Source organism: Phyllobates terribilis, unplaced genomic scaffold (assembly GCF_046119375.1).
Source record: "Phyllobates terribilis strain yellow unplaced genomic scaffold, ASM4611937v1 Scaffold_2__4_contigs__length_985480577, whole genome shotgun sequence".
In the NCBI taxonomy this organism is placed as follows: Eukaryota; Metazoa; Chordata; class Amphibia; order Anura; family Dendrobatidae; genus Phyllobates; species Phyllobates terribilis.
In genome coordinates, this window is record NW_027362762.1 from 702,621,186 (window position 1) to 702,693,274 (window position 72,089).

Here is a 72,089-nt window from a genome sequence, read left to right on the forward strand (position 1 = left end):
AAAATGAATGGTGCCATTCAAAAGTACAACTTGTCCTGTAAAAAAAGCGCTCATACAGTTATGTGGATGGAAAAATAAAAATAGTATGGCTTTTTGAAGAAGGGGAAGAAAAAAACAAAAACTAAAAAAAAACACGGAAATAGCCTGGTTATGAAAGGGTTGAAAGGGTTTTTGGCAATATCTTTGCTAAATTATACAATAAAACTTGTCACAGTCATAACTCTTATTAAAGGGAAGCTGTCATCAGAAAATGACCTAATGTGATGAGGTATTTGAGTTGCATGTATCTTTTAATAAAAATGTGCATTTTTTTTCATATCACAATATTTATTTAAAAAAAAAATAGTAAGCTTGTAATTTTCACACTGGCCACTAGGGCTTTTTTTTTAGACTCTTTCAGGAAGAAGTTACAGCAGTTTAATTATCAGCAGACGCAGAATTGTAACAACAGGTAACCCTACCATAGCTCCCAACATTCCTGTATTTGGCGGGACTGTCCCGTCACGGCTCAGCTGTACTCCTGGCTTCTATACTCACCTCTCTAATGCTTTCAACGCTCCGTAGCTCCACCTTCTCAGGGGAGGGGGCTGCTCATCTCTTCTCAGTGCATAAATTAAATTAGGTATTCACCTGTTATCAGTCACACCCAGGACTTGAGCTCACATCAGTGTGCATACCAATGTTTACAGGCTGCTGCTCTAACCACCAAGCTACAGCCCATAATGACAGATATAGGAGAATTTGGTTATCTTGACCTCTATATTGCAGACAATGAATACAGAAGCAGAGTATACATCTCCATAGAAATCCATTGTATATAATGTATTTTTATGGTGCATGTATACTGAGGTGAAGAAAAATATTTATTTTTTTCCCATAAGGCTATGAGCCCATGATCAAGAAGAGCAGCATTTTGGACCCAGCTCACCTACGCTGCATCCAAAACGCTGCGTTCAATGAACACATGCGGATTTACCTGAGTGATTAGAACACAGCGACAGTACCCTGCATCCAAAGCGCTGCTGTTCCTGAACATGGGACGTAGCCCAAAAGTAGTAAAAAGCAATAGCAACATTTAAGGATTCTACCCAGGTCTCAAACCCATAACGTCCACAATTACAGATAGATGAGAACTTTACTGGGCTGAGCCACAAGCACTAACAACAGAATGAGGTGAATTTCATGTACTTGATCTGTACTGCAAGCTTTGACTATAGGCTGATAGTACTGATAGAAATACATTGCTGTGTATATGTATTTTTATTCTACAAGGAATATGAGATTTTTTCATCTTATAAAATTCTTAAAAAAATTATGAAAAACACTTGATAATGTTTATTTTTAAATAATGAACATCACAAATCAGCAAATAACATGGACATATTTGTGTCCCTATAATGGTAACAACCCGCACAACACAGCGATCAGATTATTTACGGGGATCGGTAAATGACGTAAAAAAGGCATAATTTATATTTTTCTTTATTAAACCCTTAAACCCATAAAAATTGTAATAAAACTGTAATGCTGAGGTCGTGTTCACATGTAGCGTAAATGCTGCGTTCTTTCTGTTGCTTTTTTTCTGCAGGTGTCATCACCACACATCACAATAACAATCGTCTCTGATTATTGGTGTTTGCTGCGTTTCTTTTATGCATTTTCTCACTTATTTGATGCGATTTTGGGGCAGATATGATGAAGCAGAGTTTTTAACGCTTTTTTAATAGTACAGAAAAGCTTTGATTCTGCACTTAAAAATGCAGTGGCGCTTTTTTTTCTCGGTTTATATTCATAAGAAGCTTACAGAGAAAAAATGCACCAAAACTTCAGAGTTCAGCAGCATCTTTAGACCACAGAGAGCGGAGATTTCATGGAATCACGTCCACTTTGCTTCAAAATTTAGACCGTGTTCACATGTAGTGTAAATGCTGCGTGTTTTCTGCTGTTTTTTTTTTTCTACACAAAAATTCTGCTGTCTTTAACTGTCCAAGCAAAGTGGATGTGATTTCAGGAAAACTGCACCCGCTATTAGAATTCAACAAACAGTATTTTTCATTATTTAGTAGTATTTATCTCTATTCCTGTCCCTCCAGCTGTTTTTATAGGTGTTCTTCCTTTCCCTTTCTTTCCTTGCCATTCCCATTCATTTTCTCCTCCTCTTACCTCTTAGGACTGTGTTTATAGTACAGTTGTTCTTAAAAGTTTACATACCCAGCAGAATTTTTGCTTTCTTGGCCTTGTTTCAGAGAATATGAATGATAACAAAACATCTTTTTCTCCACTCATGGTTATTGGTTGGGTGAAGCCATTTATTGTCAAACTACTGTGTTTTCTCTTTTTAAATTTTAATGACAACCAAAAACATCCAAATGACCCTGATCAAAAGCCCATACCCTGGTGATTTTGGCCTGATAACATGCACAGAATTTGACACAAATGGGTTTGAATGGCTAGTAATGGTAACATCCGCACCTGTGACCTGTTTGCTTGTAACCAGTGTGTGTGCATAAAAGCTGAGTGAGTTTCTGGGATCCAGACAGACTCTTGCATCTTTCATCCAGCCACTGACATTTCTGGATTGTGAGTCATGGGTTAAGCAAAAGAATTGTCAACTGCTCTACGGGAAAAGGTAGTTGAACTGTATAACACAGGAAAGGGATACAAAAAAATATTCAAGGAATTGATAATGCCAGTCAGCAGTGTTCAAACTGTGATTAGCAAACTGAAAATCAAGGGCTGTGTAAAAAACAAACCACGGTCAGGCAGACCAACAATGATTTCGGTCACAACTGCCAGGAAAATTGTTCGGGATGCAAAGAAAAACCCACAAATAACACCAGCTGAAATTCAGGACTCTCCAAATACTAGCAGTGTGACTGTTTCAAGATGTCGAGTCGCCAGAAGAAAGCCATTACTGTGCAAATGCCACAAAGTATCTCCCCTACAATGTGCCAAACAGCACAGAGACAAGCCTCAAAACTTCTGGAACAAGGTCATTTGGAGTGATGAGACCAAAATTGAACTTTTTGGCCCCAACCATAAATGTTACATTTGGAGAGAGGTCAACAAGGCCTATGATGAAAGGAACACCATTCCTCCTGAAAGCACGGAGGTGGATCGCTTATGTTTTGGGGATGTGTGAGCTACAAAGGCACAGGAAACTTGGAAAAAGTTGAAGGAAAGATGCAGCACATTATCAGCAAATGCTGGAGGCAAATTTGCACTCATCAGCCCGGAAGCTGCGCATGGGACGTACTTGGACGTTCCAACATGACAACGATCCAAAACACAAGGCCAAGTCGACCTGTCATTGGCTACAGCAGAACAAAGTGAAGGTTCTGGAGTGGCCATCTCAGTCTCCTGACCTCAATATCATTGAGCCACTCTGGGGAGATCTCAAGCACGCCGTTCATGCTAGATAGCCCAGGAATTTACAGAAACTGGAGGCTTTTTGCCAAGAAGAATGGGCAGCTTTACCATCTGAGAAAATAAAGAACCTCATCCACAACAACCACAAAAGACTTCAAGCTGTCATTGATGTTAGAGGGGGCAATACGCGTTATTAAAAACTGGGGTATGTGAAAATTTGATCAGGGTCATTTGTATGTTTTTGGTTGTCATTAAGATTTTGTTAGAACCCTCCTGTTAGTTTTTTCCATCTTGTGTTTTGCGGTCACGTGACCATCTGCCTATATATTCCAGCTCCGCCCTTCTGGCTTTGCTGGACTTCAGTGTTGTTTGACTGTTTTGCTAGCCTGGTGCTTCGGTGCCTATCTCTGTCAGTTCGCTTGGTCCTCTGGGACCTCTAGTACATTTTTGTCTTTGTGTTCTACAACAACTTCTGTTTAGGAGGTGTCCCATTCTTGTCCCAGTCCTTAGTTCTTTTAGGGACCCCTCCCTTAATTCTATAGGTCTTCGTTCAGACTAGCCGAGGACGAAGGCGGGTCTGTTCACTAGGAACTGGCAGCCCGCTACATCGTAGGGATTCAGCTTAGTCTTACTGTAGGGACTGCTTTCCCCTATCTTTCCTTACTTCTTGTTGCAGATCATAACAGTAAGTCCAGCCCAAAAAAAACTAAAAGGAAAGAAATTCGGGGATCAGTATGGTTTCCATCCAGGATTTGACTCAACGCTTGCAGGGGTTGTCTCTGGAGGTGGCCGAGCTCCAGCAACACGTGAGTAGCTGTTCTGGAGCGCATTTTGTGGAACCCAAGGTAGGACTGCCTGATGTTTTTTATGGTAAACAGCAAGATTTTTTTTCCTTTAAAAATGCTTGTTTGTTATATTTTCGTTTGAGACCAAGATCCTCTGGGAATGAATCACAGCGCATTGGTTTTATTATGTCACTTTTGCGCAAAGAACCACAGGGGTGGGCCTTTTCTCTCCAACCTAATGATCCGTGTTTAAGGTCTGTTGAAGAATTTATTTCTGCTATGGGGCTATTATATGATGATCCTGATCGAATCTCATCTGCTGAATCAGAACTTAGACGTTTGAATCAGGGGTCAGATGATGCTGAAAATTATTGCACACACTTTAGGAGATGGGCCTCAGAAGTTAAATGGAATGATTCTGCGCTGAGATGTTTATTTCTTGCTGGTCTGAGTGAAAGGGTTAAGGATTTCCTAATTGCATTCACTGCACCTGAGACACTGCAGGAAGCTATGCAGTTAGCTGTTCGTGTGGACAGGAGACTGAGATCTAGGCAGAATGAGGTAAAGACTCTTGTAATGCCAGGTCCTAGTCCCCAGAAAATCTGCTCAGATGGCGGAGAACCGATGGAGGTTGGGGCGATGTCGCTCCGCTATCAGGAAAGAGACCGGATGTTCGCCGAAGGATTGTGTCTTTATTGTGGTAAAGCTGCCCATTTGATTAAGTATTGTGAGCTACGTTTAAGTAAAGAAAAAAAAAAAAGGTCAGGTACGCCTGTATAGCTTGTTTACACTCTGCAAGAGTATTTCTTTCAGGGAGTACTACTTTGCAGGAAAATTTGATTTAATTTCAGGTATTTGTGGATTGTGGTTCAACACTTAATGTGATTGATAAAGATATTTTGGAAAAACTTAAATTGAAATCCATACCTTTGTCATCACCTATTTCTGTGATTGCAATTGATAACACTCCCTTGAAATGTATTACTCACAAGCTTGCTGCATTTCCCCTCACTATCAATGGAGTTCACCCAGAAATTTTGGACTTGGTTGTATTAAATAATTTACCCTCTCCAGTTGTTCTAGGATTGCCTTGGTTAAAACTGCACAATCCTTTGCTGGACTGGTCTACTAATGTGATTAAGTCTTGGAGTCCGAAGTGCTATGATAAATGTTGTAATGGTCGCATTGCGGCTGTGGAAAAAGGGGAATTACCTGTACCTATTCAAGATTTTTGGAGGGTTTTTTCGGAAGAGGAGTCGCAAGTTTTACCTCCTCATAGGGATTATGATTGCGCCATTGAGTTTGTTCCTGGAGCTACTCTTCCCAAGAGTCGCTTGTTTAATCTGACTATCCCTGAAAGAAAGGCCTTGGAGGAGTACATACAGACTAGCCTGGCTGCTGGTCACATTAGACCTTCTGAGTCGGCTGTGGCAGTTGGATTTTTCTTTGTTAAAAAAAAGGACGGGGGTTTACGTCAATGTCTGGATTTTCGTGAAATTAATAAGATTACTGTACGCAATTCCTACCCATTGCCGTTAATTCCTGACTTGTTTAACCAGTTAGTGGGGGCCAAGTGGTTCTCTAAGATTGATCTCCGGGGGGCATACAATTTGTTCCGAGTGAAGGAGGGTGATGAATGGAAAACTGCTTTTAACTTAACACTCCGTAGGTCATTTTGAGAATCTGGTGATGCCTTTTGGTCTTACCAATGCACCTGCATTTTTTCAGAACCTTATTAATGACATCCTGAGACCTTTGATTGGTAAGAATGTGGTTGTGTATTTAGATGACATTTTGATTTTTTCACCAGATCTAGTGTCCCATTGGCAGAGTGTACGTGAAGTTTTGCAGTTATTGAGTGATAATTCACTCTTTGCTAAGCTGGAGAAATGTGAGTTCGCTGTGCAGAAAATTAGCTTTTTGGGCTACATTGTCTCCAGCGAGGGCTTTGAGATGGACCCGGTGAAGGTTCAGGCTGTGCAGGAATTTCCTAGGCCTATTGGTTTGAAATCTATACAGAGATTTTTGGGTTTTGCCAATTATTACAGGAAATTCATTAAGAAATTTTCTGTAATTGTTAAGCCTCTAACCGATCTTACCAGGAAAGGTGCGAATATGGTCCAGTGGACTACTGAGGCCATTGAAGCGTTTAGGTATCTCAAACAGAGGTTCAGTTCTGCCCCTATCCTTATGCAGCCTGATGAGACCAAGCCTTTTTTGGTCGAGGTCGATGCTTCATCGGTGGGGGTCGGAGCAGTTTTGTCTCAGGAGAACAGGGATGGAGTACATCCTTGTGCCTTCTTTTCGGAAAAAAAATTCGGAAACCGAACTGAATTATGATGTTGGAAATTGGGAGTTGCTGGCTATTAAACTCGCGTTTAAACATTGGCGTCATTTTCTGGAAGGCGCTAGATTTCCTATTCAGGTTTTCACAGATCATAAGAATTTGATCTATCTGGATGCTGCCAAGCGCTTGAATGCCCGTCAAGCTAGGTGGGCACTTTTTTTTTCTCGGTTTCATTTTTCTGTTACCTATGTCCCTGGTACTAAGAATGTTAAAGCCAATGCTTTATCTCGCAGCTTCTCTCCTACGGTCGGTGCCGAGGAGGAGGAGAGCATTTTACAGAAAAGAGTTGTGGTGGCGGCATTGGACTCCGTTTTGGAGAATGGGATTCTGAAAGCTCAAGATGATGCTCCATCTAACACTCCCCATGGGAGGTTGTTCATGCCTAGAACCTTCAGGAGAGATTTGTTTGTGGAGTGTCATGAGTCTCGGTTGGCAGGTCATCCAGGAATTTCTGAGACTAAGAGACTTATCAGTCGCAGTTTTTGGTGGCCTGGATGACAGAAAGAAGTCATCAAGTGGGTGCGTCAATGTACTGTGTGTGATAGGTCAAAGGCTTCACTGCGGGGTTGCTTTGCTCTCTGGAGGTTCCTAGTGCGCCTTGGACGCATTTCATAATGGATTTTATTACTGATCTGCCTGTGAGGGTTTTACTGTCATCTGGGTGGTCGTGGGCCGTTTTAATAAGATGTGTCATTTGGTTCCATTCATTAAGTTGCCCTGCGCCAAGACTCTCGCTAAGGCGTTTAAGGAGATTGTCAAGCTTCATGGCGTTCCCACAGATATTGTTTCTGATAGAGGACCTCAGTTTGTGGCTCGCTTTTGGCGTGCTTTTTGTGACAGGTTGGGAGTCCATTTGTCATTTTCGTCTGGGTATCATCCTGAATCTAATGGACAGACAGGAAAGAAAGAACCAAGATGTAGGACAGTTTTTGCGTTGTTTTGTGGCGGACAATCAAGAGGTGTGGTCTGAGTTTCTGCCTCTCGCAGAATTTGCTCTTAACAATCATACATCCTCCTCAGCTGGGTGTTCTCCTTTTTTTTGTTGTACTGGGAGACATCCGTCTTTTGGTTCGTTTTCCAAATTGGGGTCGGCGGTGCCGGAGGAGGAGAATTTTTCCGGTGATTTGGAGAGAGTTTGGACTAATGTACATTGCAACCTTCAAGAGGCTAACAAGAAGTCCAAGAAGTATTTTGACAGGAAACGTAAGGAGGTTTTGTTTACTGTGGGTGACCTGGTTTGGTTGTCCTCAAGGAACTTGCGGTTGAGGATTCCCTCTAAAAAACTGGGTCCTAAGTTTGTGGGTCCATTTAAAGTGCTTCAGGTTGTTAACCAGTCTGCAGTTAGGTTGGATGTCCCTGCTTCCTGGAAAAATAATCCTGTGTTTCATGTTTCCTTGTTGAAAACGGCTGATGTATCAGATAGGGATGTCACTGACACAGTTCCTCCTGTGGTGCAACACAGCGAATATGAAATTTCTCGTATCTTGAATTCTAGATGGCATAGAGGGAGATTACAGTATCTCATCTCCTGGAAGGGTTTCGGTCCCGAAGATAACTCCTGGGTAAGGGCGGATGATGTCTCTGCTCCTAGGCTTGTTAGAGCTTTCCACAAGAGGTTTCCGGATAGGCCTGGGCCTGGAGGATCCGGAGGATCCTCATAAAAGAGGGGGTACTGTTAGAACCCTCCTGTTTGTTTTTTCCATTTTGTGTTTTGCGGTCACGTGACCATCTGCCTTTATATTCCAACTCCGCCATCCTGGCTGTGTTGGACTTCAGTGTTGTTTTGACTGTTTCTCTAGCCAGGTGCTTAGGTGCCTTTCTCTGTCAGTTCGTTTGGTCCTTCTGGCACCTCTAGTACCTTTTTGTCAGTTTATCTTTTTGTGTTCTGCAACAACTTTCTCTGTTCAGGAGGTGTCCCATTTTTGTTCCAGTCCTTAGTTATTTTAGGGACCCCTTCCCTTTATGCTATAGGTCTTCGTTCAGACTAGCCGAGGACTTAGGCGGGTCTGTTCGCAAGGAACAGGCAGCCCGCTACATCGTAGGGATTCAGCTTAGTTTTACTGTAGGGATAGCATTCCCCCTTCTTTCCTTAGTACTTGTTGCAGATCATAACAGCAGCTTCTCTCAGGCACACAATAGATTCAATTGCTGACCAGACATATCTGACAAGAGTTTTTTCAACAGTTTAACAGTGGAATTTACTCTGAAGTACGGCCAGTGCAATTCAGGGATATTACAGCAACAATCTTCATTACAGTAAAGTCTGAGTTTCTTGAGCAACTGGCTCCAGTAACAATACAGTAGTTTCTTCAAAAGGCACAGTATTACAGTCTCTTCAGTAGCAAAATTCAGCATAGATTAGATCTCTTAGCAGCACACTTCTATGCATACACTATCACAGGCTTTTCCTTCACAAGGACGCAATAGTACACAGCATTCTTTTTCCTGCATGGAGATGGAGGGGAGAGGGTTTGATGAGGGAGATGATCCCTGTGACACAATTCCTTTCAGTCCTTATCTTCTTGCTGATAATACTCTGCACTGTTACTTCATGGAGTTTATCTGACCTGTGTTTAGTTTCTCTCCTCATCTGAATCCTGTTCAGTTGCCTTCTGTCAGATCCAGATAACACACCACCTTTCTCTTCGGCTTCATCCAGACTACAATAACAAGTTCCCCACAATCCCCCTGCTAAAACACTCCCTGTCTCCTGTGGCTGTGTTAACACCTCTAGTTGCTGGATGCATCTGAAGCACAACACTTCCTGTCTCCTGTGCTTGTGTCATTTGTAACAGTTGCTGGATGCTTTTGAAGCAACAGCACTACTTCTGCATGTCTAACTCTTCCCTCCTTTTTGAATGTCGTCCTCGACAATCGTCTTAATTGGTCAATCTGACCAATTCTGGGACAGTGGTGAAAGTTGAGTAACCTTATATACAAATTGGCATAACATTTATAAACATTTATAACAACCTATTCTACGACCTTTTTCTTGTAGTACTCCTGTAAGAAACAATTAACACAATCGGCATCTCTTCAGCTGGAGCTTTTCGTATGTCTTCAACCAGCTCTCTCTTCACTAGGCCTTAACAGTTCTTTGTTTCTACAAAGTCTTTTAAGGAAAATCAAAGCATGAAAACAAGTCTTTCCACCAGGCAACATCTTCCATACTGCCTCTCGTTGGTGAATACCACTCCAGTGGGCTTACCTGGTCCGTAGGCAGAGATCAGTCCAGTCATCAGTCCTTGGCACTTGACTCACCAAGTGTCTCATACATCAGCATCACAGGCCTCCTCACTTCTCGAGTTGACATCCTTCTGGTGGGTTATTTCTCAGATACCACGGGTTCTTCGGTCACAGGAGTTTCTTCCGCCGCACTCATTTCCCGTGCTTCCTCAGATGCTCCTGGAACTGCCTCTGTAAGTTCCTGTACTTCTCCGGAATCACCTGGTTCCACACGGTCTGGTAATTCCGCTTCTCCTGAGTGTCGATCAGTCTCTCCAGTCAGGGCCGGCTCCAGGTTTTTCTGGGCCCCGGGCGAAAGAGTCTCAGTGGGCCCCTTTAACACATACCACGATTCATGATGCAAAGATACGGCGGAGAAATATATATATATATATATATATATATAGTACAATGCAAAGATTTCACTTCTTACATTACATGAGTGATATCTATTGTAAATTCCACAATAGCTCAGAAACCGGTGAATCGCTCCACACAGAATACTGGCCCCCATATAAGGCTCCATACGGAATACTGGCCCCCATATAACGCTTCATATGGAATACTGGCCCCCATATAAGGCCCCATAAGGAATACTGGCCCCCATATAAGGCCCCATGCGGAATACTGACCCCCATATAAGGCTCCATGCGGAATACTGACCCCCATATAAGGCTCCATGCGGAATACTGACCCCCATATAAGGCTCCATGCGGAATACTGACCCCCATATAAGGCTCCATGCGGAATACTGACCCCCATATAAGGCTCCATGCGGAATACTGACCCCCATATAAGGCTCCATGCGGAATACTGGCCCCCATATAAGGCTCCATACAGGATACTGGCCCCCATATAACGCTCCATACAGGATACTGGTCCCCTTATAAAGCTCCATACAGGATACTGGCCCCCATATAACGCTCCATACAGGATACCGGTCCCCTTATAACGCTCCATACAGGATACTGGCCCCCATACAATGCTGCATGCAGGCTGTTACCCCCCACATAATGCCCCATACAGGCTGCCCCCCACTTATAATGCTATAAGGCTCCATACGGAATACTGGCCCCCATATAAGGCTCCATACGGAATACTGGCCCCCATATAAGGCTCCATACGGAATACTGGCCCCCATATGGAATACTGGCCCCCATATAAGGCTCCATACGGAATACTGGCTTCCATATAAGGCTCCATACGGAATACTGGCCCCCATATAAGGCTCCATACAGAATACTGGCCCCCATATAACGCTCCATACAGGATACTGGTCCCCTTATAAAGCTCCATACAGGATACTGGCCCCCATATAACGCTCCATACAGGATACTGGTCCCCTTATAAAACTACATACAGGATACTGGCCCCCATATAACGCTCCATACATGATACCGGTCCCCTTATAACGCTCCATACAGGATACTGGTCCCCTTATAAAGCTCCATACAGGATACTGGCCCCCATATAACGCTCCATACAGGATACTGGTCCCCTTATAAAACTACATACAGGATACTGGCCCCCATATAACGCTCCATACAGGATACCGGTCCCCTTATAACGCTCCATACAGGATACTGGCCCCCATACAATGCTGCATGCAGGCTGTTACCCCCCACATAATGCCCCATACAGGCTGTCCCCCCCTTATAATGCCCCATGCAGGCTGTCACCCCTCCTCTTTATAATGCCCCATGCAGGATGCCCCCCCCTCTTTATAATGCCCCATGCAGGCTGTTCCTCACCTTATAATGCCCCATGCAGGCTGTCACCCCTCCTCTTTATAATGCCCCATGCAGGCTGTCACCCCTCCTCTTTATAATGCCCCATGCAGGCTGTCACCCCTCCTCTTTATAATGCCCCATGCAGGCTGTCACCCCTCCTCTTTATAATGCCCCATGCAGGATGCCCCCCCCTCTCTTTATACTGCCCCATGCCTCCATACATTAAAAAAAAAAAATCAAATACTCACCTCCCATCTCCTCACCTGCTACCAACCGCCCGCTGCCCGCTGTCCACTGCTCGGGTCCGGGACTCCAGCGTTGTCGGCGTCTTCCCGCTCAGCGCTCCCTGTGACGGCTCAGGGGAGGGCGCGGTGTAAAGGCGTCACCGCGCCCTCTGACCTGAGACGTCACAGGGAGCGCAGAGCAGGAAGACAGCTGATCTGCGGAGGCACGGGGAGAGGTAAGTATCCGGCTGCCGGGGCCCTGAGCAAACGGCGGAGAAGGGCGGGCACTGACACCGCTCTCCTCCGCCCATAGCCCAGCGGGGTGCGCGACCGCCAGTGGGCCCCTCTGCCTGCTCAGGGCCCCGGCATTTGCCCGGGTGCGCCGGGTGCTGACGCCGGCCCTGTCTTCAGTGACCGGTTTTCGATCATCAGATCTGAATTGGACTTCATCTTTACTCCTTAGTACAAACTCTGGAGCCTTGGGACTTAGTTCACTCTCCTGAGGATGGTACATCCCTCCCATTGCCCATCTGAGAATACAACGGTGTACTCTTCTTCATCGGAGCTTTCGAGGTCACTATCCACCACCGGAGCTTCAATCTGCGGTGGTCTCTTAGTCAGTCTCGATCGATGTCGGTCTGCTTCTGGGACGTCTTGTTGTGGTGGAAGATAATTACAGGGTAGTAATAAATTCCGATGGACTATTCTGATTTTCTTGTCCCCTCTTTCCAATCGGATTTCATACACTGGACTGTCATCGGCTTTCCTCTTTACGACCACATACACCTTGTCTTCCAGTACGAACAAAGTTTTCCTGGACCACCTTTCTCACGTATGTTCTTGACTAGCACCCGGCTTCCCGGTGTCAATTCTGCTCCATAACATTTTCAATCATAGTACTCCTTACTCTTGCTCTGTCCTTGCGTAACCACTTTGGACGCTATGTTGTATGCCTCTGCCATCCGTTCCTTCCATTTCCGAAAGTACTCCGGATACATTCTGTAAGTCTCTGACACCGGAGTATCAAACGTGATGTTGATTGGCAGTCTTGACGATCGTCCATACAATAGGAAGAAGGGTGAGTAATCCGTTGCATCGCTCTTTGTACAGTTATAGGCATGTATCACTTTTGACAGAGAACTCTTCCAGTCTTTCATCTCGTTAGCTGTTAAAGTGCGCAACATCGACTATAATGTCCGGTTAAAACGTTCCACTTGTCCATTATCCTCTGGGTGATAGGGCATTGTGTGGGATCTTTGAATTCTACTGTACTTTCCTAGCTTGGCAAAGAGCTGGTTCTGAAATTTTCTTCCTTGGTCGTGGTGTAACCTCGTAGGGAACCCAAACCTCAAAGCAAAATCATTGAAGATCTTCTCTGCCGCTGGTCGACCAGCTTTATTGGTGGTGGCATATGCTTGGGCAAATCGAGTAAAATGGTCCATCACCACCAATATGTATTTGTAACCACCCTTGCATGTCTCAAGATGTAGAAAGTCTATTGAGACCATCTCAAACGGATACATAGTTTGGATGTTGCCCATAGGTGCCCGGGTTGATGTGTTGGGACGTTTATCTTTCAGACACCCACACACCCTGGTCACGTACCTCTCAATATCTCTCTGCATGTACGGCCAGAAGAAACGTTCATGGATCAAGTTGGTTGTCCTTTCCACTCCCAGGTGTCCCATGTTTTCATGGAGTTCTTTGAAGACCAACCTACGGAATACTCTGGGTAGTACCAACTGCCAGTTTTGTCCTCCTTTACGATACAGGATACCGTCTTCACTGAGGTAGAGCTTCGTCCATTCTTTAACTAAAACAGATACTGCTGGTGACTCATTATCTCACTTTCATTTACTTGGAAACCGATTTTGGTCCACATAAAGTAGTATTCTACCAATTATCTGATCTTCCCGTTGTGCTCTATGGATTTTTCCTTTAGGTAGTTGTTGAATGGACAGGGGGTGATCTTGTTCTCTCACTTTAATGGTGGTTTCCACCGTCAGCGGACACCACAATGGTGTGTCTTCCTCTTGATAAGCTTGCACTGCTTGGGTAGTGCTCTCAATTGCTTCCAGACTGACTTCCTCCAAGCATTCTTGCATGAACTCCTTAGGCTTTAGTGGCATTCTCGATGTAATGCACACGCCCGGGCTGAGCGGCGTGTGCGTGTGATTGTAGTGATTCCACTGGACCGTGCCGGAGAGTGAATGCCTGGAGGGGCGTAACTAGGTATTCACCCGATCCGACCAGGGTCGCACGACGGCATACGACGCCAGTGCACCAAGGAGGAACCGAGCAGAGGGACCAGGTGCTACTCCAGGACAGACCCCGGACACGGCTGTTGACCCACACAGGGGAATACAGGAACAGACTGGTAGGCTGGCACACAGACTGGTGGGTATAGGCAGGCACGACTGGTATGCAGGCAGGCGGGTATGCAGGCAGGGGGGTACAGGCAAGCACAGCTAGAGTGCAGACAGGGAGGCACTAGCAGGTAGGAACACAGGCGGGATAGGACCCAGTACACACTGGGACTCAGGAACAATACAGGCAGAGGGGTACAGGCAAGCACAGCTAGAGTGCAGACAGGGAGGCACTAGCAGGTAGGGACACTGGCGGGATAGGACCCAGTACACACTGGGACTCAGGAACAGAACCACAGATGTGGCGGACAAACACAGCAGAGTGAGGCAGCCCAGAGAGGTGAGCGAGAACAGGGCAGGACAAGGCCGCCTGGAGCGGTGAGCAAGAGTACAGCAGGACAAGGCCGCCAGGAGCGGTGAACAAAGGGTCAGAGCTGAGCGAGACTGCCGGAGCAGTGAGCAAGAGTAAAGCAGGACGAGGCCGCCTGGAGCGGTGAGCAAGAGTGGAGCAAGACTGCCGGAGCAGTGAGCAAAAGGATAAGAGCGGAGCGAGACTGCCGGAGCAGCGAGCAAAAGGGTCCGAGCAGAGCAAGGCTGCCGGAGCAGCGAGCAAAGGAGTCAGAGCAGGCTAGAACCGCCGGAGCGGTGAACAAAGGAGTCAGAGCAGGCTAGAACCGCCGGAGCGGTAAGCAAGGCAGAGCAGGGGGGACAGGGCTCTGTTCACATGGAACAGACAGGAAGAGAAAGGCAGAGCCAGATACCCACAGGATACTTGCAGTGAAGTAGCGAGTGGACCACAAACTCACAAACGGGAGTACAGAGACAACAAGCAGGAGTTAGGTACGAGTTCAGACTCTGCAGAAAAAGGAAGGGAACGGACATAGAGGCAAAACAGGTAAAGGATAGGAAAGAGTTCAGACTGGAACTGAGTGTACGGAGGAGACCGACACTGCAGCTGGATGCAGGAGCGGGTCTGGGAATACGGCCCCCAGAGAGGCGGGACGAACAGGCAAGGAGCGTGTTCAGACAGGACAGACAAGATACAGGAGCGGGTCTAGGTAATCGGCCCCTAGAAGGCGAGAGGAACAGGCTAGGAGCGTGTTCAGACAGGACAGACAAGATACAGGAACAGGTCTAGGTAATCGGCCCCTAGAAGGCGGGAGGAACAGGCTAGGAGCGAGTTCAGACAGGCCTGGAAATACAGCCTCCAGGATAGGCAGACAAGAGAACACAGACAGGACTCAGTTCAGACACGGGAACTGATACCGCAAGGCAGGAGACATAGACAGGACTCAGTTCAGACACGGGAACTGATACCGCAAGGCAAGAGACATATACAGGACTCAGTTCAGACACGGGAACTGATACCGCAAAGCAGGAGAAATAGACAGGACTCAGTTCAGACACGGGAACTGATACCGCAAAGCAGGAGACAAAGAACGGGACCTGGCACCTACAGAGTGCAAGCACACACTGAATGAAACACTATGCTCAGGCAGGGATAGATGGGAGCAGCTGAGCTATATACCAGGTGACAGACAGCAATAGGCTGAGGACGCACAAGGGGTGTGACCCACAGCAGGTACAAAAAGCAGGAAGTAATCGGGCGCCGCCCTTAAGCAGCAGAAACAGACACAAGCAGACAGCATGGAGGGAAGCCAGAGAGACATTCTGGACTGGAGATCAAGTGCGCGCTCTTGCACAGTGGGAGATGGACCACCATGCAAGGACGCCGCCAGGTATGTTACAGTACCCCCCCCTTACGCCCCCTCTTCTTCAGGCCTGCCAGAATCTTCCGCAGGGAATTCGAGGACCAGTCGTTCACTTCAAGGAGATCACTTCCACTGTCCACAGGAAAAACTGATCTCATCTGGTTAGCTAGGATGCTACCTCCTATCCAGCCATCCTCAGCAACAGACGAAACGGGTGGAGTACCAGGAACAGCACACAAGGAAGTCTCTCTCCACATATTTTCAGGTGGCACCCCAGAGGGTACAGGAGACAACTGGAAGTCCTTCACCGGATTGGAGGGGGACAGAGACTTGGGGGTAATCTCTGCTTCGAGGTACATCTTGTCAAGCTCACAGGAAGAAATAGACGGGTTATCAGGTAAATAATGAGGAAAAGTCACTGTCTATTTGTTATCTGGTGGTACCCCAGAGGATTCAGGAAACAACTGGAGGTCCTCCGCCGGGTCAGAAGAGTGCAGAGGCTCAGAGAAAACATCTGCTTCAGAGTACACTAGGTCGGACTCACTGGACGAAGCAGGCGAGGTATCGGGTACCGAGTATAGGAAAGTCTCTGTCCATTCACCACCAGGTGGCACCCCGAAGGGTTCTGGAGACAACTGGCGGTCCTCCGCCTGGTCAGAGGGGAGTAGAGACTCACGGGTAACCTCTGCTTCAGAGTACACTAGGTCGGACTCACTGGACGAAGCAAGCGAGGTATCAGATCCAGGATATAGGAAAGTCTCTGTCCATTCACCACCAGGTGGCACCCAGAAGGGTTCTGGAGACAACTGGAGGTCCTCCGCCTGGTCGGAGGGGTGTAGAGACTCAGGAGTAACCACTGCTTCGGAGTACACTAGGTTGGACTCAGTGGACGAAGCGAGCGAGGTATCAGGTACAGAGTATAGGAGAGTCTCTGTCCTTTCGCTACCAGGTAGCACCCCGAAGGGTTCTGGAGACAACTGGAGGTCCTCCGCCTGGTCGGAGGGGTGTAGAGACTCGGGAGTAACCTCTGCTTCGGAGTAAACTAGGTTGGACTCACTGGATGAAGCGAGCGAGGTATCAGGTACAGAGTATAGGAGAGTCTCTGTCCTTTCGCTACCAGGTAGCACCCCGAAGGGTTCAGGAGACAACTGGAGGTCCTCCGCCTGGTCGGAGAGGTGTAGAGACTCGGGGGTAACTACCACTTTGGGGTACCCATTGTCAGGCTCACAGGACGAAGCGGACAAAGTATCGAGTACCGGGTGTAGAGAAGTCTCTCTCCATTTGTCATCGAGTGGTATCCCGGAGGATTCAGGAGGCAACAGGGGGTCCTCCACCAGGTAGTAGAGGTGCACAGACTCTGAGGTAACCACAGCTTTGGAGCATCCTTGGACATGCACACCGGTTAAAGTGGGTGAAGCATCTGATGCCGGGTGCAGGAAGTTCTCCTGTGTGGAGTCTGGATGGGCAGAAGTTTCTTCGGGCAGGAGAACTGGTGCACTACCCACGCACATTACCCGTTGGGGCTTCTCCGGGATACAGGGAGATGAAGCTTCAGTAGGGACTTCAAGGTTGGGGTCAGGAGATCTCAGGGAGGACAGACCCTGGCGTGACGGCTTGCCTCTACGTCTAGCACGTCTGGACTGCCTCTTGAGGTTGGGAGAAGTATTCCAGAAAGCGTAGTCACCCTGTGAGGATTCTGGGTGGGCAGTAGTCTCATTGGGCTGGAGGACTATTGCGCTACCCACACACATTACCCATCGGGGCTGCTCCGGGATATTGGGAAGTGAAGCTTCAGCAGGGGCTTCAGGGTTAGGGTCCTCGAAGACCATACGAAAGGCCACCAGGAAGGCCTGCAGGTCAAGGACGACAGGATCCCATGCTTCCCATAGGGGGGTGACCCATTTCAAGGCATCACCCGCTAGGTAGTCAATCATAAAGGCCACTTTAGCCCAATCGGAAGGAAAATAGAGAGGGTAGGCCTTAAAGTGTAGCATGCATTGCTCCACAAATGCACGACACTGTCTTAGATCCCCATAGTAACGTGGCGGATCCGCAGGAACGAGAGCTGATAGATCCATCTGGACGGTGCGTAATTCACCTGGAACTCAGCTAAGGAAAAAAAAAAATTATTTATTTATTTTAATGCATGTATTCGCTGGAAAACTTCTCAGAGAGCGAAGGCCGTGGGGCTCAACGGGAACCATGGCCTGAGCATGCTGTAATGCACACGCCCGGGCTGAGCGGCGTGTGCGTGTGATTGTAGTGATTCCACTGGACCGTGCCGGAGAGTGAATGCCTGGAGGGGCGTAACTAGGTATTCACCCGATCCGACCAGGGTCGCACGACGGCATACGACACCAGTGCACCAAGGAGGAACCGAGCAGAGGGACCAGGTGCTACTCCAGGACAGACCCCGGACACGGCTGTTGACCCACACAGGGGAATACAGGAACAGACTGGTAGGCTGGCACACAGACTGGTGGGTATAGGCAGGCACGACTGGTATGCAGGCAGGCGGGTATGCAGGCAGGGGGGTACAGGCAAGCACAGCTAGAGTACAGACAGGGAGGCACTAGCAGGTAGGAACACAGGCGGGATAGGACCCAGTACACACTGGGACTCAGGAACAATACAGGCAGAGGGGTACAGGCAAGCACAGCTAGAGTGCAGACAGGGAGGCACTAGCAGGTAGGGACACTGGCGGGATAGGACCCAGTACACACTGGAACTCAGGAACAGAACCACAGATGTGGCGGACAAACACAGCAGAGTGAGGCCGCCCAGAGAGGTGAGCGAGAACAGGGCAGGACAAGGCCGCCTGGAGCGGTGAGCAAGAGTACAGCAGGACAAGGCCGCCAGGAGCGGTGAACAAAGGGTCAGAGCTGAGCGAGACTGCCGGAGCAGTGAGCAAGAGTAAAGCAGGACGAGGCCGCCTGGAGCGGTGAGCAAGAGTGGAGCAAGACTGCCGGAGCAGTGAGCAAAAGGATAAGAGCGGAGCGAGACTGCCGGAGCAGCGAGCAAAAGGGTCCGAGCAGAGCAAGGCTGCCGGAGCAGCGAGCAAAGGAGTCAGAGCAGGCTAGAACCGCCGGAGCGGTGAACAAAGGAGTAGGAGCAGGCTAGAACCGCCGGAGCGGTAAGCAAGGCAGAGCAGGGGGGACAGGGCTCTGTTCACACGGAACAGACAGGAAGAGAAAGGCAGAGCCAGATACCCACAAGATACTTGCAGTGAAGTAGCGAGTGGACCACAAACTCACAAACGGGAGTACAGAGACAACAAGCAGGAGTTAGGTACGAGTTCAGACTCTGCAGAAAAGGAAAGGGAACGGACATAGAGGCAAAACAGGTAAAGGATAAGAAAGAGTTCAGACTGGAACTGAGTGTACGGAGGAGACCGACACTGCAGCTGGATGCAGGAGCGGGTCTGGGAATACGGCCCCCAGAGAGGCGGGACGAACAGGCAAGGAGCGTGTTCAGACAGGACAGACAAGATACAGGAGCGGGTCTAGGTAATCGGCCCCTAGAAGGCGAGAGGAACAGACTAGGAGCGTGTTCAGACAGGACAGACAAGATACAGGAACAGGTCTAGGTAATCGGCCCCTAGAAGGCGGGAGGAACAGGCTAGGAGCGAGTTCAGACAGGCCTGGAAATACAGCCTCCAGGATAGGCAGACAAGAGAACACAGACAGGACTCAGTTCAGACACGGGAACTGATACCGCAAGGCAGGAGACATAGACAGGACTCAGTTCAGACATGGGAACTGATACCGCAAGGCAAGAGACATAGACAGGACTCAGTTCAGACACGGGAACTGATACCGCAAAGCAGGAGAAATAGACAGGACTCAGTTCAGACACGGGAACTGATACCGCAAAGCAGGAGACAAAGAACGGGACCTGGCACCTACAGAGTGCAAGCACACACTGAATGAAACACTATGCTCAGGCAGGGATAGATGGGAGCAGCTGAGCTATATACCAGGTGACAGACAGCAATAGGCTGAGGACGCACAAGGGGTGTGACCCACAGCAGGTACAAAAAGCAGGAAGTAATCGGGCGCCGCCCTTAAGCAGCAGAAACAGACACAAACAGACAGCATGGAGGGAAGTCAGAGAGACATTCTGGACTGGAGATCAAGTGCGCGCTCTTGCACAGTGGGAGATGGACCACCATGCAAGGACGCCGCCAGGTATGTTACACTCGACAATCCGTCAGCATCCGCATTGCATTTTCCTGGCCTGTACTTGATGCGGAAATTGAAGTCAGCTAGTTCAGTGACCCATCTCTGACCCGTTGCATTCTGTTTAGCTGTAGTGAGGACTTAGGTCAAAGGGTTCTTGTCAGTGTATACCTTAAACTCTTTGTTGTAGTAGAGATAATCTCTAAATCTTTCACAGATAGCCCATTTCAATGCCAGGAACTCCAATTTTCCAGAATGTAGATGGTAATTCTTCTCGGCGTCTGTCAACGTTCTAGAACCGTAACGATGACTCTCAATTTTCCATCTTGATGCTGATACAGGACAGCTCCCAGTCGAACTTGAGAAGCGTCACAATGAAGAACAAATGGTAAGTTGAAATAAGGATATCCCAGGATGGGTGGTTTTATCAGGTAGTCTACTAGTTCTTCTAATACCTCCTGGTGGTCTGCTGTCCAGAGAATCGGTTGTTGGGACGAAACGGCATTGTTTCCTTTAAACCCGGTCCTACCTGCATTCTTCTTTTTCTCCGTGGGTGTTGTTGACTCTGTCATCCCCCCCAAGAGGAGGTTTATCGGGGCGGCAATCATGGAGAAGTTCCGAACGTAAGTATGATAGTAGGAGAGGAATCCTAAGACCTGCCTCAACTCCTCGACAGTAGAACTCCTCGACAGTAGAGGGCCGCTTGTCTTGTAAAGCCAGTACCGGAGCGATTTCTGCTAGGTCCATGGTATATCCTTCTCCGGACACAAATTTCCCTAAAAATCAGACTTGCCTTTTGAACAGTTCACACTTCTTTGGGGTCAACTTAAATCTGTGTTGTTGATACCGCTGTAATACGGTCCTCACGTGTTCAACATGCTCCCGGAAGGATTTACCACATTGTCATCCAAGTACGGCTGGCAGATATCGTCCCTCAATCCTTTCAAACAGGTCTCCATGCTCCTCTGAAACTCGGCTGGAGCTGAACTGAGCCCAAACGGTATGCGGATCCACTCATATAACCCCCACGGTGTGATGAATGCTGTCAAGGGTCTACTGGACTCTTCAACAAACCCTTGATGGTATGCTTTTCCCTGATCGAGGACAGAGATCCAGGTACTTCCTGATAGGCTATCCAGCATATCTTGAATCTTTGGTATCGGGTGCCGATCAGGTACTGACTTTCGGCTTAGTTCCCTGTAATCACAGCAGAGTCTCAACGTACCGTCCTTCTTCCTAACACAAACAATAGGAGAGGAATAAGACGACTTTGACTTTTGGACCCAACCTCTGTTGATTAGATCTTGTAAATACTCTTTCACTTCACAGTGTAATGGTTTCGGCACAGATTTTAAATTGCAACAACGGGATACAGCCTATATCAGAGTCATCTTTAGAGAATGCATGACATTCTTCTCTAAGCATCTGTTTTGCTATGGCTATATCTTCAGCACACAAGTGTTCCAAGGATACTGGAGGATCCCAGGACCCTGAGGTGGGTCGTGCAATTTCCTCCGCTGGGCAACTCCTGTTCTTTGGTGGAGAGACTGAATTCACGGTAGACCCCTGGGCAGGTCTCACACTGGCTGGTTATACTGTTTTAACGGTTTCAATGTGACCTAACACAGTCTTTGGATCCAGTCTAATTTCGTGTTTCGTAGTACTCATCTCCGGCACTGTCACTCGAGCAAACCCACCAGTAGGAATCGTAAGCACAGTCTCACCTTGAACTAGGCCTTCCAGAAGTTCTAAGGAGTCTTTTGGCACGAATAGTCTTTTCTGGACTTTTCTTCCCAGTTCTACCCAGACTCCACACCTCACCCCCACCATTTGGTTTGCAGGGATGATGGTTGGGCACCTGCCTACCTTGATTTCTTTTAGATCCGTTGTATTCTCTGCTTTGTTTACTCTCTGAATCACATTTTCCGCCACGGCGTTGGGTATGGAAAGTGATGTGGCAATTGCATCCACCACCAGCGTCCCTGACTTGTGTTTCGTGATGACCTTACTGATTACATTGTAACCCAGGATAGGATCCTCTGCCACGTTCTGATCACTGGTCACGAGAAAAGGTACCAAAAGCCCAATGGTGTTGTTGTTCTTCGTGGCCCTCAGTTGGAAAGTCACTTCCACCCAGCCTATGAAAGAGATTTCGGTCTGGTTGACAGCTTTGCCGTGGGGTTCCACTGGTCCTAAGAGTTCTTTTAGCGACCGAAGGCAGGAATGTGGCAGGTAGCGCCTTCTCCATTCTTCATTTAAAAGGCTCGCTTGGGCTCCTGTGTCCCACAGTGCTTTTACCAGGAGTCCATCTAGCTGGCACTGCATAAAACACCTTTCACCGATTAGGCTGATAAGGCTATCTTTACTGACCGTGGAATCCTCCTCCCAGGAATACATAATTTGACCTCCGCACTGGGCATTAAGTAACTGATGCCCATCTCTCTTGAAGCTGTTGTAGACGGGACCACACTTGGGGATAGTACTGACGCAGCCATTTTACCTCATGCGCCATTCTGGGGTTTGGTGAGATTTGGATTTGCTTGTGGGGCCTCCTCTGTGTCGCGGTTACCAGTCGCCCCGCACTGGCAATCTCCTGTCTTTTAACCCTAATGACCGTGACCATTGCCATTCCTTGGCATAATGTCCTTCCTCACCACATCTTAGACAGTGGACACACACCGTACTCTGATTTGATGAACGGCACACTTCACAAGCCGGGTATCTTCTGTTTTGGAACCCACTCCTGGGTCTGAGGGATACAGGTTCTGGCCTGGAACGAATCAACTTTTTCACCTCAATCAACTTGGCTCGCATCTCTCCTATTACTTCCTCCCAGTCAGCACTGGTGATCCTCTCTTTTGTTGGTGATTTAAGATTCCCTCTCGGAGGTGGCACTGGAGGGTGTCCATGATGATCTTCGGACTGGCCACCGGGGGTCTCCAACTTCAGCTGACTCATTTTGGTAATTTTAGGAGCAGAGCCTTTCTTGAACTTCTGTTCGCTCTCTGACTCCAAACTAGCTGCCTCATTAATTTTTTCAATTAGGACTTTGTCCAGAATGCCAGGATCTTCTAGGTACTGTTTCAGCTGCAACTTGATATCTTTGCTGATTAACCCCGTTCCCAACGATCTCAAGAACGTCTTCTCGACTAATCCAGCATCAAACTTCTCCTCCGCTTCTACATCTCTGGATGCAAACAACAGTCTATCCTTCAGTTCAATTGCTCTGAACAAGAAACTTTGGGGTCGTTCATTATTTTTCTGTGAGAGGTCAATGAGTCGGTGGAACAATTCTGAAGTACTCTTCTCTTTATAGTGCCTTTTTAAAAACATCTTCAGCTGTTGCAAGGTCAATTGACTCTTCATTTCTAGCATACTACGGAGGTTCAGTCCTGGGCTGATCACTTTCATCACCCCCTCAAAGATCTCATCTGGCTGGTAGCCTTTCTGTAAGCCTGCATCGATCTGGTGCAACAAGTTCATATAAGACAGTTTCTCTTTCTGTTCACACTCTCCAATCTGTCCCAGGATCTTGAATTCTTTCCTTATGGTGATTTGTGGTATTAGAGAGGACTGTCTTCCTGATTTATCTAACCCGAGCAGGGTAAAGGTTCAGTCTGAGTGTCACCCGTTCAGAGGTTTTGGTTGATTCCTGCAGGGCTGTTGTTAGGGCTTTGAATTGTTTTTTCAATTCCTGTAGTTCTGTCTGTGGACGGAGATTCCCGCTTTTGGTAATCGGTGCATCCTCCAACTTCAACCTGGTTAGAAACTGTGTTAATTCCTGGAGGACTGTCCCCATGACGTCTTCAGCTTCTTTTTCTCCCAGCTCATCCATTTTTGCATTAATGGCAGCTAACAGTTGCCTGCGGTTGTGTGATTTGGAAATCTGTTCTATTGACATCTTTATATGTTCTGCTACTGTTCTCAATTCTTCACAGGTTAACTGAAGAAGCAGCTCACTAATTCTGTCCATTTGTATTTCCACATCCATTGCTACTAGTGAGTTTTCTTTAGGGCTGGTTCCCTTTAACTTATGTAGCTGAGTTGAATTGAGGTACTGTGCTGCTGTGTTTTTCCAGACACTTTTCCTCTTCTCCCTCTACACGCTAATTCCCGCTCAGGATTCCCCATACAGGCCACCAATGTTACACGCACACCGCTAGGTTCAGATAGGGCGAGACAGGTTTCATGAATTCTTTGGAATCCTGGGGGAACCGATACACAAGGGCGACCATAGGCTGCAGCTTCTCTCAGGCACACGATTGATTGAACTGCTGACCAGACACATCTGACAAGTCTTTTTCAACAGTTTAACAGTGGAATTTAATCTGAAGCATGGTCAGTGAAATTCAGGGATATTACAGCAACAATCTTCATTACAGTACAGTCTGAGTTTCTTGAGCAACCGCCTCCAATAACAATACAGTAGTTTCTTCACAAGGCACATTATTACAGTCTCTTCAGTAGCAAAATTCAGCATAGATTAGATCTCTTAGCAGGACACTTCTATGCACACACCACAGGCTTTTCCTTCACAAGGACACAATAATACACAGCATTCTTTATCCTGCATGGAAATGGAGGGGGGGAGGATTTGATGAGGGAGATGACACAATTCCTTCCAGTCCTTATCTTCCTGCCCGATAATAATCTGCACTGTTAGTTCAGGGAGTTTATCTGACCTGTGTTTAGCTTCTCTCCTGATCTGAATCCTGTTCAGTTGCCTTCTGTCAGATCCAGATAAGACATCACCTTTCTCTTCGGCTTCAGCCAGACTACAATGACAAGTTCCCCACAATCCCCTTGGGGCTCTGCTAAAACACTCCCTGTCTCCTGTGACTGTGTTAACCCCTCTAGTTGCTAGATGCTTCTGAAGCACAACCCTTCCTGTCTCCTGTGCTTGTGTTAGTTGTAACAGTTGATGGATGCTTTTGAAGCAACTGCACTACTTCCGCATGTCACACAAGGCCAAGAAAGCAAAAATCTGCCGGGGTATGTAAATTTTTTATCACAACTGTATGTATATCGTAACCCCTTTCCCTTGCCTATGCTGTACAAAACAATTCTTTTTCATTTTCCTTCTATCCCTTTAATTTTTCTTTTTCCTTTTTTCGCATTTTCCTTAATAAACCATATTTTTCCTTCCCCTTCTCATCCTTAACTCTTTCCACCCACTATTTTGCCTATATTTTTCATCCCTTTAAATTTCTCTTTTTTGCTTTTATTTTGTTCCTGTTTGTTTCAATATTACTGTGTACTTATAATATGTCTCCCCCTTCTTCTATATTACTGTTGATTTATAATATATCTCCCCCTTCTTCTATATTACTGTGTATTTATAATATGTCTCCCCCCTTCTCCTATATTACTGTGTATTTATAATATGTCTCCCCCCTTCTTCTATATTACTGTGTATTTATAATATGCGTCCCCCTTCTTCTATATTACTGTGTATTTATACTATGTCTCTCCCCTCTTTTTCTTTATGCCATTTATGTAAAAAATTCTTAATAGAAACTACTTTAATAAAAAAGGCGCCCGCTGTGCAACAGAAATTTCCACAATAGAATGTATAGGGTGCGGTAACTCCGCATGTGTTCAATGAACTCTAGCTGCACTTACAGTAAGCGGCTACAGGGGGAACATGGCAGTTCTCAAGCCCAGAACCCATTTGGGCCAGGCTGGAGTGACCTGAATTTGATGTGGGGCCTCACTATCAATGTAATGGTGGTGTGAGATCAGTGGCCCAAAGTCATTTAACCCCTTAAAAACACAAGTTATTTATTCAAATCTGTGAAAATTGGCTATTTTCCCATTTTGATGCCAGTTCTGATGCCCAGAACCCATTTGGGCCAGGCTACAGAGACCTGAAGTAGATGTGGGGCAGCACTATTTGTGTGTCTGCATTGTGAGATCAGTGGCCCAAAGCTATTTAACCCTTTAAATAACTCCCTTCTGGCCCACTTTGATGCCCATTTTTGTGCCAGTTTTATAATTGCTGTAGCTGCTTTTAAGTGCGTTCACATCAGGGCTCACCACCGCATTGTATATTATTACTGATTTCTGTAGAAAAACAGAAAAACAAATTGACAGATAAGAAACTGTCGAATAATAAATCAGGTATACAAGCTAGTCGCTGTGGTCACATGTGACATAAGACTTGTTACCTCGAGGACCATAAAACCCCGGCTGGGGAGGGGTCAGGTTAGTATTATCTATTGTTATTCATATGAATTTATACTGGGAAGTTTTTAAACATTAAAAAATAAAAATTTGTAAAATTCCACATGTAAAATAATAAAAAAAATGAAGTATACTGTACGTCTGCCACATTGTGAAAAGCTCACCCAACAGGCTATGCTCACGTGCACCTTCCTACAATATGGTATCAAAACTTAATGTTCTGTAGAAATCTCTGATTATGACCCTAGTGGGTGTTGTGATCTATAAATTAGATACTGAGCCCCCCTAAGAGTCTGACAGAAGGGACTGGTCTTCCCTGTAAGATGTATGTGCAGGGAATAAATACAATTTGTGCAGAAGGCGCTGCATTTCCCCAGTTGCCCACTAGAGGGCACAGTATAAAAGAATATTGTCATGATTATAGAATGAAATTATTAAAGCGCAGATATGGTTCACACCTAAACGTCGGCTCGACCATGGTATAAAACCCCGAGAATAACGTGATAATGGATAAACTGGAAGTTACCAGGACAAGACATGGCCGCCCGAATACACAACGTAACTGTAGCCATGTAAATGACATCACGGAGATGCCACCAATCAGAGCGCTTGTCTGTAACTTCCGGTGATTGGAGGCGGAAGTGGCTGAGACAGTGGAGCGCCGGCCGGGCAGGTGTGACAGGTGAGTGTCGGTGGTGATCGGCCGGTCCGGGGCAGCGCACTGTAAAACGCACTGTGTGACTGGTGTCCTGTGCTCCCGCTCAGTGTGCGGTGATGGAGGAGCGCTCGTGTGTATCGCTGTCATCACAGCCCTGCCTGCAGGTGAGGTCAGGAGCGCTGGGAGGAGGCTGCCGACTGCACACTAACTGCCTTAAAGGGATAGTCCACCTTCTAAAGACGATTTTTGTACTGAAACTCATGTATATGGGGCTAAAAAGTAATTTTTACAATTGGATTTCATTAAAGATTTGCACCTTTTGCCTTTTATAGTTTCTGCATTGTTTACTACTGATTGCAGAATGGGTTAACTAGGAATCTGTCCGTGAGCTCATTCTGACAATCCAATGGGAGAGTTTCCAGCCCTTCATCAGTCTTTTTCAGCATTCCTTTCATGTCCGTTTTTTTCGCACTGCACGGGCTGCAAAACATCCCACAATGATGACACACGAGTGACATCCATATGTCATCAGTGTGACACGGACCGGCACCTGGGAATCAATGTACAGTTAGCGCTGTTCCCATGCGCTGGGTGCTGAATGCTGCCCTCATCATTGTCCCCTGCTGGCACTGCGATCAGCGCGAGCAAGAGACAATGTTGAGAGTAGTATCCTTATACTCACCTGTCCGAAGATGTCCCCCGCTGTAATCCTCTGACCGCTTACGCCGGTGAGAATGACTCGCTCCAGCGCTGTGTGGAGCTCACTGAGTGACAGGACACCGCTCGCTGCAGGAGTCATTCTCCTTGGCTCCTCAGCGTGAGCGGTCACATGGATTACAGCGGGGGACACTTAAGTGAGTATAAAGATTTTTTTATTTTATTCTTATTTTTACAGTTGGAGACACCATGAGCAGACACTACTACTCTCATCATTATCAGCTGCTGGTGCTGATCACAGCACCAGCAGGGGACAATGATGAGGGCAGTGTTCAGCACCAGGCGCTTGGGAACAGCGCTAACTCCCAACAGGGAAAAAAGTGCTGTGATGCAGATCTGCGGGATCCCAGCAGTCAGACCCCACAGTTGTAGAAGTTATCACCTACAGTGGTGGCCAAAAGTATTGGCACCCCTGCAATTCTGTCAGATAATACTCAGTTTCTTCCTGAAAATGATTGCAATCACAAATTCTTTGGTATTATTATCTTCATATAATTTGTCTTCAATGAAAAAACACAAAAAGAATTGTCCTAAAGCCAAATTGGATATAATTCCACACCAAACCTAAAAAAGGGGGTGGACAAAAGTATTGGCACTGTTTGAAAAATCATGTGATGCTTCTCTAATTCGTGTAATTAACAGCACCTGTAACTTACCTGTGGCACCTAACAGGTGTTGGCAATAACTAAATCACACTTGCAGCCAGTTAACATGGATTAAAGTTGACTCAACCTCTGTCCTGTGTCCGTGTGTGTACCACATTGAGCATGGAGAAAAGAAAGAGGACCAAAGAACTGTCTGAGGACTTGAGAAACCAAATTGTGAGGAAGCATGAGCAATCTCAAGGCTACAAGTCCATCTCCAAAGACCTGAATGTTCCTGTGTCTTCCGTGCGCAGTGTCATCAAGAAGTTTAAAGCCCATGGCACTGTGGCTAACCTCGCTGGATGCGGACGGAAAAGAAAAATTGACGAGAGATTTCAACGCAAGATTGTGCGGATGGTGGATAAAGAACCTCGACTAACATCCAAACAAGTTCAAGCTGCCCTGCAGTCCGAGGGTACAACAGTGTCAACCCGTACTATCGTCGGCGTCTGAATGAAAAGGGACTGTATGGTAGGATACCCAGGAAGACCCCACTTCTTACCCCGAGACATAAAAAAGCCAGGCTGGAGTTTGCCAAAACTTACCTGAGAAAGCCTAAAACGTTTTGGAAGAATGTTCTCTGGTCAGATGAGACAAAAGTAGAGCTTTTTGGGAAAAAGCATCAACATAGAGTGTACAGGAAAAAAAAAGAGGCATTCAAAGAAAAGAACACGGTCCCTACAGTCAAACATGGCGGAGGTTCCCTGATGTTTTGGGGTTGCTTTGCTGCCTCTGGCACTGGACTGCTTGACCGTGTGCATGGCATTATGAAGTCTGAAGACTACCAACAAATTTTGCAGCATAATGTAGGGTCCAGTGTGAGAAAGATGGGTCTCCCTCAGAGGTCATGGGTCTTCCAGCAGGACAATGACCCAAAACACACTTCCAAAAGCACTATAAAATGGTTAGAGAGAAAGCACTGGAGACTTCTAAGGTGGCCAGCAATGAGTCCAGACCTGAATCCCATAGAACACCTGTGGAGAGATCTCAAAATGGCTTGGAGAAGGCACCCTTCAAATATCAGGGACCTGGAGCAGTTTGCCAAAGAAGAATGGTCTACAATTCCAGCAGAGCATTGTAAGAAACTCATTGATGGTTACCGGAAGCGGTTGTTCGCAGTTATTTTGGCTAAAGGTTGTGCAACCAAGTATTAGGCTGAGGGTGCCAATACTTTTGTCTGGCCCATTTTTGGAGTTTTGTGTGAAATGATCAATGATTTGATTTTTGCTTCATTCTCTTTTGTGTTTTTTCCTTGCAAGAAGATTAAATGGAGATAATAATACCAAAGAATTTGTGATTGCAATCATTTTCAGGAAGAAACTGAGTATTATCTGACAGAATTGCAGGGGTGCCAATACTTTTGGCCACCACTGTATCTTGATGTGTGACTTCCTTTGGGAAGGGGTTAAATGCCATTTTTTCCTTAAAAGCTCAGCATCCCGGCCATGTTCTGCTTTTTAACATCCCCAAGATGCCGTTGTTTGGCACAGGCGTTATCACATATTCTGTCACTCTTCGCCCGGTTGCCTGCGCTTTTTGCTGGGTCCGGGAAAACGAATTCTCATTCACCATGATAGAAAACTCCGAACTGTGACGTATTGCTGATGTCCGTTACCAGGACAGTGCTAAAGCCTATGGTAGACGCAGTGTAATCACAGCCTTGATGCCGGCGTTCTGTCACCCTTCTTGGAAACTCGGAACAAGTATAGCTGTGTAGTTGTCATCGCTTGTTGGGTTTTCATTTCGCAGCATTCATTGTGCAGTACAGATGTACAATACACTTCTTAACAATTTATCGTCAGTTTACCTATCTCCTATGAAGCACAGCCACAGACGTTGCGGGTGATGGGTGAGAGGGCGATGGGTTAGGAAACGCCATCACCCAATATGTAGTCACTCGCTGCTGTTACAAGCATCTGCCAGGCAAGGAGCACGACCAGCTCCTGAGCCCGATCTAGACATGTGCACCCAGCAGCGGCCCTGCACTTACACTGCGTGCCAAGAAAGAGTGAAGCACTATGTGCACAACATCAGCTATTGTACTGTTAGCTGGTTACAGCTCCTTTGAAGACCTATGTGTCTCCATAGTTACAGACTACAAGCAGATGTTGTGTAGTCTGGTTTTGCAGTCATATATTAGGTCTTACATCAGACCTCTCACTTTCCATCTGTATGTAAACTAGAAGTAGGGTTTGTTTCTAATCTGTTGCCGTGGAGATGCATGTGTGCTCCCGAGCGTGCTCCATATGTCTCTATCTTCTCCATTTTGTCAGCCTGAGGAAATCAGACTGCACTCAGCTGTCATCCGAGTGCAGCCCTTAAACATGTTGTTAAACCAATAACTCTAACCCCCAGCTCTCGATCACAGGCCGCTCCGTTGTGTTCCAGTCACCTGATTCCCAGCCAGTCAGGTGACGACAGAACAGGACACTGTGACTGCCGGATCCTGCCAGAGACCCCCGGAGCGGCCTGCATCGGCTGGGGATTACAGGAATGAATATGCTATACTTTCATTTGTTACCTAATGAAGTAATCTGCCTTGATCCCAAATTCTTTGTAAGTCCGGCATCCCCTGTATTGGATGGCTATATAGTTTTCAGTGGACTGTCATGTCACATGTTTTGGCTGCTTGTAGACCCTGAGAGTGAGGAGATTGACAGTGGTTTATGTATCTACAGAACATGCAGGTATGTCCACCGTCAGCAAAGTAACTGGAATGGTATTTTCTCTATTGAGTGTAAGTTTGAGGCTTTCCAGAGCTAGTCCCTGGCATATATGGCTAAACATCCGCTGCTTATATATTGTATTATATATATATATATATATATATATATATATATATATATATATATATATATATATATATATATATATATATATATATACACACAGTATATGAGCAGATACTTTATGTCTGTAGATATGTTTGAGATTTGGATAATATATACTTTATATAAATACAATTTTCTAAGTAAATATATTTCTAAAGGTGCTATTGACATGAAATTCTCACCAGATGTCGGTAACAGCCCATCCAGTCCACACAGGCAAAGAAATCAAACCATAGATGTCCATAAATTATGAGTAATAATGAGAAATAGCACAGTGAAAAAGTATTGAACACGCTTACTTAATTTATTTAATACTTCATACAAAAGCCTTTGTTGGTGATGATGGCTACAAAACGCCTCCTGTATGGAGAAACTAGTCGCATGTATTGCTCTGTGTGATTTTGGCCCATTCTTCATATCCTGAAGGTCTTGTGGGCTCCTTATAAGAACTCTGAGCTTTAGAACACACTATATCCAAATGTCATACATCTTTACAGACATTAATATTTCTTTTTAGCGCACAATTGATTCCATGGTGCTGTACATGACAAGGGGTTATATATAAAATACAAACTACCGTAACAATGATGAGTGGTGCAGAGGGTCCTGCCCTTGCAGGCTTACATTGTACGTTGGAACACTCCACTGCTTATATACTGTGTATCTTTATGCAAAAAAATTCTGAATTTCTGTTATCTTTTCTTTGTACATGGCCAAACAACCGGACCAATCTGCCCTAAATTTGCCACATAGGTAAATCAGGTGCTTCAGAAGGTTTTACAGCGGGTTTCTGATCTCTCTGATCAATTGTTCTCCACATATTAACAAAAAAAAATTAAATACAAAAACAAATATTAAAATGTTTTTAAGACCCCATTGCCGAGACGGAGAATTTCTGCGCATAACAATTCAGATGTGTTGGCTTCATATCAGCAGCAAACTACGTTTTTACCATACATGCAAACAGTAACACCATGCAAAGCCGACTGCTGACTATGGACATGCCTGTGTTCTGTTGGACATGAAGGTGTGAGGTAGATAGATAGATATATAGATATATATATATATATATATATATATATATATATATATATATATATATATATATATATATATATATATATATATACAGTACAGACCAAAGGTTTGGACACACCTTCTCATTTAAAGATTTTTCTGTATTTTCATGACTTTGAAAATTGTACATTCACACTGAAGGCATCAAAACTATGAATTAACACATGTGGAATTATATACTTAACAAAAAAGTGTGAAACAACTGAAAATATGTCTTATATTCTAGGTTCTTCAAAGTAGCCACCTTTTGCTTTGATGACTGCTTTGCACACTCTTGGCATTCTCTTGATGAGCTTCAAGAGGTAGTCACCGGAAATGGCCTTCCAACAATCTTGAAGGAGTTCCCAGAGATGCTTAGCACTTGTTGGCCCTTTTGCCTTCACTCTGCGGTCCAGCTCACCCCAAACCATCTCGATTGGGTTCAGGTCTGGTGACTGTGGAGGCCAGGTCATCTGGCGTAGCACCCCATCACTCTCCTTCTTGGTCAAATAGCCCTTACACAGCCTGGAGGTGTGTTTGGGGTCATTGTCCTGTTGAAAAATAAATGATGGTCCAACTAAACGCAAACCGGATGGAATAGCATGCCGCTGCAAGATGCTGTGGTAGCCATGCTGGTTCAGTATGCCTTCAATTTTGAATAAATCCCCAACAGTGTCACCAGCAAAGCACCCCCACACCATCACACCTCCTCCTCCATGCTTCACGGTGGGAACCAGGCATGTAGAGTCCATCCGTTCACCTTTTCTGTGTCGCACAAAGACACGGTGGTTGGAACCAAAGATCTCAAATTTGGACTCATCAGACCAAAGCACAGATTTCCACTGGGTTAATGTCCATTCCTTGTGTTCTTTAGCCCAAACAAGTCTCTTCTGCTTGTTGCCTGTCCTTAGCAGTGGTTTCCTAGCAGCTATTTTACCATGAAGACCTGCTGCACAAAGTCTCCTCTTACCAGTTGTTGTAGGGATGTGTCTGCTGCTAGAACTCTGTGTGGCATTGACCTGGTCTCTAATCTGAGGTGCTGTTAACCTGCGATTTCTGAGGCTGGTGACTCGGATAAACTTATCCTCAGAAGCAGAGGTGACTCTTGGTCTTCCTTTCCTGGGGCGGTCCTCATGTGAGCCTGTTTCTTTGTAGTGCTTGATGGTTTTTGCAACTGCACTTGGGGACACTTTCAAAGTTTTCCCAATTTTTCGGACTGACTGACCTTCATTTCTTAAAGTAATGATGGCCACTCGTTTTTCTTTACTTAGAATTTGTATTATGGCAAGAAAAAGCAGCTAACAGTCTATTCAGTGGGACTATCAGCTGTGTATCCACCAGACTTCAACAAAACACAACTGATGGTCCCAACCCCATTTATAAGGCAAGAAATCCCACTTATTAAACCTGACAGGGCACACCTGTGAAGTGAAAACCATTTCCGGTGACTACCTCTTGAAGCTCATCAAGAGAATGCCAAGAGTGTGCAAAGCAGTCAACAAAGCAAAAGGTGGCTACTTTGAAGAACTTCGAATATAAGACATATTTTCAGTTGTTTCACACTTTTTTGTTAAGTATATAATTCCACATGTGTTAATTCATAGTTTTGATGCCTTCAGTGTGAATGTACAATTTTCATAGTCATGAAAATACAGAAAACAGAAGGTGTGTCCAAACTTTTGGTCTGTACTGTACAGTACAGACCAAAAGTTTGGACACACCTTCTCATTTAAAGATTTTTCTGTATTTTCATGACTATGAAAATTGTACATTCAAACTGAAAGCATCAAAACTATGAATTAACACATGTGGAATTATATACTCAACAAAAAAGTGTGAAACAACTGAAAATATGTCTTATATTCGAGGTTCTTCAAAGTAGCCACCTTTTGCTTTGTTGACTGCTTTGCACACTCTTGGCATTCTCTTGATGAGCTTCAAGAGGTAGTCAACGGAAATGGTCTTCCAACAATCTTGAAGGAGTTCCCAGAGATGCTTAGCACTTGTTGGCCCTTTTGCCTTCACTCTGTGGTCCAGCTCACCCCAAACCATCTTTATTGGGTTCAGGTCTGATGACTGTGGAGGCCAGGTCATATAGCGTAGCACCCCATCACTCTCCTTCTTGGTCAAATAGCCCTTATACAGCCTGCAGGTGTGTTTGGGGTCATTGTCCTGTTGAAAAATAAATGATGGTCCAACTAAACGCAAACCGGATGGAATAGCATGTCGCTGCTAGATGCTTTGGTAGCCATACTGGTTCAGTATGCCTTCAATTTTGAATAAATCCCCAACAGTGTCACCAGCAAAGCACCCCCCCACCATCACACATCCTCTTCCATGGTTCATGGTGGGAACCAGGCATGTAGAGTCCATCCGTTCACCTTTTCTGCGTCGCACAAAGATACGGTGGTTGGAACCAAAGATCTCAAATTTGGACTCATCAGACCAAAGCACAGATTTCCACTGGTCTAATGTCCATTCCTTGTGTTCTTTAGCCCAAAAAAAAGTCTCTTCTGCTTGTTGCCTGTCCTTAGCAGTGGTTTCTTAGCAGCTATTTTACCATGAAGGCCTGCTGCACAAAGTCTCCTCTTAACAGTTGTTGAAGAGATGTGTCTGCTGCTAGAATTCTGTGTGGCATTGACCTGGTCTCTAATCTGAGCTGCTGTTAACCTGCGATTTCTGAGGCTGGTGACTCGGATAAACTTATCCTCAGAAGCAGAGGTGACTCTTGGTCTTCCTTTCCTGGGGAGGTATTCATGTGAGCCAGTTTCTTTGTAGCGCTTGATGGTTTTTGCAACTGCACTTGGGGACACTTTCAAAGTTTTCCCAATTTTTCACACTCACTGACCTTCATTTCTTAAAGTAATGAAGGCCACTCGTTTTTCTTTACTTAGCTGCTTTTTTCTTGCCATAATACAAATTCTAACAGTCTATTCAGTAGAACTATCAGCTGTGTATCCACCAGACTTCTGCACAACACAACTGATGGTCCCAACCCCATTTATAAGGCAAGAAATCCCACTTACTAAACCTGACAGGGCACACCTGTGAAGTGAAAACCATTTCCGGTGACTACCTCTTGAAGCTCATCAAGAGAATGCCAAGAGTGTGCAAAGCAGTCATCAAAGCAAAAGGTGGCTACTTTGAAGAACCTAGAATATAAGACATATTTTCAGTTGTTTCACACTGTTTTGTTAAGTATATAATTCCACATGTGTTAATTCATAGTTTTGATGCCTTCAGTGTGAATGTACAATTTTCATAGTCATGAAAATACAGAAAAATCTTTAAATGAGAAGGTGTGTCCAAACTTTTGGTCTGTACTGTATATATCTATATCATATATATATATATATATATATATATATATATATATCTATAGATCGATCATGCCTACAGAGAGAGACTTATTTCTAATACTTTTCAATTGCAGCCATGACGTGCACCATCGACAAGATCTTGCAGGACGCCAAGACTCTGTTAGAGAGACTTAAGGATCACGACAACGCTGCAGAATCCCTAATTGAACAGTCCAGCTCGCTACATAAGCATGTTGAAGCCATGAAGGAGGTTGGAACGACTCTGCCAGAAAAGGTAGGTACTCTGTTTCCAAAGAATATTCCAACTGTTAGCATTTATCAGCAGGAATATCATTGGGGGTCTCACTGTTTGGACTGATGTAGATCGCTAGTATGGGAGATCCTAGTCGCTCTCGCTCCCCTCTTGTATGTTGAGTGTAAAGTAAATTTTGACTGCGTTTTTCAACTATTTCCCTACTTGTTTTTCAGTACCAAGAACACTTGACAGAAATAAAGGACACATCAAAATACAAACCCCATGTGCTATTATGTCAGGAAAACACCCAGATTAGAGACTTACAGCAAGAAAATAAAGGTGACTATGAGCTGTGACCTAGCTATGGTTGAGGCATCTGTACCAGGGATGTCAAACTCAAACACACAGAGGGCCAAAATGAAAAGTTGGACAAAGTCGCCGGCCAACCAGTGTACAGAATAGTGGGCCCCACATAGTCCTCCATACAGTATAATGGGCCCCACATAGTCCTCCATACAGTATAATGGGCCCCACATAGTCCTCCATACAGTATAATGGGCCCCACATAGTCCTCCATACAGTATAATGGGCCCCACATAGTCCTCCATACAGAATAATGGGCCCCACATAGTCCTCCATACAGAATAATGGGCCCCACATAGTCCTCCATACAGAATAGTGGGCCCCACATAGTCCTCTATACAGTATAATGGGCCCCACATAGTCCTCTATACAGTATAATGGGCCCCACATAGTCCTCTATACAGTATAATGGGCCCCACATAGTCCTCCATACAGTATAATGGGCCCCACATAGTCCTCCATACAGAATAATGGGCCCCACATAGTCCTCCATACAGAATAGTGGGCCCCACATAGTCCTCTATACAGTATAATGGGCCCCACATAGTCCTCCATACAGTATAATGGGCCCCAAATAGTCCTCCATACAGAATAATGGGCCCCACATAGTCCTCCATACAGTATAATGGGCCCCACATAGTCCACCATACAGAATAATGGCCCCACATAATCCTTCATGCAGTATAATGGGCTCCATACAGAATAATGGGCCCCACATAGTCCTCCATACAGTATAATGAGCCCCACATAGTCCTCCATACAGAATAATGGCCCCACATAGTCCTCCACACAGTATAATGGGCCCCACATAGTCCTCCATACAGTATAATGAGCCCCACATAGTCCTCCATACAGAATAATGGCCCCACATAGTCCTCCATACAGTATAATGAGCCCCACATAGTCCTCTATACAGTATAATGGGCCCACATAGTCCTCCACACAGTATAATGAGCCCCACATAGTCCGCTATACAGTATAATGGGCCCACATAGTCCTCAATACAGTATAATGGGCATCACATAGTCCTCCATACAGTATAATGGCCCCACATAGTCCTCCATACAGAATAATGGCTACACATAGTCCTCCATATAGAATAATGGCCCCACATAGTCCTCCATACAGAATAATGGGCCCCACATAGTCCTCCATACAGAATAATGGGCCCCACATAGTCCTCCACACAGTATAATGGGCCCCACATAGTCCTCCACACAGTATAATGAGCTCCACATAGTCCTACATACAGTATAATGAGCCCCACATAGTCCTACATACAGTATAATGGGCCCCACATAGTCCTCCATACAGAATAATGGGCCCCACATAGTCCTCCACACAGTATAATGGGCCCCACATAGTCCTCCATACAGTATAATGAGCTCCACATAGTCCTACATACAGTATAATGAGCCCCACATAGTCCTACATACAGTATAATGGGCCCCACATAGTCCTCCATACAGAATAATGGGCCCCACATTGGGGTGGCGGTTCTGGTGTCGTGGGACAGAGTTTGACACTTATGGTCTATGCCAAAAACATTAGAAAAAAGTACATTGTGCTTTTTATTGTTTTTTATCACCTGCAAAATCTTTTGGGGACCAATTATCTTCATGGTGCCACTAGAATCCAGGCTATCTTGTGATCAGTCGCTGGGACCACTAGAGACCTTGCACTGGATACAGCAAGAATAATTGTTTCTGTGTTTGCAATTACTTTTAGGAAATCGACGTTTTCCTATGGAATAGGTTATATGCTAAGTGTTGGTCTGATCTTCTGGATCTTCATCACAAACCCTAGAATAGGGGTCTCATGAATATATTTGGCCAGTAGCAGGACTGGCAGGGGATGACTGGGTGGTCTGTGGGACGTAGTCACATCACCAGCGATATGTTACATTCTCTAGATAATGTATTTTCATCTTTCTCAGAGCTCTGGTTGTCTTTGGAGGAACATCAGTATGCACTAGAACTGATAATGAGCAAATACCGGAGGCAGATGTTACAGCTAATAGCAAATAAAAAGCCTGTCCCCACAGAGCCAGTGCTGGGAGCTCATGAAACCTACTCCTCTGTAAGTCCTACACATCCTCATGTATTATTACATAAACTGAATCTGTCACCAGGGTTCACTATGAAACCTGAGAGCAGCATGGTGTAGTGGCAGAGACTCTGATTCCAGCGATGTGTCACTTGCTGGTCTACATGCTATCCTCTTCATATAATCACTGTTTTCTCAGCTGCAGATCTAGCAGTGCCTTGTATATACCAGCCCCTACACTGTGCATAGGCAGAAAGCTGCTAATCAGTGGTGGGGGTGGGGTTACACAGAGCAGGTGACTAGGAAGCATAAGACACCTAGTCCTGTAATGATAATCTCCTGCTGATAAAACACTGATGTTATTGAAAATGCAACATTCAGCCTAATAAAAGGATCACATCACTGGAATCAGGGTCTCAGCCCCTACATCATACTACTCTCAAAAGACTTCTTGGCAAAAACCCGCTGACAGATTACCTTTAAACTGTAAAAAGTGTTTGAGCGATCTGACCTATTACTATGGGCATACAGGTTACAGACAGCTGAAAAAAGTCCTCCCTGTATGTCTCGTATCAGATATATCTCACTAGGGGAAAGGGAATAAACCGCTGACGGATACGTCTAACTTACGGAGAAAACCTCAAGCATGCTCGACCCTTCTTTACCTGACATCTGCCATTGTAGGAGAGTAGATTCGCCCCATACACATTAGATTTCCATCTGATCTCGCCAAAATTAGCGAGTTTAGCCAATGTTTTTCCTAGAGTATTTGGGTACTTTTTGTTATTTTTATTATCCTATTAACATATAGTAATTGTTTTTGTAATTTATTTTGTTTTAAAGGAAATCTGTCACCAGGTTTCTGCTACCCCATCTGAGAGCAGCATAATGTAGGGGCAGAGACCCTGATTCCAGCGATGTGTCACTTACTGGGCTGCTTGCTGTCATCTTGTGTCACTGCAGATCTACCAGTTCTCTGAATGCTGAGCTCTGTTTAACTCTGTCCACACCACTGATTGGCAGCTTACTATGTATAGGCAGAAAGCAGCCAATCAGTGCTAGGGGCGGGGTTATACAGAACTCCTGAAATGGAGGACTACATGGTATCAGGTTTACTAGTCCTCTAGTTATAATCTGCTGCTGACAAACAGTGATTTTATCAAAACTACAGTAAGCAGCCCAGTAAGTCACACATCGCTGGAATCAGGGATTCCCCTCCCCCATGACAGCACACCTTGAGAGAGAGGATCCGCCCCACCAAGGAGAGGAAACCGTCTGAAATAAAAGGGCGGCACCTCTCCCTCGCTTCAGTTGGTTTCCTGTCCTTGATGGGGAACCTGTCTGGAAAGAAGACTTACCTGGGGCTGTCCCGGTGTGGAAGAGCGGGCACTGGCCTGTGCACCGGGTTCAGTATCCCAGAAGCGCCGTCCGCAGCTTCCCCTGGGTGGGGTCTCTGCGCCGAGCGGGGCGCACGCGGTGAGGCAGGCTCTGTCCTCCCGGAGACCGCGGCGCCGTCCTCCCCCTGCAGTGTGGAACGCTTCTGGGTGTGACGCGCCTGACGTCACGGCGCAGGGCACGCTGGGAGCGGCGTGCTGGGTGACGTCAGGAGGCGGCGCCGATCCAAGATGGCGGCGCCCATCGGAGCGTCCCAGGCCGGTTTTTTTCAACGGAGCTCCGGCCTGAGGAAGGGGGAGGGCCCACAGACCGGAGGAGGCTGGATGGCCCTATATTTAAGGGGGGGGAGCTATCCTGGAAGCGTGGTGCGCTTCTGAGACATGGCTGATCCAGATAGCCAGGAGCAGCAGCTTACCCCCCCACCTCAGCAACAGAAGCAGAGGGATGCATCGTATACAGACAGCCGCTCGAGTAATCGTAGTGGCAGCCGCAGGAGTAAGGCTTCGAGCGCCTCGGGACCATCCAGAATGGAATCATCAGTTCCGCGACAGCCTCCGAATCCGGTACCCGTTTGTGACCTCCGAGGGTGAGTGAGCTTCGTGAATGTCACTGGTTAGTAACGGGAAGTCTCTTATGTGCTTCCTTTTTTTAGGAGCCTAAGAAGAGTAGTGCCAAGCAAAAGCATAGGATGTGTGCCCTTTGCCAAGCTTCTCTCTCAGTAGAGTAGCAGAAACCACTTTGCCAGGGCTGTGTGACCAAAACCATAGCTGAGAATTCCCAGGATTTTGCTGCAAATTTAAAGTCCATAGTACATGCAGAAGTTCAGGGGTCCCTGAAGGGGTTCCTTAGAGGGAAGAAAAGGCCCCGTAGAGAGGTTTCCTCCGTCTCTGATTCCTCCCAGTCCGAGGAGCAGTGGGATTCATCGTCCTCTTCCTCATCGGGGGGCGGTAGACCCTGCTTCCCCATTGAGAATACAGACAGACTGGTTAGGGCAGTAAGATCAACCATGGGTCTGGAGGAAGAGAGAGCATCTAAATCCCGGGAGGACATCATGTTTGCGGGCTTGGGAGAGAAGAAGAGACGCTCATTTCCGGTGAACAGTAAGATTCAGGGCCTCATTGACCGGGAGTGGAGGAGACCTGAGAGATCAGGGGCTTTACCCTCCTTCTCCAAAAGACGGTACCCCTTCGAAGAGAAGGATGCGGAACCTTGGGATAAGATCCCCAAGGTGGACGGGACTGTGGCAAGGTCATCAAAGAGATCTTCCCTGCCCTTGGAGGACTCTGGCGTCCTAAAAGATGCCCTGGATAAAAGAGCTGACTCCTTCCTGCGCCACACGTGGGAGGCGGCAGCAGGTGGCCTAAAACCAGCGGTGGCTAGCACCTGTGTGGCGAGGTCCTTGATGGTGTGGCTCCAACAGCTGGAAGACCAGCTTAAAGATAAAAAGGTCTCCAGACAGGCAATACTTGCAGAGCTACCTTTAATTCAAACAGCATCGGCCTTCCTGGCCGACTCTTCAGCTGACTCGGTCAGACTGTCAGCTAGGGCAGCGGGACTATCCAACGCAGCCAGGCGGGCCTTGTGGCTCAAGGGTTGCCCAGGCGACCTACCTTCGAAACAGAAACTGTGCTCCCTCCCGTGTGACGGTAGACTCCTGTTTGGCCAAAAGTTAGAGGACCTGTTAGAAAAAGCAGGCGATAAAACCAAAGGGTTCCCGGGATTTTCGGGGGAACCAAGAAGATTTAGTTTTCGGAGGAGAAAATTTAACCGGGGTCGTCCTCCGGGAGACAAAAAGAAATGGGAAGCCAAGTCCAAAAAAGAATCGGGCTACATGTTTGGAGGACCATCCTCGAGTTCGAAGAGATCCTCCCAATGACGCCAGGCTGGAAGTGGGTGGAAGGCTTTCCCACTTTTTTCCAGCTTGGGACGCGATAACAACAAACCCATGGATTCTGAAAATTATCAGTGGGGGCCTGAAGATCCGGTTCAGCCAGACCCCCTGGCGGACCTTTGTGGTTACTCCCCTACGAAAGGTCCAGGAAGAACAATTAGCCCTGGAAACAGAAGTGTTAGAGTTAGTAGGAAAGCAGGTCCTTCTCGAAGTACCAGCAACACAGAGAGGGAGGGGGTTCTATTCACCACTATTCATGATAAAAAAACCAAACGGGTCCTTAAGGACCATCATCAACCTCAGGAGTCTGAACCAAGTAGTAGAAAACCAGACTTTCAAGATGGAGTCAGTAAGCTCGGCAGTGAAGCTCTTACATCGCAACTGCTTTATGGCTGTAATAGACTTGAAGGATGCATATTATCACGTCCCAATCCATCCGGAGTATCAGAAGTATCTGAGAGTAGCCCTGTTTATTCAGGGGAAGCTGAGGCATTTTCAGTTTGCTGCCCTACCCTTTGGCCTCTCCATTGCCCCGAGAATATTTACGAAACTAATAGCAGAAGTGACAGCCTTCCTACGGATCAAGAATGTAGTGATCGTGCCATATTTAGACGACTTCTTGATAATAGGGAAAACAGAAGCCCACTGCTCCATTCAGCTCCTAGTGGTCACGGAAGTGTAGCATCAGCTGGGGTGGTTAGTAAATTTCCAAAAATCAAGACTAACCCCCTCCAGGACTCAGACCTTTCTGGGTCTAATCCTAGACTCTCGTCGTCAAACCTGCTTCCTCCCAGAGGACAAAATCTGCAGGTTAATTGCATTAGTCTCGAAGGCCATTCAAGCTCCAGAGATGTCTCTGAGAGAGGCAATGTCCCTCCTGGGTTCTATGACGGCCTGTCTCCCAGCAGTAATGTGGGCCCAGGGGCATATGAGGCGGCTTCAGTGGGAGGTCCTGTCAGCACAGAGGTCCTGCAACGGGCGTTTAGAAGGCAGGCTCTCTCTCTCCCCAGAAGTAGTAGATTCTCTTTCGTGGTGGACAGTCAGGGGAAATCTGACCACAGGCGTTCAATGGTCCAGATCAATAGATCGGGTAGTTACGACCGACGCAAGCAGTTCCGGATGGGGGGGTCATCTGGCAGAACTCTCAATACAGGGTCACTGGGCTTACCACGAGAGGGGATCATCCTCAAACTTAAAGGAGCTTTGGGCAGTAGAAAGATCCCTCAGGGGCTTCCTCCCTCACATCCAAAATCACCATGTCCAGGTCAGGTCCGACAACCGGACCGCAGTAGCCTATGTGAATCACCAAGGAGGGACAAGGTCACGCCCTCTGATGGTGGTGGCAGACAGGATCCTTGGTCTAGCAGAGCGAAACCTCCTATCCCTCAGCGCCCTTCACATAAAGGGGATAGAAAACGTGAAGGCAGATTTTCTAAGCCGCCATACCCTAAGACAGGGGGAGTGGGGGTTGAACCCGGAGGTCTTCCATCAGATTGTCCAGTTATGGGGGCAGCCAGACATAGACCTGTTCGCCACAAGGGCAAACAGAAAGGTGCAGAGATTTTGCTCCCTAAATCCGGCAGAAAATCCCCATGCCATAGATGCCCTCCAGATTCCTTGGGGGTTCAGGAAGGCCTATGCCTTTCCGCCATTAGTGATGATTCCAGTAGTGGTGAGGAAGATCCGGGAGGAAGGCGCCAGGGTGATTTTGATAGCCCCTTTTTGGCCCAAGAGGCCTTGGTTCTCTCTGCTTCGGCTAATGTCGGTGTCAGATCCCTGGATTCTACCAGAGAGGCCGGACCTTCTCATGCAGGGACCAGTATTCCATGCCCAGGCCAGGGGGTTCCATCTTTCGGCATGGAATTTGAGAGGTCGCTATTGAGTAGCAAGGGGTTTTCACCTGGCTTAGTTTCTACTTTATTGGGGAGCAGAAAACCGATTACAACTAAGATTTATAGCAGGGTTTGGGGTAAATTCCTAGAGTTTATAGATATTCCGCTATCGAGCAAACCTCCGATCAGAGGGATCCTGGAATTTCTGCAAAAGGGGCGGGACCTGGGTCTAGCTACAGGGACCCTTAAGGTTCAAGTTTCAGCTTTGGGAGCACTCTACAATTGTAATCTGGCTGGGAATAGGTGGATCTCGAGGTTTATCAAGTCCTGTGCCAGAGCTGGACCGGTTAGGTCCATGGGTGTTCCTCCTTGGGACCTGAATTTAGTCTTGAACGCTCTTACTAGTGAACCATTCGAACCCCTACACAAGGTTTCTCCAAAAATTCTCACCCTTAAGACCATCCTTCTAGTGGCCTTAACGTCAGCCCGTAGGGTGGGTGATCTGCAGGCCCTCTCGGTTAATCCTCCTTACACACAAATCTTTGAGGATAGGGTCACCTTGCGGCCAGATCCAGCATACCTTCCCAAGGTGGTATCTAGATTTCACCGTAGTCAGGAGATTGTGCTACCCTCGTTCTGCAGCAATCCCAAGAACCCAGGGGAAGTCAGGTTCCATAGCCTAGATGTTAGGAGGTCCCTGCTACAGTACATTCACATGACTAGTCTGTGGAGGAAAGACTGTTCTCTGTTCCTGGCCTTTCAAGGGTGTAGGAAAGGTCATGGGGTGTCCAAGGGTACCATCTCTAGGTGGCTCAGGGAGGCCATTTGCTTAGCCTATACGTCCACAGGGGTTCCAGCCCCGGACAATGTGAGGGCTCATTCCACCAGAGCCGTTGCAACCTCCTGGGCAGAGAGAGCAGACATCTCGATCGAGCAGATATGTAGGGCTGCTACTTGGTCTACACCATCCACCTTCTTTAAGCACTATCGGTTGGATCTATCCTCTTCTGATCTCACCTTTGGGAGAAGGGTACTTCAGGCGGTGGTCCCTCCCTAGGGTGCTCATAAATTCTCCAAAATTCTCTCAAGGTGTGCTGTCATGGGGAAGGGGAATGTTATGTTCTGCTACCAGAGCTAAGGAAAGAGAGGAGATCTGTCCCTACGATAGAACTCAGCTTTATCCCTACGATGTAACAGGGGACCTGATCCTGCGATCAGACCTGCTAAAGTCCTAAGCTAGTCTGTACGGAGACCTATAGATGTGGGGAAGGAATCCCTACAAGTACTAAGGACTGGGAGGAAAATGGGACACCTCCTAACAGAAATAGTAGCAGACAGACAAACAAACAAAATATATAGAACACTGAGGTCCGTAGACCAAGCAAACTAACAGAGTTAGATACAGAGCACAGGCTAGCTAGAAAGTAGTTATACAATGAAGTCCAGCAAAGCCAGAAGGGCGGAGCAGGATTAAATAGGCCAACAAGGTCATGTGACCAGCAAAGGAAAAAACCTAAGAGCAAGGTTCTAACAGTACCCCCCCTTCTAAGAGGATCCTCCGGATCCCCTAGGACCAGGCTTATCAGGAAATCTCCTGTGAAACGCTCTGATAAGTCTGGACGCGGAAACATCATCTGACCTCACCCAAGAGTTATCCTCGGGTCCGAAACCTTTCCAGGCCACAAGATACTGCAAACTACCTCTGTACCGTCTAGAGTTAAGGATGCGAGAAATTTCATATTCCCCGTCCTCCACCTCCGGAGGAACAGAGGCAGAGGCGTCACCATCCGACACAACAGCTTTTTTTAACAGAGAGACATGAAATACCGGATTAATTCTCCAGGAGGTAGGAACCTCCAACCTAACAGCAGATTGGTTGACAACCTGAAGCACTTTAAAGGGCCCTACAAACTTGGGACCCAATTTCTTAGAAGGAATCCTCAACCGCAGATTCCTAGAGGACAACCAAACCATGTCACCAACAGCGAACAAAACCTCCTGTCGTTTCCTATCAAAGTAGTCTTTAGATTTTCTGTTGGCCTCCTGAAGATTACCACGCACATCCGTCCAAACTCTCTCCAAATCACCGGAAAAATTCTCCTCCTCAGGCACGGCAGATCCCAACTTGGAGAACGACCCAAACGACGGATGTCTCCCAGAACAACAAAAAAAAGGCGAACAACCAGCAGAAGAAGATGTATGATTGTTCAGAGCAAATTCAGCAAGTGGCCGAAACTCAGACCACCCCTCTTGATTGTCTGCCACAAAACAATGCAAGAACTGCTCAACATCCTGGTTTTTCCTTTCTGTCTGACCATTAGATTCAGGATGATATCCGGACGAGAACGACAAATGAACTCCCAACCTGTCACAAAAGGCACGCCAAAAACGAGCCACGAACTGAGGACCCCTATCAGAAACAATGTCAGTAGGAACGCCATGAAGTCTGACAATTTCCTTGACAAAGGCCTTAGCGAGAGTTTTAGCGCAGGGCAGTTTGACGAAGGGAACCAAGTGACACATCTTGCTAAAACGGTCCACGACCACCCAGATGACAGTAAAACCCTCAGAGGGGGGAAGGTCAGTTATAAAGTCCATAGCCAAATGTGTCCAAGGAGCACTGGGAACCTCCAAAGGACAAAGCAACCCCGCAGCAGGAGTATGTGAGGACTTAGATCTAGCACATATAGTACATTGACGCACCCACTTAATGACTTCCTTCTGCCATCCAGGCCACCAAAAACTGCGACCCACCAGTCTCTTGGTCTCAGAGATTCCGGGATGACCTGCCAACCGAGATTCGTGACACTCAACAAACAAATCTCTCCTAAAGGTCCCAGGCACAAACAACCTCCCATGAGGAGTGTTAGATGGGGCATTCTCCTGTGCTTTAAGAATCTCATCTTCCAAAACGGAGTCCAAAGCAGCTATCACAACACCTTCTTGTAAAATGTTCTCCTCTTTCTCAGCACCGACTATGGGAGAAAAACTGCGAGACAAGGCATCCGCCTTAACATTCTTAGTACCAGGGATGTAAGTAACGGAGAAATTAAACCGCGAGAAAAACAGTGCCCACCTAGCCTGACGGGCATTCAGGCGCTTGGCAGCATCAAGATAAATCAGATTTTTATGATCCGTAAGAACCTGAACGGGAAATTCCACACCTTCCAAGAAGTGGCGCCAGTGTTCAAATGCGAGTTTAATAGCCAATAATTCCCGATTACCAATATCGTAATTCAGTTCAGTCTCCGAAAATTTTTTTGAAAAAAAGGCACAGGGATGTAATCCATCCCCGTTATCCTGAGACAATACTGCGCCAAGCCCCACAGAGGAAGCATCAACCTCAACCAAAAACGGCTTAGTCACATCAGGCTGCATAAGGATGGGAGCAGAGGTGAACCTCTCCTTGAGATACACAAAAGCTTCAATGGCCTCAGAAGACCACTGAACCGCATCAGCACCTTTCCTGGTGAGATCGGTCAGAGGTTTGACAATACTAGAAAAATTTTTTATGAATTTTCTGTAATAATTGGCGAAACCTAAAAACCTCTGTATCGATTTCAAACCAATAGGCCTAGGCCATTCCTGTACAGCTTGAACTTTAACAGGGTCCATCTCAAAACCTTCGCTGGAGATAATGTAACCCAAAAAACTAATTCTCTGTACAGCGAACTCACATTTCTCCAGCTTAGCAAAAAGCGAATTGTCCATTAACAACTGTAATACCTCACGTACGCTCCGCCAATGAGACTCCAGATCCGGCGAATAAATCAAAATGTCATCCAAATACACAACCACATTTTTGCCGATCAAAGGTCTAAGGATGTCATTAATAAGATTCTGAAAAAATGCAGGAGCATTAGTAAGACCAAAAGGCATAACCAGATTCTCAAAATGACCCACAGGAGTGTTAAAAGCAGTCTTCCATTCGTCACCCTCCTTCATGCACAACAGATTGTATGCCCCCTTAAGGTCAATTTTAGAGAACCACTTGGCCCCCATTAACTGGTTAAACAGATCAGGAATCAATGGCAGTGGGTAAGGATTGCGTACAGTAATTTTGTTAATCTCACGAAAATCCAGACAAGGACGTAAACCGCCGTCCTTTTTTTTTACAAAAAAAAATCCAACCGCCACGGGAGACTTAGAGGGCCTAATGTGACCGGCGGCCAAACTTGTCTGTATGTATTCCTCCAAAGCTTTCCTCTCAGGAATAGTAAGGTTAAATAAACGACTTTTAGGAAGAGTCGCTCCAGGGACAAATTCAATAGAACAATCATAGTCTCTATGGGGAGGCAAAACCTGCGATTCCTTCTCAGAAAAAACTCTCCAAAAATCCTGAATAGGAACAGGCAATTCTCCCCTATCCAAAGCTGCAATACGCCCGTTACAACACTTGTCATAACATTTATGGCTCCAGGATTTAATTTCACTGGTAGACCAATCCAGTACAGGATTGTCAAATTTTAACCAGGGCAATCCCAATATTACTGGAGAAGGCAAGTTATTCAAAACTACCAAATCCAATTTCTCATGGTGAACACCATTAATAGTGAGAGGAAATTCACAGACCTTGAGAGTAATATTCTTCAAAGGGGAACCATCCACAGAAACCACAGCAATGGGGGATGATAAAGGTTCGGGTTTTAAATTGAGTCTTTCCAAGAATCCCCCATCAATTACATTCAGAGTAGACCCACAATCAACAAACACCCGAAATTCCATTAATTTTTCCTGAGAAATCGTGGAAGCAGCTAAAAATACACCCTTGGAATTTAAACAGGCAATACGGGCATGACTGACCATTTTTTTTTCTTTCTTCATACGAAGCTCACAGCCTTTAATCAAATGACCAGATTTTCCGCAATAGAAACACAAGCCTTCAAAAAATCTGCGATCTTTTTCTTGAGAGCGAGGTGCCACCGATCCAATCTCCATCGGTTCACCACTGTTAGTACACACATTCTCATAACCAGAAACTGACATAGCAGAGGATTTGCTCTCATTAACCCTTGCACGCAGTCTCCTATCCACCCGTATAGCTAATTGCATAGCCTGTTGCAAATCTTCAGGTGTAGGATAAGCAATTAGCAGGTCTTTAACCCTTTCATTGAGCCCAGCAAGAAATAGACTTTTCAGAGCAGAATCGTTCCACCCTGTTTGAGTAGACCAACGACGGAAATGAGTACAATATTTTTCCACATTACCTGATCCCTGTTTCAAACGTCTCAACTCAGTCTCAGCTGATGCGACACGGTCAGGATCATCATATAATAGCCCCAAAGCAGAAAAAAAACTATCCACTGATCTGAAGCATGTATCACTAGGTTGCAAAGAAAAGGCCCACTCCTGAGGATCTTTGTGCAAAAGTGACATTATGAACCCTATGCGCTGGGATTCATCCCCAGAGGACTTGGGTCTCAAACGAAAATACAATAAGCAAGCATTTTTAAATGAAAAAAATTCTCGGTGTTCACCAAAAAATAAATCCGGCAAACATACCTTAGGCTCCAAGAAATGTGCTCCAGGACAGTTACTCACGTGCTGACGGAGCTCGGCCACCTCCAGAGAGAGTCCCTGCAGGCGATGAGCCAAATCCTGAACCGACACCATGATGGAACAGAAAAATCTTTCCTTAGAGAATTTGCAGGCTGGACTTACTGTTATGTTCTGCTACCAGAGCTAAGGAAAGAGAGGAGATCTGTCCCTACGATAGAACTCAGCTTTATCCCTACGATGTAACAGGGGACCTGATCCTGCGATCAGACCTGCTAAAGTCCTAAGCTAGTCTGTACGGAGACCTATAGATGTGGGGAAGGAATCCCTACAAGTACTAAGGACTGGGAGGAAAGTGGGACACCTCCTAACAGAAATAGTAGCAGACAGACAAACAAACAAAATATATAGAACACTGAGGTCCGTAGACCAAGCAAACTAACAGAGTTAGATACAGAGCACAGGCTAGCTAGAAAGTAGTTATACAATGAAGTCCAGCAAAGCCAGAAGGGCGGAGCAGGATTAAATAGGCCAACAAGGTCATGTGACCAGCAAAGGAAAAAAAACCTAACAGCAAGGTTCTAACAGGGAAAACACCAAGGTTACTTACCGGTAGCTGGTTTTTCCTGAGCCCATGACAGCACCCGTAGTTTCCCCCCCTTATTTTTTCTATGTTTCTCACACCCTGGTGTGCACTGTTTGGGGTGGTGTGTATATGTATATTGTGGTGTTGGTTATGTGCCTAACCTGTTTAGGGAGGTCCTCTCAATGCTCTGTAAACAACTGAAGCGAGGGAGAGGTACCGCCCTTTTATTTCAGACGGTTTCCTGTCCTTGGTGGGGCGGATCCTCTCTCTCAAGGTGTGCTGTCATGGGCTCAGGAAAAACCGGCTACCGGTAAGTAACCTTGGTGTTTCTGTTTCTAAGTGATGCTGCTTTTACATTAGGGGTCAAAACCTGGTGACAAATTTCCTTTAAGTGTTTAAAAAAAATAGACACATTGATTAAAAAAATGTCCCGGAGTTCTATGGCATACACAATCCAAAGTGGCACAGGCACGTATCTCATTTATAATTCATGTGTCCACGGTTTATTACACGATTTAATCCTGACCAGAATCCGGTCTATTTTATTAAAAATGTTCACTAACCTATAGACCACATACAATATATTTTATAGCAAGAAAATAGTTGCGCAGCGTATGCTATGTCATTAGGGAATGTTTTTCCCTTAATTTCTGGTTAATGGAGGGTACAAAATGGACCTGTTGATCAAGCCTTAAAATCTGCCATGACATCCGCACGTGTCCTCAGGTTTCTAATAATTGCGCCATACCTAGGATCGGCTGCATGGTTCACATTATTTTATTGAACTGTTGTACAAATTACATTTTTTTTTTTTTTTAAATTAATAATATGGATTTGTGGGTCGTGTTTAATTGTGAACTAACATGTACTTTTGTTAAAGGAAATAGAAAGTTATATTGACCGAATATGTTCCATGGGGGAAGTGATGAGAAAAGCCATTCAAGTAGATGAGGAGCAGGCCTACAATATTCAGGAGCGACTTGCCCAATTAGAGGTAAGACGTGATCGGCACTGAGGTCCCAAATAGATCATGTGCAAAGATATGCAACACTGTTACATACAACTGATTACTAGTCTGCATTTATGGGACAAAGAGCCATAGTAGAGCACATGTACTGCTATGCGTAATGAGAGCCTCATGTGAGGTTAATAACCAGCTTTTATGTAGGACGTTATAGAAACTTACAGGTAAAGTGAATAACATTTATTCTGTTTAGGGGTGAGATATATAGGGCAACATGTGAACAAACAGTTCTTGATATTGATGTGTGCAAAGCAGGAGAAATGGGCAAGAGAAAGGGTCCAAGTAATGGCTAGACTGGGTCAGAGCATCTCGAATACAGCAGTGGTCAGTACCTACCAAGAATGGTCAAAGGAAGGACAACCAGTGACCAAGCTCATTAAGGCCTCTGGAGCCAAGGCTAAACTGTCTGCTTTGATCTCATAACGGAAGAACAAATTGCTGAAAGAGCTGGGTATGATAGAGAAGTGTCAGAATACACAGTGCATTACAGCTTGATGCAAAAAAATGTTCAGGAACGTTTGGAGAAGCATGATATTGGGAGGTAATGATTTGTCTTTCAAATCGCCCAGATCTTAATCTATGGCCTGGTCTTGGAAAACAAGTCCCCTCAATGGAGGCCCCACCTCACACCTTACAGGACTTTAAAGGGTCAGAGCATACAGGAATATGGTCAACCTATACCACAGCTCTTGGCCAGGGGAGGAAGCAAAAGAGAGTGCAGACAGGACTGCATGGGATCACAGCAGCTGCTTTCTGTGAGATAAATCATATCCCTGCTTGTTTGATCACAGGAGTGAGGGTTTCTGCCACATCTCCAGCACTCTGAGCTCAGAATAAATCAATTTGTAACATATGAGATCAGCTGCCTCTAGAGTTCCTACTTCACTGACTTGATTTATGATGAGCTCAGGGGACTGAAGACATTACAGGAACACTTGCGCATGTGATAAAACAGGCAGGGAAATGTTTTACCTTACAGAATGCAGTAGCTGTGATCCCATGCTGTCCTGTCTGTATTCTCTCTTATTTCCTGTTACCAGGAGTTGTGGTATGTGACTACCATATTCCTGCACGGTCAGACACAACCATTACACAGTACGTAGCAGGGACACATTTATAGGATTATCTCAGAACGGGAAAATGTTTTTAACACATCCAGTTGTGGAGCTTATTGTAATTCCTAGATCTATTGATTTAAAATGTACTTTGTTTGTGGGAAAACCTCTTTCGAGAGAGTCTGTCAGCACAGAGTGACTGTTCAAACGAAGTACCGGTGGCCCTTTAACTGAATATTCCCACCTACTTGTTTGCCCTCTATCTCTGTCCTTCTCTAAAGCCAGAGCTGTCAATCAAAGAGGGGAGTGGAGATAGAAGGAAAAGTAGGTGGGAAGGTGCACTTAAAGGGAATCTGTCAGTAGGATCAACCCTCCTAAGTAGTGTATAGGGGCATGTAGGTCTTAGGAAGCTGAGTAAAATGATATCCTGATATCTGCAATCTGATGTCTTATTCCAGATACATCCATATTTTTCTTTTATGTAAATGAGCTGTTCAGGACTATGGGCCGGACACTGATCTACATGAGAATCTGACTCAAGAGTTTGTTAAAATTAAATGGGAGTTACCAGTGTGAGACATGTAACTAACACAGAACAGTAGGACTGAACTTTCTCATTACAAGCATGTTAGCAGCTGCAGATCTCACAGCTCTGCTGTAATGTAACAATATTGCAGTCCTGTCTGCCTGTGAGATGGAAGGTGAGAGGAACCTGCAGATGTGTCAGTTATAACCACACACAGCTCTGCAGTGAGATCAGGAGAGCAGAGAGCGGCCATTACATATCACAGTGGTAACGCCCCTTTTATTTAAACTAAGCTTTGGATGCAGATTCTTAGGATGGTTGATGGTACTGACTTTCCCTTTAAATGTTTGGCCACATCAAAGGTACACTGGGCTCGTGTATTTTTTCGAACATTCATTCTGTGCTGACCGTCCCTTTTAACCCCTTAAGAACATCTGACGTACTAATACGCGTCTGTGCCCTGGGACTTAAGAGCCAGACCCGTATTAGTACGTCATGGCGATCGCGCGCGCACACAGGCTGTGCGGGCGCGATCGCCGCCGGGTGTCAGCTGATTGTCATAGCTGACACCCGGTACTATGTGCAGGGAGCGGTCACGCACCGCTCCCAGCACATTAACCCCCGCGATGCTGCGATCGAAGTCGATCGAAGTCGATCGCGGCATTGCGGGGGCAAGGGGAGGTGATCGCCGATACTCACCTCCTCTTCCGGCTTCCAGCGCAGTCTGCAAAGGCTTCCCGGGTGTTGCCATGACGACCCGATGTCGTCATGACAACATCCGGGTCACCAGAGAGCAGGAAGATTGCTTGGACATGCGCAGTGCATCTCCAAGCAATCTTCACACTGTGCACTTCTGACAGCCTTCATGGCATAGGGATGGTGCTCCATTCCTGTGCCATGCAGGCGATCAGAAAAAAAAAAGTGAAAGTCCCAGAGTGGGACAAAGTAATAAAGTGTATAAACTGTGTGAAAGTGGAAAAAAAAAAAAAAAAAATGTGCAAAAATATTATAAAAAAATAAAAAAAATAATACACCAAAAATAAAAATATAATGTACCCATCAATAAATATTATTATAAAAAAAATAAAAAAAAAACAATAAAAGTACACATATTTGGTATCGCCGCGTCCGGAACAACCTGACCTATAAAACTGTCCCACTAGTTAACCCCTTCAGTGAACACGGTAAAAAAAAAAAAAAAAAAAACCAAGCAAAAAACAATGCTTTATCACCATACCGCCAAACAAAAAGTGGAATAACACGCGATCAAAAAGACGCATATAAATAAAAATGATACCGCTGAAAACGTCATCTCGTCCCGCAAAAAACAAGCCGCCATATAGCTCCATCAGCCGAAAAATAAAAAAGTTATAGCTCTCAGAATAAAGCGATACTAAAAAATATTTTTTTCTATAAAATAGCTTTTATTGTGTATAAGCGCCAAAACATAGAAAAATTATACAAATGTGGTACCGCTGTAAACGTACTGACCCGAAGAGTAAAGCTGCCTCATCAATTTTACCACACGCGGAACAGAATAAAAAAAAAAAAAAAAAAACAATTCCTGAATTGTTGGTTTTTGTTTATTCTGCCTCCCAAAAATCGGAATAGAAAGCGATCAAAAAATGTCACGTGCCTGAAAATGGCACCAATAACAACGTCAAGTCATCCCGCAAAAAACGAGCCGTCACATGACTGTCTGCCAAAATTTGGAAAAATTATAGCTCTCAAAATATGGCGATGCAAAAACTAGATTTTACAAAAAATGCGTCTTTTAGTGTGTGACAGCTGTCAGTCATAAAAACCCCATATGATTCTGGCATTGCTGTAATCACACCGACCCGAAGAATAAAGTCGTCTAATCACTTATACCGCACAAGGAACGGCGTCAAAAATAAACTCTTGAGTTAGGATTGGGCTAGGGTTAGGGCTGGGTTTGGGGCTAGGGTTGTGCTGGGGCTAGGGTTGTGCTGGGGCTAGGGTTGTGCTGGGGCTAGGGTTGTGCTGGGGCTAGGGTTGTGCTAGGGTTAGGGCTGGGGTTGGGATTTTTTTCAAAAGTAAGAAAAAAAGATGACGATATGGCGACTAGTGTTGAGAGCAAGTGCTCGCTACTTGAGTTTGCATCGGGTGCTCTGGTATGCATTTAGTATCGTGGGTATTTGAGTGACATGCTCGAGTCTCTGCCCCATATGCTTCGCGGCCAAAAAACTTTACGGGGATTGCCTGCCATGCACGAGCGATCCCCGCATGTTTTTTTTTGGGTGTCTAATAACCGTGAAACATGCGGAGCAGGGACTCGAGCATGTCACTCGAGCACACGCTGTACATGGTGCATACCTGAGTACCCGATGCAAACTCAAGTAGCGAGCACTTGCGCTCAAGAATAATGAAAACTTATTCAATATGATGACCTAATGTAAACAAATAATGTGCCGTACCTCTGGGTTCAAAATGTTCACTATACACCTTAATAAAATCTTTGAGGGGTATAGTTTCCAAAATGGGGACACTTGTGGGGGAGCTCCACTGTTTAGGCACATCACGGGCTCTCCAAACGCGACATGGTGTCCGCTAACAAATTGAATGGAAAATCGGCTCAAATTGTTAGCGGACACCACATTGCGTTTGGAGAGCCCCTCTGTGCCCAAACTTTGGAGCTCCCCCACAAGTGACCCCATTTTGGAAACTAGACCCCCCAAGGCACCTTTCTAGATGCATAGTGAGCACTTGGAACCCCCAGGTGCTTCACAAATTGATTCGTAAAAATGAAAAAGTGAAAAAAAAAACACTTTTTCATTTTTATGAATCAATTTGTGAAGCACCTGGGGTTCCAAGTGCTCACTATGAATCTAGATAGGTGCCTTGGGGGGTCTAGTTTCCAAAATGGGGTCACTTGTGGGGGAGCTCCAATGTTTGGGCACACAGGGACTCTCCAAATGCAACATGATATCCGCTAACAAATTGTCGGCTCAAATTGTTAGCGGATATCATGTTGCATTTGGAGAGTCCCTGTGTGCCCAAACATTGGAGCTCCTCCACAAGTGACCCCATTTTGGAAACTAGACCCCCCAAGGCACCTATCTAGATGCATAGTGAGCACTTGGAACCCCTAGGTGCTTCACAAATTAATTCGTAAAAATGAAAAAGTGTTTTTTTTTTCACTTTTTCATTATTACGAATCAATTTGTGAAGCACCTGGGGGTTCCAAGTGCTCACTATGCATCTAGAAAGGTGCCTTGGGGGGTCTAGTTTCCAAAATGGGGTCACTTGTGGGGGAGCTCCAAAGTTTGGGCACAGAGGGGCTCTCCAAACGCAATGTGGCGTCCGCTAACAATTTGAGCCGATTTTCCATTCAATTTGTTAGCGGATACCATGTTGCATTTAGAGAGTCCCTGTGTGCCCAAACATTGGAGCTCCCCCACAAGTGACCCCATTTTGGAAACTAGACCCCCCAAGGCACCTATCTAGATGCATAGTGAGCACTTGGAACCCCTAGGTGCTTCACAAATTGATTCGTAAAAATGAAAAAGTGTTTTTTTTTTCACTTTTTCATTATTACGAATCAATTTGTGAAGCACCTGGGGGTTCCAAGTGCTCACTATGCATCTAGAAAGGTGCCTTGGGGGGTCTAGTTTCCAAAATGGGGTCACTTGTGGGGGAGCTCCAATGTTTGGGCACACAGGGACTCTCTAAATGCAACATGGTGTCCTCTAACAAATTTAACGGAAAATCGGCTCAAATTGTTAGCGACACCATGTTGCGTTTGGAGATCCGCTGTGTGCCCAAACATTGGAGCTCCCCCACAAGTGACCCCATTTTGGAAACTAGACCCCCCAAGGCACCTATCTAGATGCATTGTGAGCACTTGGAACACTCAGGTGCTTCACAAATTGATTCATAAAAATGAAAAAGTGTTTTTTTTTTTCACTTTTTCATTGTTACGAATCAATTTGTGAAGCACCTGGGGGTTCCAAGTGCTCACTATGCATCTAGAAAGGTGCCTTGGGGGGTCTAGTTTCCAAAATGGGGTCACTTGTGGGGGAGCTCCAAAGTTTGGGCACACATGGGCTCTCCAAACACAACATGGCGTCCGCTAATTATTCAAGCAAATTTTACAATCAAAAAGTCAAATAGCGCTCCTTCCCTTCCGAGCCCTGCCGTGCGCCCAAACAGTATTTTTTCCCCAAATATTGGGTATCTGCGTGCCCAGGGGAAATTGCACAACAAATTTTGGGGTCCATTTTTTCTTGTTACCCCTGTGAAAATAAAAAAAATTGGGTCTAAATTAACATTTTTGTGAAAAAAGTTAAATGTTCATTTTTTTCTTCCACATTCAAAAAATTCCTGTGAAGCACCTGAAGGGTTAATAAAGTTCTTGAATGTGGTTTTGAGCACCTTGAGGGGTGCAGTTTTTAGAATGGTGTCACTTTTGGGTATTTTCTGTCATAAAGACCTCTCAAAGTGACTTCAAATGGTGATGTGGTCCCTAAAAAAATGGTTTTGTAAATTTTGTTGGAAAAATGAGAAATCGCTGGTCAACTTTTAACCCTTATAGCTCCCTAACAAAAAAAAATTTTGGTTCCAAAATTGTGCTGATGTAAAGTAGACATGTGGGAAATGTTATTTATTAACTCTTTTGTGTGACATATCGCTCTGATTTCAGGGCTTAAAAATTCAAATTTTGAAAATTGCAAAATTTTCAAAATTTTCGCCAAATTTCCGTTTTTTTCACAAATAAACGCAAGTGATATCGAAGAAATTTTTCCACAATCATGAAGTACAATATGTCACGAAAAAACAATCTCAGAATCAGGGGGATCCGTTGAAGCGTTCGAGAGTAATTACCTCATAAAGTGACAGTGGTCAGAATTGTAAAAATTGGCCCGGTCATTAACGTGCAAACCACCCGCGGGGCTTAAGGGGTTAAAGGGAATCTGTCACCACTTTGGTGTTATCAGACCTCTACTATGGCCATACAGGGTATAGAAAAGTAAATCTATACTTACCTGTATGGTCCATAGCAGAGGTCTGATTGCAGAGAAAAGCGCTTTAATCAATTCTATTTTGTACAGGCTTGTCCGGGGGGACCCCAAGCAATCCCCGCCTATGTGCTTATTATTCCCCCAAATCCCTGCCTATGTGCTTAATTATCATATTTCCCCAAATCCCCGCCTGTATGCTTAATTATCTTATTCCCCCTCCCCCGCACGTCACAGGGTCCTGTGACCGGCTCTGTGACGTGCACTGTACTCCCCGACTTCCCGGGCATGCGCTCACATAGAGCGCGCTTTGCTTCATCCCGGCCCTGTCTGACCTGCACCGCAGGGTTCTATTGCGCAGGCGCTGGGGAGTCACTGTCATTTTCCGGCGCCTGCGCAATAGAACCCTGCGGTGCAGGTTAGACAGGGCCGGGATGAAGCAAAGCGCGCTCTATGTGAGCGCATGCCCGGGAAGTCGGGGAGCACAGTGCACGTCACAGGGCCCTGTGATGTGCGGGGGAGGGGGGGTGATATGATAATTAAGCACAGAGGCGGGGATTTAGGGGAATAATAAGCACATAGGGATTGCTTGGGGTTTCCCGGACGCCAAGCCTCTACAAAATAGAATTGATTAAAGCGCTTTTCTCTGCAATCAGACCTCTGCTATGGGCCATGCAGGTATGTATAGATTTACTTTTCTATACCCTATATGGCCATAGTAGAGGTCTGATAACTCCAAAGTGGTGACAGATTCCATTTAAATGACTGCTAACATCTTGGTGTCAGATACCTAGAGATCTTGTCCATGCCTTGACTGTTAGAGATGTTTTGGCGCCACTCTGGGGACCTACACAATTTACCGCTGATTTTTATGATGTTATTTGACAGTTATATATGTCATGGAGTGGGTCGGGGTATTTGGGACAGGCTCAGGAGTTGCTCCACATGGGACCGTTGTCGGCTGTGTAAAAATGCCGATATTTTTAAATGTTTAGGTATAAATATAATGTACAATTCTGTACATGTATTACCTGCAGTTGGGGTTTTCACATGTTTTGTATAACACTGTTGATTTTTTTTCCTTTTTTTGAATATTGTCAGCTGGAGAACAAGGAGCTTCGAGCGGTTCTGTCGGTGAGTAAGGAGTCGTTACATTCGGGTAAAAATGAAGAATGGAGCTCACCGGAGAAATCACAGTGATGTCTTCCATATTGTAAGACAGTCCTCTTAATATGTTTGGCTGGACCTTCAAGAATGATACAAGAAGGCTGTCCGTGATCCTACAAATATATAAGCTTGCACCTGTATGACTGCGCCACTGCCTTGAAAGTGAATGTTTTGTACAGGCGAGTGTGAGAAGATGAAAAAGTTGCTTATTCATGTGAACTCAAGAAGGTGACAACTTCCTGCGTACGTCTTGGACTTAGAGCACTGTGACCATGAAAAGAATAGAGGTTTTATTTAAATATATGCAGAAGGAGAAAGTCTAGGTATAAATAAAAGATACTACAAACTGTGTTATTACTGTCAGTCCATACCCACATTTCTTACTCACTGACCATACTGCTAATATTGCTGCTCACTTTGGTTTCAATTCATCATTTGCATTTTTTTTTAAAGTCACTTTTCTTTTTTTATTTATTGCTGTTTTTTGCATCAGATTCTTCAAAAGGGCTTGTGCGGTTCATGAATTTTATGCAAAGTCAAAAATGGTCTATTTTTGACACATTTCACGAAATGGTGCAAAGATTGTGCTAAAATATCTGGCATATATAAAATCATTTCAGATGGGGCTGGAGTACTTTTATGACAAATTTTGCAATGGATTAGGTGAAAACATCTGGAAATCCTAAACTCTTCACACAGCGGCAAACATAACAAAAAAACAACAAGCAAACACATAACATAGACTTCAAAAAAAGGCAAAAATGGAATGAACAAAAGCTGAATACTGAGCAAATATAAAAAAAGTCCCCCAAACCAGCAATACTGAATCAAGCTTTATGCCCCAATTGATCAAGCCCGGCGATTTGCTCTCTGGTTTTGATGAGAGTGCGTGGTGGAGTCAAGAAGAATCATTCTTGAAGGCCTCCATGTGCCATTCCAGAAATCTTACTCCAGGCCCTGACTGGAGTTAAATTTCTGGCATAGGTCATCATGAACTAGATGAGCTGTGGCATTACACCCTATCTTTGGTCATTTTGGCGAAGCTGGCGTGAAAATGCCAGAAGTCACAGAATGTTTGGGCAACTCCAAATTGCGTCAAAATTAGCATAATTCTAGCAAAATTGCTGTGATGTTTCAGGGCCTAAGTCTTTTAGTTTTATGTTTCACTGTGTACTGGTTATTATACTTAGTCTATATACAGAAGGAACAGCTGCCAGCCTATTGTGTCTTTGGTCACCTTTAGGGTATGTGAACCCCATGTCTTGAGAACTTTTCTTAGATGAAGCCATTCAGGAAGATGTCGGTGGTCTTTTTTCTGAAGTGACGTGGCTGGCGATTTCTCCAGTGTTATTGAAGTGGATCTGCCACCGATATCTTCTTTTCTATCATTTAAACTATAACTAGTGAACGGCTTCCTAGCAGAAGCTGCCCGAAGGATGAGCATGCCACTTTTTTTAACCGCTTCATGGATTCCTAACTCTGAAACAGTGTTCACAGCAAAGTGATTTTTACATGGCTCTGTATTATAGTCACTTTGTGGCGCTTTTTTTTTTTCAAGCAGGAACCTGGCACAGTCCGCCTGAAAAAGATGACGTGTTCACATACCCATATCTGGTGAGACAGATTTTCTTACTGTTGCCTATAAGGTTTAGGAGATAATGAATGGATAAAGTTGATTCCATGTAACATTATCCGGAAGTTACCATTGGGCCGAGCTGGTGCATGAATATCTAGCCAAGAAGCAATGTTCAACAAATTCGAAGTCTTTCTTTGTGCATCTCATGGAGTTTATAACAGAAAAGGTCATGAGCTCATCCCATATTTTGTATATTGAATGCTTGATGAAAGAGAAGTCAAATTTGCCAAAAAAAAAGTAAATAAGATAGACAATCAGTTAGGGTATTTGCACACAATTAGGGTTGAGCGAGTATGTTCTGTCCAAGCACCGAGTATTTTCAGCTGCTCGGTGATATGGTTGAATCACTCCCATGTGCATGATTTGCAACTGTTTACCAGGTTTATTACATGTGAGGAATGTGTAAGAAATAGACATTCCTCACATGTAATAAAGCTGCCAAACAGTAGCAAATCATGCACACGGGAGCGATTTAACCTCATCACCGAGCAGCTGTAAATACTCGGAGCTCGGCCCGAGCATACTCGGACAGAACATACTCGCTCAACCCTACACACAATGTTTTTTTCTGCAGATCTGCTCCGAAACCCACCTGAAAAAGCATCCATTAAATGCTCAAAAGTAGGAACATTTCTATGTAAAAGCTACTTACTGTGTATATGTTCAATCTTTCAACTGCTTCAGGTTTTCGAAGATTCCAAACAGTTAAAAGATGTGAGCTGGAGTTTTCCTCTTCTATATTTGACAATGCAAGTCCATGTGAAGGCTCCAAAGAAACATGGACTTCTTTTTGAGCGTTTTTGCTTGAAAGACAGCTAGTATTTTCTACATTGTTGAATGGAGTTAGAGAGAAAACTCCAGGAAAAAGATGCCACTCAAACGCAGGACATTGCTAAAAAAAAAAGGTTCTTCGAAAAAAAAAAACACCAGCATCTTTCTCTCGAAAAACTTGGTAGGTTCCTCACCTTGAACAGATGTGTGGACATCCCTTATGGAGTTTGATGGTAAGTCTTTACAGTGTAGGAGCTGTGAATTTACGTGAGTTGTGCAATACAGGTATTTGTTGGGGGCAAATCCTGACTCCACACTAAGCATCATGATGATGGATTGATACCGCACTGGTATGAAGCAGACATCCTGAGGCCAGACTTCACCTTTATTTTATACTGTAGTTCACAAAGCTGAGAAATCGCAGGTAACAGCTATTGCTTTCATCAAATCTGCCAATAGAGGGTCTGAACTGCGTCTTAATTAGCTGATTTTTCTTCTACTGGTTGCCTTGTATATTTTCTGTTTCATAAATCCATTTAGCAAGAGAGATTTATTTTTGTTGCGTTGGAGGGTATCCAGAGCATAGCAGACATATGGCAAATCCCAAGACAATATGAATAATCCAGCCAGATGATGCAAACCTAGGGCTAGAAATTACCGAAAGATGTGAAGCCAGACAAACAATGCATTTAGTAAGCACAGTAGAGCAGGGGTGGAGAGCCTTTATTCTGCCAAGGGCAATCAGTAGAAATATTCAATCACTCTCGGCCATACCTAATTATTAACTTAAAAATTACCCTGCTATATTTGGTCAGATATTTGATGTTTATTTAATGTGATGGTTGGAGCTGCTTCTCATAGTTGCTGTGATTTTAGGTGGTATGGATGATGTTGCTTGTGGAACTGCTTTTCCAGGTTTGCTTCATTCTGGATCACAGTCGACTCTTTGCAATAAGTTTTGCTGAACACAGATATATACTGCTCAAAAAAATAAAGGGAACACTCAAATAACACATCCTAGATCTGAATGAATGAAATATTCTCATTGAATACTTTGTTCTGTACAAAGTTGAATGTGCTGACAACAAAATCACACAAAAATCATCAATGGAAATCAAATTTATTAACCAATGGAGGCCTGGATTTGGAGTCACCCCCAAAATTAAAGTGGAAAAACACACTACAGGCTGATCCAACTTTGATATAATGTCCTTAAAACAAGTCAAAATGAGGCTCAGTATTGTGTGTGGCCTCCACGTGCCTGTATAACCTCCCTACAACGCCTGGGCATGCTCCTGATGAGGTTGCTGATGGTCTCCTGTGGGATCTCCCAGACCTGGACTAAACCACCCGCCAACTCCTGGACAGTCTGTGGTGCAACGTGATATTGGTGGATGGAGCATTGTCCTGCATTAGGAGGAACCCAGGGCCAACCGCACCAGCATATGATCTCACAAGGGGTCTGAGCATCTCATCTTGGGCACCTAATGACAGGCTACCTCTGGCAAGCACGTGGAGGGCTGTGCGGCCCCCCAAAGAAATGCCACCCCACACCATTACTGACCCACTGCCAAACCGGTCATGATGAAGGATGTTGCAGGCAGCAGATCGCTCTACACGGCGTCTCCAGACTCTGTCACATGTGCTCAGTGTGAACCTGCTTTCATCTGTGGAGAGCACAGGGCGCCAGTGGCGACTTTGCCAATCCTGGTGTTCTGTGGCAAATGCTAAGCGTCCTGCACGGTGTTGGGCTGTGAGCACAACCCCCATCTGTGGAGGTCGGGCTCTCATACCACCCTCATGGAGTTGGTTTCTAACCGTTTGTGCAGACACATGCACATTTGTGGCCTGCTGGAGGTCATTTTGCAGGGCTATGGCAGTGCTCCTCCTGTTCGTCCTTGCACAAAGGCGGAGGTAGCGGTCCTGCTGCTGGGTTGTTGCCCTCCACATCTCCTGGTGTACTGGCCTGTCTCCTGGTGGCACCTCCAACCTCTGGACACTACGCTGACAGACACAGCAAACCTTCTTGCCACAGCTCGCATTGATGTGCCATCCTGGATGAGCTGCACTACCTGAGCAATTTCTGTGGGTTGTAGAGTCCGTCTCATGCTACCCCGAGTGTGAAAGCACAACCAACATTCAAAAGGGACCACAACATCAGCCAGAAAGCATTGGTACTGAGATGTGGTCTGTGGTCCCCACCTGCAGAGCCACTCCTTTATTGAGGGTGTCTTGATAATTGCCAATAATTTCCATCTATTGTCTATTCCATTTGCACAACAGCATGTGAAATTGATTGTCAATCAGTGTTGCTTCCTAAGTGGACAGTTTGATTTCACAAAGTTTGATTTACTTGGAGTTATATTCTGTTGTTTAAGTGTTCCCTTTATTTTTTCAAGCAGTGTATATATATTACACTGCAGGTCTCCTCAGTGTGGGGAATACATCATTGATTACATAACATTTATAGAATTCAAACAGTGGGAGGTCTCTATACATCACACAGGAGACACTCGGACTGCTGTATATGCAGTGGGGAAAAAAGTATTTAGTCAGCCACCAACTGTGCAAGTTCTCCCACTTAAAAAGATGAGAGAGGCCTGTAATTGACATCATAGGTAGACCTCAACTATGAGAGACAAATTGAGAAAACAAATCATGAAAATCACATTGTCTGATTTGGAAAGAAATTTAAGATTTAAAAAGAGAAAACACAGTAGTTTGACAATAAATGGCTTCACCGAACCAATAACCATGAGTGGAGAAAAAGTTTTTTGGTTATCATTCATATTCTCTGAAACAAGGCCAAGAAAGGAAAAATTCTGCCGGGGTATGTAAACTTTTGAGCACAACTGTAATTTCACACAAAACCCCAAAAATGGGCCACACAGAATTGTTGGCACCATAAACTTAATTTTTGGTTGCACACCCTTTCAAATAGATAACTGCAATCAAGCACTTCCTATAACCGTCAACAAGCTTCTCACACCTTTCAACTGAAATTTTGCATTACTCTTTTTTTGCAAACTGCTCCAGGTCTCTCATATTTGAAGGGTGCCTTCTCACAACTACAATTTTAAGATCTCTCCACAGGTGTTCAATGGAATATAAATCCAGACTCATTGCTGGCCACTTCAGAACTCTCCAGCGCTTTGTTTCCATCCATTTCTAGGTGCTTCTTAAAGTATGTTCAAGGTGATTGTCCTGTTGGAAGACCCATGACCTAGAACGCAAACCCAGCTTTCTGAGACTAGGCGCTAGATTGCGACCCAAAATCATTTGGTAATCTTCAGATTTCATGATGCATTGCACAAAGTCAAGGCACCCAGTGCCAGAGGCAGCAAAACAGCCCCAAAACATCTTTGAACCTCCACCATATTTGACTGTAGGTACTGTGTTCTTTTCTTTGTAGGTCTCATTCCATTTCAGTAAACAGTAGAATGGTGTGCTTTATCAAAAAGTTTTACCATGGTCTCATCTGTCCATAAGACGCTTTCCCAGAAGGATTTTGGCTTACGTACATTTTGTCAAACTGCAGTCTAGCTTTTTTATGTCTCTGTGTCAGCATCTCAAGGTTACAAGTCCTCAGCAGTTGTTTTCTCCTCTTTCTGTTCTCCATGCTTAGTGTGGCACACACAGACACACAATGCACTAATTTTCTGGAACAATTTCAAGGGTTCCAACACTTTCAGCCATGACTGTATAAGAAAAATGTGGATTTCTCTGGAATAAGACATCAGATCGCATATATCAAGGTATCATTTTTTTCAGCTTCCTATGATCTGTGTGCCCTTATAGATGGTTTATGATGGTTGATCCTACTGTCAGATTCCCTTTAAGCACATTTTCAGGTGGCTTTGGGAGCGTACCCAACTGAAAAAGACGTGTGCACATACTCTTAGGAGTGAAAAGGATGTTTTACTGCATTATCTAGATATCCATGTGAAGACTGGTTATGTAAATAAGCATGGGCTAGTCACAGGCCCCAGATCTTTTGTTAAGGCAATGATGAGAGGCACAAAATTTATTTTTGCAAGTGTCCATACCAAAACACACAACAGCAATCGGCTCTGATTATTACATTTTTGTTGTATTTTTGTTTGTGTTTTTTACTCTTTTTATGCGTTTTCGGTACATATATGCTGGGATTCTGTACCTAAATGCATTTTTCTCTGGCTCCCCATAAAAACCTGCAGGGAAAAACCTCCACCTTTACGCTATGTGGAAACATTAGGTCCTGGCCTCCATGGAAATTCATTTGCACCCCTCAGTTATGTTGCAGGGAAGTTGATGGCGTGATAGAAGACTCCTCTTGCTTTGAAACCTTTCAGATGCTGCAATCACTTATGACTGTGGCATCTGACTAGCTAAACTGTCGTGATTCTGTGCTCCCACCTGGGAATGGATCTGGTCCAGTGCTACGCTACTCCGGTCGCAGGCGCCGCTATTTTCCTGACTCTGGAGGCGGAGCTACTACTTGTGCACTGAGACTGTCCCAATCTTTTGGAACATCGCATTCTGGTATTGTAGGATGTGTGAGGACGTGGAGCGCCGTGTCTCACTGATTTCCCCGGTTGCCAGGCAACGCAGGATGCTGCTTTATCTGGCACTAAGCAGTGGTAGAATTATGTTCATTCTGCTGTGCAAGCTAGCAGGGAGTGGCTGTCTGGGGATGATTGGAAGGTATTCAACACCTGATCATTAGGCGGGCTATTTAATCCTGCTCAGTGCCTTGCAATTATTTCAGTTCCTGTGTGCTTGGCTGTGAGTTGTGCTAGCATTATTGTTGCTATCTTTTCAGTGGTTTTCTCATTTTCTCTTCAGGTTACACTTCCTGGGATTCTTGCAGAGGTACTCACCTGGTTCTTGACTAGGCACCAGACGCATCACCGGACGCCAGCTGTCCGGTGACAATGGGCCTGGGAAGACCTCTGCCAAAGTCCCCCTTCCATTTACTGGGAGCTGGATGAAGAGTATTCCCAGCCCTCAAGGGCTCGTCTAGCTGGGCAGCTTGTGCCAAGTGCGTCTGTGGCTTCGCCTTTGCTGGTTTGGTGCCAGTCTTGCTGGGTCCCTCTGCAAAGCGCATAACAATTGTTACATACTGTATACGTATTATGTAATATAAAGCTGACACATGGATTTAGGAGGCTCACCTCCTTTTAACATTTATGGTTAGTGGCATAAAAAAGTGTTGTTTCTAGGAAAAACAATCTACACTTATAAATATGAGAAGTGTTTGTGGATGTCCGGAAACACTTAGGCCATGTGCACACAAATATTTGGTGAATTTTTTACCCCAGTATTTGTTCCACTCATGGTTTTGGCTTACAATCAGAGGAAAAGTATAATAGAAACACGCCACCACTTCTGCATTTTTCACCCACTCCTGGTTTTGGCTTACATATACTGATGTAAAATACTGACCAAATACTGTGAATGTGGCCTTAGGGTATGTGCACACAATGTCTTTTTCAGGCAGACTCTGTTTGGAATTTGCCTTACAAACGCTAAAAAATTCCAAAAATAATGAACAGATGCACCGCAATGTCAGAACGACTTGCTGTGCTTATGTTCTGTCTTTTGTAACTGATTTTAACCTCTTTAGGCTTCAAAAGTTGTGTAGTGGCTAAAAGAAGTCACTAGTCCATTTTTATGGCAGCTTCCGCTTGGAACCCGCCTCTGTTATATTTGATATTTAAAAAAAAATAATAAAAAAAAAAGCTGCTGCAAAAGATGTCTCACAAAAACGCTTCCGAAAAACACTGCTGGTGTTCTGAAGCGTATTCAGCTTCAAAAATGATGTGAGTACTCTGGCTTCAATGGAGAGTTTTTGCAATAGCCTCTCTTGGCCTAGTAACTGATTACATTAACTCCTTCCCCCCCTCCTGTACGATTATTCGTTTTCATTTTTTTCCTCCCCTTCTTCCAAAAGCTGTAACTTAATTTATTTTTCAGTCAATATAACCGTATGGGGGCTTGTTTTTTGCGGTTCGAGTTGTACTTTTGAACGACACCATTGATTTTACCACATAGGGTACTGGAAAACGGGAAATAAAGCCACTTTGTAGATTAATGAATGAGTCTCATTTTTTAAATCTGACCAGTGTCAGTTTATGAGGTAATAACTCTGGAACGCTTCAATGTATCCCAGTGATTCTGATGATGTTTTTTTTTGTGACATATTGTGCTTTATGTTAGTAGTACATTTTAGTTGACATTATTTACGTTTATTTTTGAAAATATTGAAAATTTGGCAAAAAATTTGAAAATTTTACAATTTTCAAACATTTAATTTTCATGCCCAGGAGTTATGTCACACAAAATAGTTAATAAATAACATTTGCCTTATTTTACTTTACATCAGCACCATTTTTGAACCATAATTTTTTTGGTTAAGAAGTTAGAAGTTTATCAGCAATTTCTCATTTTTCCAACAAATTTACAAAACCATTTTTGTAAGGACCACATCACATTTTAAGCGACTTTGAGAGGCCTATGTGACAGAAAATACCCAAAAGTGACACCATTCTAAAAACTGCACCCCGCAAAGTCCTCAAAACCACATTCAAGAAGTTCATTAACCTTTCAGGTGCTTCACAGGAACTAAAGCAATGTGAATGGAAAAAATGAACATTTTATTTTTTTCCACAAAAATGTTTCTTTAGCCCCAAATTTTGCATTTTCACATGGGTAACAGGAGAAAATCGACCAAACAATTTGTTGTTCGATTTCTCCTGAGTACACCAATACCCCAAATGTGTGGGAAAACTACTGTTTGGGTGCATGGCAGGGCTCGGGAAGGGAAGGAGCACTATTCAACTTTTGGAACGCAAAATTGTCTGGAATCGGTAGCGGATGCCATGTCACGTTTGGAGAGCCCCTAATGTGCCCAAAGAGTGGAAACCCTTCACAAGTGACCCCATTTTGTAAACTAGATCCCTCAAGAAATTTATCTAGATATGTGGTGAATACCTTGAACCCCAGGTGCTTCACAGAATTTTGGACGTGAAAATTAAAAATTTTGTTTTCCCCAGAAATGTTGTTTGAACCCCAAATTTTTCCTTTTCACAAGGGTAACAGGAGAAATTGCACAACAAATTGTATGGTCCATTTTCTCCTGAGTACGCCAATACCCTATATGTGGCAGAAAACTACTGTCTGGGCGCACGGCAGGGCTCAGGAGGGAAGGAGCGCCATTTGACTTTTGAAGTGCAAAATTATCTGGAATAGATTGTTGATGCCATCTCGCATTTGGAGAACCCCCGATGTGCCTAAACAGTGGAAACCCGCCACAAGTGACCCCAATTTGGAAACTACACCTCTTGAAGAATTCCTCTAGGGGTGTAGTGAGCATTTTAAACCCATAGGTATTTCACAGAATTGTATAAGATTGGGCTGCGAAAATGAAAAGTTAATTTTTTTGTACTAAAATGTTGTTGAGCCCAAGTTTTTCATTTTCAAAAGGGCTGATAGGAGAAAATGGACCACAAAATTTGTTACACAATGTCTGCTGAGTACGACTATACGACAGTGTTCAAAAACTACTTTTTAGGCACAGTGCAAAGCTCAGAAGGGAAGGAGCCCCGTATTGGAGTACAGATTTTTTTGGAATGATTTGTGAGTGTCATGTCACTCCCCATAAGTGACCCTATTTTACAAACTACACCTCTTAATGAAATCATCTAGGGGTATAGTGAGCATATTGCCACCACATGTGTTTCACAAAATTTTATACCATTGAGTAGTGAAGAAAAAAAATGTAATTTTTACCACTATAATGTTGTTTTAACCCCAGATTTTACATTTTCACACTGGGAAATAGGTAAAAATGACCACATAATTTGTTACACAATTTTTTGTGAATGTAGCAATACCCCATATGTGGCTGTATAGTACTGCTTGGCCACACGGTGAGACTCGGGAAGGAAGGAGCGATATTTGACTCTTGGAGCACAAATTTTCGAAGAATAGTTTGCGGACTCCATATACTGAGCCCCTAAGTGCCAAAAGAACAGAATCCCCCCTCAATTGACCCCAATTTGGAAATTACACCCATCTGAGTAGTCATCTACAGGTGTAGTGACGCATTTTGCTAGTAATGGATGTTGCTAAGTGAAATTGCAAATATGCCATCATAGCGCCCAGTTCATTATGGTGCCCAGTATATTACGCCCAGCTTATGCTTCTGGAGACATGCAGCCCGTAAATTAAGTGGGCTCTTCTCACTACAGTAGTACCAAACATGTGGACACTAACTGCGGATTTCTGGATTTCTTTTGGTGGGAGCCTTGTCACTTGACAATCCTGAGTGAGGATTTGTTTTTTGTGTGTTGAGTAGAAGCTTTTTATTGGTGGCATTTTGGAGTACAGAATATTTTGGATCACATTTATCCTGGGCACTACACTGAGCACTTACATCGGGTTTCCATCTAAATCTTTAAAATACGTAATTCGGATGAAACCCGTTCCCTAATGAGGCAGCAGAGTTACTCTGTACTCTATCTGGCCTCAATTTGGCGATATCCAGCTTTTAAGAGATGCACGAAACTGGGGCCGATCGTGCTTTTATGCACACCTAAAAAGACAAGCAGGGCCAGATTATAGGCCAGACGGCATCAACAGTGCCTCCATCTGCCTCATTATAGGGAATCTTCCACCAGGGGTTGTGTCTGGATCATGTATTTCAGAAATTTACACTGAAACCCCAGTATAAGTGCTCAGTGTAGAGCGCAGGATAAATGTGCACCGAGCCTTACTGCGATCTTTGGGAGGCAGAATGAATAAATCAACAGCTGATGAAGAATTGGTTTTATTTATTTTTTACTCCGTTCCTTCTGTGGTATAAGTGATTAGTCTACTTTATTCTTCGAGTCGGTGCGATTACTGCGATACCAGATTTGTATAGTTTTTTTATGTTTGGCTGCTATCACACACTAAAAATTTTTTCTATATTTCTGCCGACAGTCATATTAGGGCTTGTTTTTTACAAGCACCATTTTTGGGCACATAACATTTTTTGATCGCTTTCTATTCCGATTTTTAGGAGGCAGAATGAAGAGAAACCAGCAACTCAGAGGTTTTTTTTATGCCATTCACTGTGTGGTAAAAGTAATGAGGCAGCTTTATTCTTTCGGTCAATACGATTACAGCGATATTACATTTTTATAATTTTTTTTATGTTTTGGCGCTCCTGCACAGTAAAAACAATTTTATTAAAAAAATATTGTTGGTTAAGTGGTGAAAAAAAATCTGAAATTTGTATGAAATAAAGTTTTTGTGTTTGTCGCAATTTTCTGAGACCTGCAGCGTTTTCCATTTTTCGGGATATGGGGCTATGTGAGGGCTCATTTTTTGCATCCTAAGCTGACATTTTTACTGATACCATTTTGGGGTACATACAATGTTTTGATCAACTTTTATTTTATTTTATTGCAATGTTGCAAAAAAAATTTAATTCTGGCTCTTTGATTTTTTTTCTCTTTATGCCGTTTACCGATGTGATTAATTTATATTTTGTTGGATCGGACATTTCTGTACGCAATACCAAATATGTGTATTTTTTTAAAATGTTTTATTTTTAATGAGGCAATAGGGGGGTGACTTGAACTTTTGTGTTTTTTCAAAAAATTGCAATATTTAAAAAAAAATAAAAAAATTCTTAACTTTATTTAATAGTCTCCTTAGGAGACTTGACGCTGCGATCGACCGATCACCTGTGCTATGCATAGCAGTGCTTTTATAGCTAAAATCACGATCTCCTATGAATTGTGATGGCAGGCAATATACGGCAACAGTCATGAAGGGGTTAAATGCTTTGGTTTTCACCCCTATATCGGGATCTTGCACTTACTGTGAAGACCCCTGTGTTGTGTCCATGGAGTAGCTGCTGGCCAATGAGGTAAGTTGGCAGTAGACTAGTAATAAAGCCAGGTCAGAACCAGAGGAATTAAGACAAGGATAAAATCAATAGGGACATAGTCAGAAGGATGGAATCAAAGGAAGATTCATCAGGTAAGCAAAGGTTTAAATGGAATCTGTCAGTAGGATCAACCCTACTAAGCCATCTATATGGTTATGTAGTTCATAGAAAGTTAAATAAAATGATAGTTTGATTACTGTGATCTCATGTCCCATTCCAGAGAAATCCATATTTTTCTTTCATGATTCCAGAGCACCTACAGGCTTTAAATGTGCAGGAAGTCCCTCATCTACTATGACGTTCTAAAATGTCTCTGCATAGGAGCGCAATCCTCTAACTTTGGAAGTGAGGATCCGGCTGTCTATGACAGCCAAAGTCCACTAAGAGAAGGCACAGACAGTTTATTAAAAATAAATAAATTATAAAAAAATATATAAATCAATATATTATGAAAAATAAAAAATAACAGGTAAAAAATACATTAATAAAAAGAAAAATGCTATTGTCAAACTAAATTGCCTTTACTAGCCCGCCCTCATAAAAAAAAAAAAACGTCCAATTTATAAAAGTAATTGTTGCAGAATGGGTAACACATTTTTAAAATATTTTTTAGTTATTCTTTGTGGTCATAAAAAATAAAAACAGATACCTATTTCACTTATTTTATCACTGATATCTCCTGATATCAGAAAAAAAGAGAATATGACAGTAACATAAAAATGAAGCCTCATGTATCACGTAAAAAAAGATGCAAATAAATACTTGAAAATCTGATTAAGAAAAAATATATAGCTCTTTATACTGCATGTACAAAAAACCCTGAAAATGTGCCTGGTCAGAAACCACGTAAATGACCCGGTCTTGAACTGGTTAATATGTAAAAGAACTGTTAAGATGTATGGGCAGCATATAGATATCCCTGATAAACTGCCTCTAGAGCTTATTTTAAATGAAAGAGGGTATTATGAGTGTGAGACATATAATGACTGATAGTCTGCTCTCCTGATCTCACTTCAGAGCTGTGTGTGATCATAACTAATGCATTATGGCAGAGCTCAACTTTGTCTCATTACAAATTCATCTGCAGTTGTAACTCTCCTGTCACAGTGCTGTCAGCTCTCCTCTACTCCCCTTCCCCCACACTGGTTACCTGTGAGATGGAAGCTGAAAAAGTGTTAGTTGTAATCAGGTATATCAGGAGAACAGACTCTGTTTAATTTCTAGCATCTCTCCTCTCATAGTGCTATTACATCAGCTGTACTGCCTCTCCCACACACTGGCTGCATGAGATGAAAGCAAATGTCATGACTCTGTTGTCGGGTACCCCGGGGCCAGGGGCTTCTTCCCTGCCCCTAATGCTAGGGGCGCCCTAATTGGCCCTGTTCCCTGGATTACTTCTGAAGGTGAAGACGCTGGGGCCACGTACCTTGTCTGAGCTCCTCAATCCGCCCTCAGTCTGTTCCCTTCTCCCATCCAGGGGGGAGGGGGGTGGAGTAGTAGTGTATGGCAGAACACCAACCAGACTAACAAGGTAATAGAAACAGAGCTAAAGGAAAATATCAATCATACAAATATATGCACACAAACAACAGAGGTAAACACCGGGGAGTGGAAGATGGGGAAAAATAAAATAGGAGAAGAAGAGGATTACACACAACCTAAACCACTCAACAGTCTTAGCATAAATCCTCCAAACACCTTCTCAACACTCCACCACACTCCTAGAACCATGCGGCATAAGCTAGCTCTGGCAATGACTCCAAGCCAAAGCCCAGAATATATAAGAGAGGGGAATGGTTAACACTGGACAGCTGAGAGCCTTA

The 72,089-nt window shown here is 44.7% G+C and overlaps 1 protein-coding gene across 2 annotated transcripts; it reads left to right on the forward strand.

Moving 5' to 3' along the window:
* Window positions 1–26,715: 26,715 nt before the first annotated feature.
* On the forward strand, window positions 26,716–58,280 carry SIKE1 (suppressor of IKBKE 1). 2 transcript variants are annotated; one of them, XM_073667126.1, is made up of 6 exons: window positions 26,716–26,801; window positions 35,459–35,619; window positions 35,814–35,919; window positions 37,880–38,022; window positions 50,070–50,183; window positions 57,875–58,279. In XM_073667126.1, exons 2-6 carry the CDS (start codon window positions 35,461–35,463, stop codon window positions 57,971–57,973), a joined length of 621 nt encoding a protein of 206 aa, XP_073523227.1. In that variant the 5' UTR covers window positions 26,716–26,801; window positions 35,459–35,460; the 3' UTR covers window positions 57,974–58,279. The 2 variants fall into 2 exon arrangements, with proteins under 2 accessions (XP_073523227.1, XP_073523228.1); XM_073667127.1 differs by lacking the exon at window positions 26,716–26,801 and adding an exon at window positions 26,808–26,941 and having other exon boundaries at window positions 57,875–58,280.
* Window positions 58,281–72,089: the final 13,809 nt, after the last annotated feature.

Coding starts and splice junctions, on each gene's coding strand:
- SIKE1 (XM_073667126.1), top strand. CDS start 35,461: ATGACGTGCACCATCGACAAGATCTTGCAGGACGCCAAGACTCTGTTA. Junction 38,023..50,069: donor CTCATGAAACCTACTCCTCT/GTAAGTCCTACA, acceptor CTTTTGTTAAAG/GAAATAGAAAGTTATATTGA. Junction 50,184..57,874: donor AGCGACTTGCCCAATTAGAG/GTAAGACGTGAT, acceptor GAATATTGTCAG/CTGGAGAACAAGGAGCTTCG.